A 72,089-nucleotide genomic window follows, 5' to 3' on the forward strand; every position below is an offset into this window, starting at 1 on the left:
TTGCCCTCCTTTCACCCTCCTGCATGTTCAGGCCCCGATCACACAAAATCTTTTTCACTCCATCTTTCCACCTCCAATTTGGTCTCCCTCTTCTCCTCGTTCCCTCCACCTCCGACACATATATCCTCTTGGTCAATCTCTCCTCACTCATTCTCTCCATGTGCCCAAACCATTTCAAAACACCCTCTTCTGCTCTCTCAACCACGCTCTTTTTATTTCCACACATCTCTCTTACCCTTACGTTACTTACTCGATCAAACCACCTCACACCACACATTGTCCTCAAACATCTCATTTCCAGCACATCCATCCTCCTGCGCACATCTCTATCCATAGCCCACGCCTCGCAACCATACAACATTGTTGGAACCACTATTCCCTCAAACATACCCATTTTTGCTTTCCGAGATAATGTTCTCGACTTCCACACATTTTTCAAGGCTCCCAAAATTTTCGCCCCCTCCCCCACCCTATGATCCACTTCCGCTTCCATGGTTCCATCCGCTGACAGATCCACTCCCAGATATCTAAAACACTTCACTTCCTCCAGTTTTTCTCCATTCAAACTCACCTCCCAATTGACTTGACCCTCACCCCTACTGTACCTAATAACCTTGCTCTTATTCACATTTACTCTCAACTTTCTTCTTCCACACACTTTACCAAACTCAGTCACCAGCTTCTGCAGTTTCTCACATGAATCAGCCACCAGCGCTGTATCATCAGCGAACAACAACTGACTCACTTCCCAAGCTCTCTCATCCCCAACAGACTTCATACTTGCCCCTCTTTCCAGGACTCTTGCATTTACCTCCCTTACAACCCCATCCATAAACAAATTAAACAACCATGGAGACATCACACACCCCTGCCGCAAACCTACATTCACTGAGAACCAATCACTTTCCTCTCTTCCTACACGTACACATGCCTTACATCCTCGATAAAAACTTTTCACTGCTTCTAACAACTTGCCTCCCACACCATATATTCTTAATACCTTCCACAGAGCATCTCTATCAACTCTATCATATGCCTTCTCCAGATCCATAAATGCTACATACAAATCCATTTGCTTTTCTAAGTATTTCTCACATACATTCTTCAAAGCAAACACCTGATCCACACATCCTCTACCACTTCTGAAACCGCACTGCTCTTCCCCAATCTGATGCTCTGTACATGCCTTCACCCTCTCAATCAATACCCTCCCATATAATTTACCAGGAATACTCAACAAACTTATACCTCTGTAATTTGAGCACTCACTCTTATCCCCTTTGCCTTTGTACAATGGCACTATGCACGCATTCCGCCAATCCTCAGGCACCTCACCATGAGTCATACATACATTAAATAACCTTACCAACCAGTCAACAATACAGTCACCCCCTTTCTTAATAAATTCCACTGCAATACCATCCAAACCTGCTGCCTTGCCGGCTTTCATCTTCCGCAAAGCTTTTACTACCTCTTCTCTGTTTACCAAATCATTTTCCCTAACCCTCTCACTTTGCACACCACCTCGACCAAAACACCCTATATCTGCCACTCTGTCATCAGACACATTCAACAAACCTTCAAAATACTCATTCCATCTCCTTCTCACATCACCGCTACTTGTTATCACCTCCCCATTTACGCCCTTCACTGAAGTTCCCATTTGCTCCCTTGTCTTACGCACCCTATTTACCTCCTTCCAGAACATCTTTTTATTCTCCCTAAAATTTACTGATAGTCTCTCACCCCAACTCTCATTTGCCCTTTTTTTCACCTCTTGCACCTTTCTCTTGACCTCCTGTCTCTTTCTTTTATACTTCTCCCACTCAATTGCATTTTTTCCCTGCAAAAATCGTCCAAATGCCTCTCTCTTCTCTTTCACTAATACTCTTACTTCTTCATCCCACCACTCACTACCCTTTCTAAACAGCCCACCTCCCACTCTTCTCATGCCACAAGCATCTTTTGCGCAATCCATCACTGATTCCCTAAATACATCCCATTCCTCCCCCACTCCCCTTACTTCCATTGTTCTCACCTTTTTCCATTCTGTACACAGTCTCTCCTGGTACTTCCCCACACAGGTCTCCTTCCCAAGCTCACTTACTCTCACCACCTTCTTCACCCCAACATTCACTCCTCTTTTCTGAAAACCCATACTAATCTTCACCTTAGCCTCCACAAGATAATGATCAGACATCCCTCCAGTTGCACCTCTCAGCACATTAACATCCAAAAGTCTCTCTTTCGCACGCCTGTCAATTAACACGTAATCCAATAACGCTCTCTGGCCATCTCTCCTACTTACATAAGTATACTTATGTATATCTCGCTTTTTAAACCAGGTATTCCCAATCATCAGTCCTTTTTCAGCACATAAATCTACAAGCTCTTCACCATTTCCATTTACAACACTGAACACCCCATGCATACCAATTATTCCCTCAACTGCCACATTATATATATATATATATATATATATATATATATATATATATATATATATATATATATATATATATATATATATATATATATATTTCTTTTTTTATTTATACATGTATTTACTATACGTTGTCACTGTCTCGCACGTTACTGAGGTAGCGCCAGGAAACAGACGAAAGAATGGCGGAACCCACCCACATGCACATGTGTATATATACAAGTCCACACACGCACATATACGTACCTATACATTTTAACGTATACATGTATATACATACGCAGACATACATAAATACACTTGTACATAATTCATACTTGCTGCCTTATTAATTTCCGTCACCACCCCGCCACAGATGAAAGGACCCACCCCCGCCACACGTGCGCGAGGTAGTGCTAGGAAAAGACAACAAACGCTACATTTGTTCACGCTCAATCTCTAGCTGTCATGTATAATGCACCGAAACCACAGGTACCTTTCCACATCCAGGCCCCACAAACTATTACCACACATATCTCTTACCCTTTCATTACTTACTCGACCAAACTACTTTACATCACATATTGTCCTCAAACATCTCATTTCCAACACATCCGCCCTCCTTCGCACAATTCTATCTATAGCCCTCTCGTCGTAACCATATAAAATTGTTCGAACCACTATTCCTTCAAACATGCCCATTTTTGCTTTCCGAGATAACGTTCTTGCCTTCCAAACATTTCTCAACGCTCCCAGAACTTTTGCCCCCTCCCCTACCCTGTGACGCAATTCCGCTTTCGTGGTTGCAGCCTTTGCCAAATCCACTCCCAGATATCTAAAACACTTCACTTCCTCCAGTTTTCTCGATTCAAACTTACCTCACAGTTGACTTGTCCCACAACCCTACTCTACATAAAAACCTTGCTCCTATTCACATTTACTCCCAGTCTTCTTCTTTCACACACTTTACCAAGCTCAGTCACCAGTTCCTGCATATTCTCACCCGAATCAGCCACCAGCTCTGATACGTCAGCAAACAACAGCTGAATCACTTCCCAAACCCTTTCATCCACAAGAGACTATATACTTGCCCCTCTCTCCAAAACTCTTGTATTCACCTCCCATTCACAGCCATAAAGAAATTAAACAACCATGGCGACATCACACACTCCTGCCGCAAACCGACATTCACTGAGAAGCAATCACTTTCCTGTCTTCGTACTGGTATACATGCCTTACATCCTCGATATAAACTTTTCACTGTCTCTAGCAACTTGCCTCCCACACTATACATCATTTACACCTTCCACAGAGCATCTCTATCAACTCTATCATATACCCTCTTCAGATCTATAAATGCTACATACAAATCCATTTGTTTTACTAAGTATTTCTCACATACATTCTTCAGAGCAAACACCTGATCCATATATCCTCTACCGCTAAAACCACATTGCTCTTCCCTAATCTAATGCTCTGTACATACCTATACCTTTGTAATTTGAACACTCACCTTTAACCCCTTTGCCTTTGTACAATGACACTATGCATGCATTTCGCCAATCTTCAGGCACTTCACCACAAGCCATACATACATCAAATACCCTTACCAACCAGACAACCACACATTCACCCACTGCAATACCATCCAAACCCGCCGCCTTGCCGGCTTTCATCTTCCGCAAAGCTTTTACAGCCTATTCTCTGTTTACCCTCTCACTTTGCACACCATCTCGACCAAGACACCTACTACTTCTAACACATTCAACAAACCTTCAAAATCCTCACTCCATCTCCTTTTCACATAACCACTACTTGTTATTGCCTCAACATTAGCCCCTACGCTGATGTTCCCATTTGTTCTCTTATCGTACGCACTTTATTTACCTCCGTCTAAATCATTTTTTTATTTTCCTTAAAATCTAATGATAATATCTCACCCCAACTCTAATTTGACCTCTTTTTCATCTTTTGCACCTTTCTCTTGAACTTCTGCCACTTTCTTTTATACTTCTCCGAGTCATTTCCACTATTTCCTTGCAAAAATCGTCTGAATGCCCCTCTCTTCTCTTTCACTAATATTCTTACTTCTTCATCCCACCACTTACTACCCTTTCTAATCTGCCCAACTACCACGATACTCATGCCACAAGCATCTTTTGCGCAAGCCATCTCTTCTTACCTAAATATATCCCATTCATCCCGCACTCCCCTTACGTCCTTTGTTCTCATCTTTACCCAATCTGCACTCAGTTTCTCCTGGTACTTCATCACACAAGTCTCCTTCCCAAGCTCACTTACTCTCACCACTCTCTTCAAACCAACATTCTCTCTTCTTTTCTGAAAACCTCTACAGATCTTTACCTTCGCCTCCACAAGATAATGATCAGACACCCTCCAGTTGCACCTCTCAGCACATTAACGTGCAAGTCTCTTTCACGCGCTACCTCGTCAGCATGCAGGGGGAGGGGGTTGTTATTTCATGTGTGGCGGAGTGGCGGTGGGAATGAATAAAGGCAGACAGTATGAATTATGTACATGTGTATATATGTATATGCCTGTGTGTGTATATATATGTATACGTTGAGATGTATAGGTATGTATATTTGCTTGTGTCGACGTGTATGTATGTACTTCTCTATGTGGGTGGGTTAGGCCATTCTTTCGTCTGTTTCCTTGCGGTATCTCGCTAACGTGGGAGACAGTGACAAAGTAAATTAAACAGAAATGAAATAAAAAAAAACAATATATATATATATATATATATATATTTTTTTTTTTTTCATACTATTCGCCATTTCCCGCGATAGCGAGGTAGCGTTAAGAACAGAGGACTGGGCCTTTGAGGGAATATCCTCACCTGGCCCCCTTCTCTGTTCCTTCTTTTGGAAAATTAAAAAAAAACGAGAGGGGAGGATTTTCAGCCCCCCGCTCCCTTCCCTTTTAGTCGCCTTCTACGACACGCAGGGAATACGTGGGAAGTATTCTTTCTCCCCTATCCCCAGGGATATATATATATATATATATATATATATATATATATATATATATATATATATATATGCATATATATATATATATATATATATATATATGCATATATATATATATATATATATATATATATATATATATATATATATATATATATATATATATATATATATATATATATATATATATATATATATATATATATATATATATATATATATATATATATATATATATATATATATATATATATATGCATATATATATATATATATATATATATATGTATATGCATATATATATATGTATATATATATATATATATATATATATATATATATATATATATATATATATATATATATATATATATATATATATATATATATATATATATATATATATATATATATATATATATATATATATATATGCATATATATATATATATATATATATATGCATATATATATATATATATATATATATATATATATATATATATATATATATATATATATATATATATATATATATATATATATATATATATATATATATATATATATATATATATATATATATATATATATATATATATATATATGCATATATATATGCATATATATATATATGCATATATATATATATATATATATATATATATATATATATATATATATATATATATATATATATATATAAATATCATACAAAGCTCCATCAGCCAGGACCGAACCTGGGACCACTTGTGCAAGAGGAAGGCATGCTAACCGCTAGGCTAAGGGACTGTATAATAGGAAACAACTATTCGAAATACTAAGTACTCGAATACCCTTCGTCTCACAATGGTGAGCAACGGGGTCTATCGGTTGTTTCCGAACAGAACACATAGCCAGCTGATAGCGTTTTACCGAACCTGACTGTACAACACAGGGTTATATGAATACGAATAAATTGTATATGAACGCGCATATAGTTGTTTCCTATTATACAGTCCCTTAGCCTAGCGGTTAGCATGCCTGCCTCTTGCACAAGGGGTCCCAGGTTCGATCCTGGCTGATGGAGCTTTGTATGTTCTATGAAGGTGCGCGTTCATATACATTTTATTCGTATATATATATATATATATATATATATATATATATATATATATATATATATATATATATATATATATATATATATATATATATATATATATATATATATATATATATATATACAGAGGTATAAGTTTGTTGAGTATTCCTGGTAAATTATATGGGAGGGTATTGATTGAGAGGGTGAAGGCATGTACAGAGCATCAGATTGGGGAAGAGCAGTGTGGTTTCAGAAGTGGTAGAGGATGTGTGGATCAGGTGTTTGCTTTGAAGAATGTATGTGAGAAATACTTAGAAAAGCAAAGGGATTTGTATGTAGCATTTATGGATCTGGAGAAGGCATATGATAGAGTTGATAGAGATGCTCTGTGGAAGGTATTAAGAATATATGGTGTGGGAGGCAAGTTGTTAGAAGCAGTGAAAAGTTTTTATCGAGGATGTAAGGCATGTGTACGTGTAGGAAGAGAGGAAAGTGATTGGTTCTCAGTGAATGTAGGTTTGCGGCAGGGGTGTGTGATGTCTCCATGGTTGTTTAATTTGTTTATGGATGGGGTTGTTAGGGAGGTAAATGCAAGAGTTTTGGAAAGAGGGGCAAGTATGAAGTCTGTTGGGGATGAGAGAGCTTGGGAAGTGAGTCAGTTGTTGTTCGCTGATGATAGAGCGCTGGTGGCTGATTCATGTGAGAAACTGCAGAAGCTGGTGACTGAGTTTGGTAAAGTGTGTGGAAGAAGAAAGTTAAGAGTAAATGTGAATAAGAGCAAGGTTATTAGGTACAGTAGGGTTGAGGGTCAAGTCAATTGGGTGAGTTTGAATGGAGAAAAACTGGAGGAAGTGAAGTGTTTTAGATATCTGGGAGTGGATCTGTCAGCGGATGGAACCATGGAAGCGGAAGTGGATCATAGGGTGGGGGAGGGGGCGAAAATTTTGGGAGCCTTGAAAAATGTGTGGAAGTCGAGAACATTATCTCGGAAAGCAAAAATGGGTATGTTTGAAGGAATAGTGGTTCCAACAATGTTGTATGGTTGCGAGGCGTGGGCTATGGATAGAGTTGTGCGCAGGAGGATGGATGTGCTGGAAATGAGATGTTTGAGGACAATGTGTGGTGTGAGGTGGTTTGATCGAGTAAGTAACGTAAGGGTAAGAGAGATGTGTGGAAATAAAAAGAGCGTGGTTGAGAGAGCAGAAGAGGGTGTTTTGAAATGGTTTGGGCACATGGAGAGAATGAGTGAGGAAAGATTGACCAAGAGGATATATGTGTCGGAGGTGGAGGGAACGAGGAGAAGAGGGAGACCAAATTGGAGGTGGAAAGATGGAGTGAAAAAGATTTTGTGTGATCGGGGCCTGAACATGCAATAGGGTGAAAGGAGGGCAAGGAATAGAGTGAATTGGAGCGATGTGGTATACAGGGGTTGACGTGCTGTCAGTGGAGTGAATCAAGGCATGTGAAGCGTCTTGGGTAAACCATGGAAAGCTGTGTAGGTATGTATATTTGCGTGTGTGGACGTGTGTATGTACATGTGTATGGGGGGGGGCCATTTCTTTCGTCTGTTTCCTTGCGCTACCTCGCAAACGCGGGAGACAGCGACAAAGTATAAAAAAAAAAAAAAAATATATATATATATATATATATATATATATATATATATATATATATATATATATATATATATATATATATATATATATATATATATATATATATATATATGTATATATATGTGTGTGTGTGTGTGTGTGATGTCTCCATAGTTGTTTAATTTGTTTATGGATGTGGTTGTTAGGGAGGTGAATGCAAGAGTTTTGGAAAGAGGGGCAAGTATGAAGTCTGTTGGGGATGAGAGAGCTTGGGAAGTGAGTCAGTTGTTGTTCGCTGATGATACAGCGCTGGTGGCTGATTCATGTGAGAAACTGCAGAAGCTGGTGACTGAGTTTGGTAAAGTGTGTGAAAGAAGAAAGTTAAGAGTAAATGTGAATAAGAGCAAGGTTATTAGGTACAGTAGGGTTGAGGGTCAAGTCAATTGGGAGGTAAGTTTGAATGGAAAGAAACTGGAGGAAGTAAAGTGTTTTAGATATCTGGGAGTGGATCTGGCAGCGGATGGAACCATGGAAGCGGAAGTGGATCATAGGGTGGGGGAGGGGGCGAAAATCCTGCGAGCCTTGAAGAATGTGTGGAAGTCGAGAACATTATCTCGGAAAGCAAAAATGGGTATGTTTGAAGGAATAGTGGTTCCAACAATGTTGTATGGTTGCGAGGCGTGGGCTATGGATAGAGTTGTGCGCAGGAGGATGGATGTGCTGGAAATGAGATGTTTGAGGACAATATGTGGTGTGAGGTGGTTTGATCGAGTAAGTAACGTAAGGGTAAGAGAGATGTGTGGAAATAAAAAGAGCGTGGTTGAGAGAGCAGAAGAGGGTGTTTTGAAATGGTTTGGGCTCATGGAGAGAATGAGTGAGGAAAGATTGACCAAGGGGATATATGTGTCGGAGGTGGAGGGAACGAGGAGAAGTGGGAGACGAAATTGGAGGTGGAAAGATGGAGTGAAAAAGATTTTGTGTGATCGGGGCCTGAACATGCAGGAGGGTGAAAGGCGTTCAAGGAATAGTGTAAATTAGAACGATATGATATACCGGGGTCGACGTGCTGTCAATGGATTGAACCAGGGCATGTGAAGCGTCTGGGGTAAACCATGGAAAGTTGTGTGGGGCCTGGATCTGGAAAGGGAGCTGTGGTTTCGGTGCATTATTGCATGACAGCTAGAGACTGAATGTGAACGAATGAGGCCTTTGTTGTCTTTTCCTAGCGCTACCTCGCACATATGAGGTGGGGAGGGAGTTGTCATTTCATGTGTGGCGAGGTGGTGATGGGAATGAATAAAGGCAGACAGTATGAATTATGTACATGTGTATATATGTATATGTCTCTGTGTGTATATATATGTATACCTTGAGATGTATAGGTATGCATATTTGCGTTTGTGGACGTGTATGTATATACATGTGTATGTGGGTGGGTTGGGCCATTCTTTCGTCTGTTTCCTTGCGCTACCTCGCTAACGCAGGAGACAGCGACAAAGCAAAATTAATAATAATAATATAAATATATATATATATATATATATATATATATATATATATATATATATATATATATATATATATATATATATATATATATATATATATATGTATGTGTGTGTGTTAGATTTATAGGAGGATTCGAACCGCCACCATTTTTTGGGGCAGCTGGTAGTGCTCACGACTAGGCTATAGAATGCCCCTAGTCCGTGCGCAAAGGGGTCTCCGTGGGTCACTCCCCTTTAGGCTCACGTTAATCAGTTTTTATCATTTCTACCGAAATTGGTTTCACACTTGGAGATACATTATAGGCTATATATCTTAGTTATTAGTTTACTCAGCTTCCACACACGTGGTAAAGGCTCGAGTCCTGCTGTGATGGAGGGCATTGTGTTTTCTATGAAAATGTGCGCTCATTGGATTATATTTGCGTTCATATACCTCCACCCGTGATAGTAAGCATCCAGCTCCAACACAAATGGTAGCTGTTTGAATCCTACATTCAAGGAAGGCATTATGTGTTCCATGAAAGTAAGTGCTCATAGCACTATATTCGTGTATATATACATCCACTGACGCTATTGAGTTCTCTCTGGTCCTGATTCTGCTTAGCTTCTCCCTTGATCCAAGACTGACTGGTCTCTGCCTTGACCCCAGGCCACTTATCTTCCCCCTTGATCCCAGGCTGCCTGGTTTCTCCCTGGAATAAAGACTACCAAGCTACTCTCTTGACACCAAGCTGCCTGGGTCCTCTCTGGAAACTAGACTACCTGACTTTTCCCTGGATCTCAGGCTGCTGAGCTTTTCCCGTGACTCAAGGCTGCTTGTTTTCTCTCTGGAAACCATAAATCCTAGCTTCTCCCTGGTGCCAGCTCGACTAGCCTCTCCCGTGACTCCATATTTGGCTTTCCTCTGAAAAGTAGACCACCTAGATTTTCCCTGGACCCAAGATATCTAGGTTATTCCCTAGACCCCAGGCTTCGTAGTCTCTCTTTGGACACTACACAACTTCTCCCTGGACCTCAGGCTTTCGAGCTTCTCCCTAGAATTCAGGCAGACTGGTGCCCTCCTAAACCCCAGGCTGCCAGGCCTCTCCCAGGACCCTAAACTCTCGGCCTCTCCCTGGACTTCAGGCAACGTAGATTTTCCATGTGCACCAGACTCTTAACTTCTCTCTGAATTCCAAGCTACCTGGAATGTCCCTAGACCCTAGGGTCCCAGACGTCTCCCTGAACCACATACTAACCTATTGGAACCCTGGCTGCTTAGCTTTACCCTGGACCATTGGATTCTAGGTTTCTCCTTTGAATCTAGGGTGCCTAGCTTCTCCCTGCACAACAGACTATCTATGTACCTTCTCCCTGGACCTCGTGATTTTTGATGTCTACTAGGATCCTAGGCTGCTAGGATTCTATCTTTCACCAGACTCCTTCTTGTACCCCAGGTTACCTAGATTCTCACTGGACCCCAAACTACCTAGCTTCTCCGGGAACTCCAAGTTGCTTAGATTCTCCCTGGACCCCAGGTTGACTAACGTCCTCCTCAACCATAGTGTGCCTACCTTCTTCCTTGACGCAGGATGTCTGGCTTCTTCCTGGACGCGAGACTAACTGGATTCTCCCTGGACCCCAGATTCCCAGAAGTCTCCTTAGACCTCAGACTGCGTGGCTTCTCCTTGAAACCCAGGCTTCCTGGATTCTCCCTTGTTCCCACGCTACCAAGCGTTTCCCTGGACCCCAGGTATCCTGGATTCTCCCTGGACCCCAGGTTCCCACGTTTCTTACTGGACATCATATCATCTGATTTCTCCGTAGGCTCCCATGATGTATAGTCTCTCCCTGGACCCAAGGCTGTGATTCTTCCTGTACACCAGGCTGCCTGTCTTTTTCTTGGATACTAGGCTGCCTGGTTTTACCCTGAATCCTAGGTTCCCAAACGTCTCACTGATCCCCAGATTATCTTAAGTCTCTCTGGATCCTAGGCTGGATGGCGTCTCCTTTGATCTCAGGCTGTTTAGCTTCCTTGACCCTGGGATGTCTGGCTTTTTACTGGACTAAAGGCTGCCTAGCTTCTTCCTGGAGACCAGGCTGTCTGGCTTCTCCCTAGACACCAAAGTAATTGAGTTCTCCCTGGACACTGGATAAAAGACTACGTGGTTATTCCCTGCACCACAAATTCCAGGCTTCTCCCTTGGCTTTTGGGTGTTTGGCTTCTCATTAGACCACAGGCTACTTGGATTCTCCCTGGATATCAGACTGTCTTTTTTCTGGATCCCAGGTTTCCAGGCTTCTCCCCAGACCCAAGACTAAGTGTCTTCTCCCTGAGTCCCATGTTCCCAGGCTTTTCCCTGAACATCAAATGAGTTGCCTTCTCCCAGAGCCTCATGATGTCTGGTTTCTCCCTGGACCCAAAGCTGCCAAGATTTTCCTTGAATACCAGAATTCTTGGCGCCTCCCTGTACCTCAGATTATCTGAATATTCCCTTAAACCAAGGTTGCTTGGTTTGTATCTAGAGCCCTGGCTTCCCTGCTCCTCCCTGGACCACATGCTATCAAGCTTCTCCTTTGAACACGGGCTGTCTAACCTTTCACTAGGCCCCAGGCTGCCTAGATTCTCCCAAAACCCCAGGATGCCTGACTTCTCCGTGGAAACTGGATTCATTGTGGATCCCAGATCCACAGGTTTCTCCTTTGACTCCAGGCTGCGTAGCATCTTCCTAAGCACTAGATTACCTGGCTTCTCCTTGGAACCCGGCTGCATGTCTTTATCTTGGATCCCAAGCTGCCAAGAATTATCCCCGGACTCCTGGCAGCGTAGTGTCTCCATGGATCCCAAGCAGCTAGGCTTCTCCCTGCACCTCAGGCTTTCTGGCTTCTCCCTGAATCCCAGGCTACCTAGATTATCCATGTACACCAGACTAATTAGCTCCTCCTTAGACCCCAGGCAGCCTGTCTTCTCTCTGGGAACTGGGCTGTTTGGCCTTTCCTTAGATTCCAAGCTGTCTAGATTCGTCCTGGAATCCAGGCCGTCAGGCATCTCCCTAGACAATGAAATACCCGACTGATCCTTGGACACCAGACTACCAGACTTCCTGGAATCCAAGCTGCCTGGTTTTTCCAGGGACCACAGATTACCCGAATTTTCCTTGGTGCCCAAAGCTCACTAGCTTCTCCCTGGATCTCAGACTTCCTTGGTTCTTTCTGAACCTCATGCTACCTAGCTGCTGTAAATCTAGTCTACCTAGTTTCTTCCTGCACCTCAGGCTGCCTAGTTTTCCCTAGACCCCAGGCTGCCTGGCTTGTCCCTGGGCACCATGCTGCCTGGCTTATTAGTGGACATCAGACTACCTGGCTTTTCTCTGTACACAAGACTACCTGGTTTCGCCCTGGACCCCAGACTGCCTGAACCACTGGCTGCCAGGCTTCTCCCTTGACACCAAACTACCTGGTTTCTTCCAAAACACCAGACTATCAAGCTCCTCCCTGGAACTCAAATTGCTTAGTTTCTCTTCGAAACCCAGGCTGCCTGCATTCTTCCTGGACCCCAGACTGCATAGCTCCTCCCTGGATACAGGCTGCCTTGATTCTCCCTGTAACTCAAGCAGCCTGGCTTTTCCCTGGACCCCAGGTAGCCTTTCTTCTACGTTGACCCCAGGCTGCCTGGTTTCTCCTTAGACACTACACTACCTGTCTTCTCTGTGGACACTAGACTACCTGTCTTCTCTGTGGACCCCAGACTACCTGTCATCTCTGTGGACCCCAGACTACCTGTCTTCTCTGTGGACCACAGACTACCTGTCTTCTCTGTGCACCCTAGGAAGCCTGAACTTTCTCTCGACTCCAGACTGCTTGGCCTTTTCCTGAAACCCAAACTATCTGGATTCTGCCTCTAACTCAGGCTACCAGGTTTCATCTTGGAGTCCAGACCACCTGGCTTCTCCCTGATTTCCAGTTTGCCTGGCTTCTCCCTGGACACAAAACTCCCTGGCTTCTCCCGGATTCAAGGCCTCTGGTCATTTTCCTGGACAAGACACCGCCTAGATTCTCCTTCAACCTCAGATTACCAGACTTCTCCTAAGACACTAGACTACCTTGATCCCAAGCTGTCTGGATTCTCCCTGAACCCAAAGCTGTCTGGCTTCTCCCTAGATAACAGGATGCCTGGCCTCCTCTTGGACACCAGATTACCTTGCTTCTCCCTTAACCTGCCTGGCTTCTCATGGACTCCGGTCTGCCTGGCTCTTCCCGGGATCCCATGCTACCAAGCTTCTACGTGGATCTCAGGCCACATTGCACCTCCCTTAACCCCAGACTGCCTGGCTTTTCCCTCGACCCCAGAATGCCTGCCTTCTCTCTGGTCACCATACTACCTGATTTCTCCTATGTCACCATACTACCTGACTTCTTTCTGGACCTAAGACTGCCTTGCTTCACTCTGGACCTCAAGCTTCCCTGTTTCTCTCTAGTCATCAGTCTGCCTTGATTCTCCCTGAATCCTAGGTTTCCAGGATTCTCTCTGGATCCTACTAGGCTTTCGGGATTCTCCCTGGACCCCAGGCACCCTTGCCTTTCCCTGGACTTCAGGCTGCTTGGCTCTTACTTGGTCCATAGGCTGCCAGGTTCTCCCCTAGACCCTAGAATGCTAGGTTTCTCTCTGGTCCCAGGCTGCTCACTTCTCCCATGAAACTAGACTCATTGGCTTCTCACTGGACACCAGACTTCCTGGCTTCTCCCTGGAACCTAGGCTTCTTAGCCTGCATTCTCCTTAGACTCCAAAGATCCAAACTTCATGGAATCAGAATACCAGTCTTCTCCTTAGGTTTCCCGGATTCTCCCTGGAATCAAGGCTGCCTTATTTTCCCTGAACTCTAGGTTCCCTTTCTTTTCCCGTGACCACAGCTTCAAAGTTTCTCCCTGGATCCCAGGCTGGCTGGCTTTTTTTGCCAGGCTTTCCCTAGACATCAGGCTTCTAAGCATCTCCCTGGACTTCAAGCTACTAGACGTCTCCCTAGATCCAGAGCTGCCTCGATTATTCCTGGACCCAAGGATTCCTGGATTATTCCTGGACCCAAGGATTCCTGGATTTTCCCTGGACCCCAGGGTCCTGGATTTTCCCTAAATCCCAGGGTTCCTGGATTTTCCATGGGCCCCAGGCTGCCTGAGCTTTCCCTGGACCCAAGGCTTCCTGTATTTTCCTTGGAACCCGGCTTCCTGGAACCCGGCTTCCTAGCTTCTATCAGAACCCGGACTGCCTAACTTCTCCCTGAAGTCCAGGTTTCCAGACTACTTCATGGACACCAGGCTAACTGGCTGCCACCTGAACCTCAAGCTGCCAGGCATCTCCCTGTACACCAGACTACCTGGCTTATTCCCAGACCCCAGGCTGCCTGGCTTTTCATTGGAACCAAACTACTTGGTTTCTCCATGGACAACGGATTGAACTGCTTCTCCATGGAATCATTGCTGTTGAGCTTCTTATAGACTTCAGGCATCCTGGCTTTTCCCTGAACACCTGACTGCCTGACTTCTCCATGGAAAACAGACTTACAGGCTTCTCTCTGGATTCCAGGCTGCCTAGCTCCTCCCTTGATCCCAGGCACCTAGACCTTTCCCTGGACCCTAGGCATCTTAGTTTCTCTCAGGACTCTAGCTTTCCAGGCTTTTCTTTGCACTCCAGACTGGCTAGCATCTCCCTTGGCTCCATTATATCTGGTTTTTCCCTGGATCCCAGGCTGTCAGCCTCTTCGTTGGACATCAAAACACCTGGATTTTTCCTTTACCCAAGGTTGTCAGGCTTCCCCTTAGACACCAGACCACCTGGCTTCTCCCTGGACTCCAGACTACTTAGCTTCTCCACTGAACCCAGTCTCCTTGGCTTCCCCCTCGACCACAGTCTGCCTGGCTTCTTCCGGGAGCCCCAGAGTACCTGGTTTAACTTTGGGGACCAGGTTGCCTGGCTTCTCCCCAGACGCCAAGCTGCATATTTTCTACATGAACCCCAAGATGTCTGTCATCTCCATTCACCCCATGATGCTTGGCTTCTCCATGTAATCCAGTCCACATATCTTTTTCCTGGACCTCATGATGCCTATCTTCTCCCTAGAACACAGGCTGCAAGTATTCTCTCTGGACCCCAGGCTGCCCAGCTTCTCCCTTCAGCCCATGCGTCCTGGCTTCATCTTGACCCCAGGACGCTTGGCTTCTACCTGAACACCAGACTAAGTAGCTACTCACTGGACTTCGAGGGCCTAGGCTACATCTTCGTGAACCCAAGCTGCCTGGTTTTTCCTTGGACCTTCTCTGCCAGGCTTCTTCCTGGACCCCAGACCTCCAACCCTCTCCATTGGTTCCAGGGTCCCAGGCTTCTCTGTCTGAATTCTCTCTGGACACTAGGTTTTCTAACTTTATTCTGGATATCAGACTACCTGGCTTCTCCCTGGACCCTATGTGGTTAGGCTTCTCTCTGGACCCAAGGCTGCCAAGCTTCTCTCTGGATCTTAGGCGGCATGAATTCCCCCTAGACCCCAGGCTGCACGGATTCTCCCTGGACACCAGCCTGCTTATTTTCTCCCTGGACACCAGACTTTCTGGCTTCTTCCTGTGCACCAGAATACATGACTTCTCACTGGAACCCAGGCATCCTAGTTTCTTCCTAGTCTCCTTGCTGCCTGTCTTCTCTCTAGGCCCCGAGCACCCAGGTCTCTCCTTGGATACCAGACCACTTGGCTTTTCAGTAAACGAGCTGCCTGGATTCTCTCTGGATTCTAATTTGCCAGGCTTCTCCCTAACACCACGGTTGCCTGCATGCTCCTTGGACCTCAGAGTGCGAGGCATCTCCTTGCATCCCAGGCTGCCTAGATTCTCCTCGAACCCCAGACTACCTGGTTTTTTCATGGGTCCTTGATGCCCGACTTTTCCCTATATCCAGGCCACCAGTCTTCTCCGTGGAAACCAGATTAATTGGCTTCTTCCCGAACTCCAGCCTGCCTTGCTTCCACCTGGAACCCAGACTGCGTGGCTCTTCCCTGAACCACAGGCTGCCTAGTTTCTTCCTGGACACCAGAGTGGCTTGACTCTCCCTGGACAGCAGGTTGCGTGGCTCGCTTCTCCCTGGACAGCAAGGTTGCGTGGCTTTTGCTTGGATACAACCCTACCTGGCTTTTCCCTGGGCCCCAGACTAGCTGGACTTTCCTGGACCTCTGGTTTTTTGACTTCTCCCTAAATCTCAGGCTGATTGGCTTCTCTCCGGATCCCAGGTTGCGTGACTTCTCCCTGGGCACCAGACTAACTGGCTTCTCCCTGGACTCCACGCTCTGTATCTTCTTCCCTGGACCCTAGACTGCCTAGCTTCTTAGTTGTCCCCAGGAAGTCTCTATCTCCCTGGACCCCAGGCTGTGAGGGTTCTTTCTGGACACCAGCATGCCTGGCTTTTCAATGTGTTTTAGGCTGCCTCGCTTCTCCCTTGACTCCAAGCTGCATGGCCTTTATCTAGATATCAGACTATCTGGCTTCTACCTATACTCCTAGATACCTGGCTTTTCCTTTGGACCCCAGACTGCCTACCCTCTCACTTTTCCCCACGACGCCTGGCTTCTGTCAGGGTCTCTAGCTGCCTGGGTTTTTCAATGACCTGGACTTCAAGCTGCCTTTTTTTTCACATGATCCCCAGGCTTTCTGAATTTTCTCTTGACCCTAGGCTGCCTGAGCTCTCCCTGGACCACATGCTGACTGGATTCTCCCTGAACCACATACTCCTTAGCTTATCCCTAGACCCCAGACTGACTAGCTTCTCCCTGGTCCTTAGGCTGCCTAGCTTCTTCCTGGGCCTGCTTCTTGACCTTTCTTTGGATCCCAGGATTCCTGGTTTCTCCCTAATGGTTGTGCTAACAATGTTTTTATACATTCTAAAAGCTCGTTAAACGAAAACCAATCTTAACTGCATACACAGCCTGTGATAGCCTTGGCTATATCATTTCCGAAAAGAAAACTGAGGTTCACAGTAAATGAGTTGGCAACGGTAGGAGAGGATCATCTAAACTGAAAATCGACTTAAAATATACAAAGTTTCTTTTAAAGATCCTGGTATCTCAGTCCCATATACTGCATCTGTTATGCAAGAACCAAGTCGACAATACACAGATAGACTCAGGGCTCTCAGAGTATTTGCAAGGCACAATCCTACTTAGCTCATATTCGGTCTCTAGTAGATAACCACGCACCAGCTTACGCCATAGATAACAACAAAGGTATTGGTTGACTTCAAAAAATGAAGAAAGAATCCTTAAGAATCACATTTGGCTGCCCAAAGACCACTAAACCATGCAATAGTCTGTGAAAATTTGGTGTAACAAGGCTCTGAGGACAGAATACTTCAAATAATTCATATGTCAGGACTGAAATTTCTGCTTGGTGATTCAGACAAAGTTGTCCCTAAAGAACTGTTAAACTAAATATGCCATAGCAAAAGTGTATCAAAATGGATCCAAATAACAGACGATCACATGACAAAGCTCGGAGCACATAATTTTTATAATAGTAGGAAGCAGCAGCATTTACAGCCTTCCAGGCAGATAGATATTTTGACATCACTGCACCTCTCATCTACCAAAGAAACTAATTACTTACAATCTTCATCTTCAACAAGTGGTCAAAACTAGTGCTCTTAAACATATACAGAGTATCTAGTTAGATAATGATATAGCCCAGTGCATCTATACTGACGGCTCTCTCAACTCTGCTGCTGAGACGGCAGGCAGTGCTAATATAATCATTCAACTCAATGGTGAAAGGACACAAAAAAATGTTAGAATACACAATAAGACATATGCTTTACAAACTGAACTGTCTGCCATACTGATCGATCTTGAGTATGTAGAAATCATCGCCACAGACAGTCTGATTATCTCTGTTTCTTTATTCTCACTTCTTGCTTTAAACAAACTCAGATCAGAATGTATCGTATTCATCCCTGAAGCCAGAAACATATTCAAACTTATTGGTTAAGGGATCCAAGTCAAACTGTGATAGATTCCCATTCATATAGGCCTTCGGGAGCATGACAAAATTAATACTTTAACCAAACTTACCCTAAGGAAAAAAGCTATTGAAAATAACATTGGGTTGTCAACCATGTCTCAAAAGTGAAATTAGAAAGGAACTAACAGACCTCTTCGAAGAAATAGACGAGATTATATAAGCACGTTTAGAAACATTGTTCATCACAAATCTGAGTAGTAAATCATGTATACGGCAAAAGTAATAAGGTCAGCTGATTGCAAGATATTACAATTCCTACCCTAAGGCTAGGCAATAGGAACCAATGGGGCTTTGGTCAGTGGTGTGGATGGCAATATTGACGGCTAAGTAGCCTCCAATCATAAGTAAGCAACATACTTCGGCCAGTGTCTACATGCGACTAGTGAGTGTCCTCAGCTAATAGACGCCATATATCGATGAACATACAAGACTGTTTCTAACTGGCATATCTTGCATGCGAAAACACAGTATCAAACAGACCCTCATTAACAACAGCTACAATAACTCTGATTTCGACAGACAACTAGAATATTTCATACAAAACAAATTCACAGAGGGAAACTCGAACACAAGAATACAAAAATGTATTATTGTAGCCAGATATCAACTAACTATAAAACAGAAGAACGTACACTATGAGCCATCGTCTCTAGTAACTTCAACCACACAATACTAGACAACAAAGCTGTTAATCAACTACTACAGAAACACGAAAAAGCAATATTACAGTGACAAACCTGCTATACAACGAACAAGACACATTAAAAGAGTACAACGTAATTATGAATTCAGCTGCTAACAGGAAGACTGTGAGCTCCCTACCAACATGACCTATGTAAGAAGCGAAACCTTTTTCCAATACGAAGCCAAAATGGTGGAAAGATGACCAAAAAAGTTCTCTGTTGTTTAAAAAAGTAGCACATATGAAACTCATAGAGACAAATAACCAGCTGGATGAAGCAGATTATGCAAGTCTGTAGAGAAATTAAAAGACTTGCACGTCAAAGTAAAGCATTTATTGATGAAAACGGCAAGAGAAGACAAATTCTTATGGATATGTTAGAAGCGAAAGTCATTATATAGTCAATTGGTCCATTTATAAATGAAAACGGAGATTGGCTTACCACAACGAAGACAAGACAAAGATTTCAAATGATTTTTTCGCATCTGTATTTACGGTTGAATATATCCCGAATCCATTTCCAATGTTGAGAGGAAAACATTTTACGACATAGGGACGTGAGCTGGGGATATAGCATCAGGAGTAAATAAAATGAAAATATATGAAAGAGCAGGACCAGAAAAGTTTTATCCCAGGACAAGAAAGACGTGAGAAAAGAGATAATTAGGTCCTTGATTGCTCTCTTCAATAAGGCATTTGATTCGGGGAACGTTTTAAGGGAATAGAAGCTTGCTAATGTAACACACGTTTTCAAAAATAGGTAATAAATCACTGCCAGCAAACTATAGTCCAATCAGCTCAATGTCTGTAGTTAGTTGATTTATGAACACCTTCATTTGGGACGAGACAGCAAACCATTTAGAGAACTACGACTTAATAAGTGATCCTCAGCATGGTTTTCGAGGAAATGGTTCATGTCTAACAACTCTGCTTTATTTCTTTAATGATGTAATCAGCATGTATGTTGAAAGTACTAACTAAAGTCACATGGTACTGATGGGGTTGTACATCAGTGATTAGGAAATTGGTTCACTGGCCGCAAACAAAGAGTTGTGATCAAAGTCTAAGCCTCAGACTTGTTAAACGTAACTAATGGTGTACCACAAGGATGAGTCTTAGGACCCGTTCTCTTTCTCACAAATGCTAGTGATATTGATAATGGGTGTATTGCAAGATGTCGAAATTTGCAAACGATATCAAGCTGGGAAATAAATCCACAGCAGAAATTGAAAGACTGCAGCTTCAAACAGACACAGGCAAGTTATGCTCTAGGTTCACATATGGCAAATAAATTTTGATATCGATAAATGCAAATTTTTGTATATCGGCATTAGAAATGAAAAGGCAAGCTATAGTATGAATTTTGTTGAATTGCAAAAGGTATTTAAGCAAAAAGCCATAGGTGTGATAATTTCTGGTTATCTAAAGCCAAGTAAATAACACACAAGAGATGGTAAAAAGACGAGCAAAATATCTTGGATTTATAGGTAGACCTATCGAATTTAAGTCCAAAGAAATTGTCTTAATTCTTTACAAGTCACTTGTACGTCCCCATCTTGAATATTGTGCTTATTCTTGGTCGCCCTACTTTAGGAAAGACGAAGAATGTAGACAATACAAAGACGAGCTATCAAGATCATTCCCGGACTAAGAAATGAGTCTGATAAGATCCGACTGAACGGCGTATAGCTAAGTAGTGTAGAACAGAGAAGGTTAAAGCGTGACCGAATACAGGGTTTGGGACTTTCAAAAGCTTCGATAATCTCGACCTAGCGACCTACACTCGTCTGATTTCACCAATATGAATGCTAAAAACTCATGGGTAAACGTTTTACCTCGAATGAGGCGAAATAGCTATTCTGCAACAAGATTTTTAACATATGAAAATGATTCACCAATTAGAGTGATAGAAAACAGTACCACAGATACGTTTAAGACTTGACGTGATGGACATTTCGCTTCAAATGGACGACCGACATTATTTTCGCCTCTTTTGCTACATCAAAAACTTATACTTTCCTGTTTCTAATGCGCCAGTATTTCTACTTTTACCACATTGATCTACGATTTTCATATCTCCTCCATTATCACAAACAGCTTAAAAGGGACCTAGTGGCTGTTGCTGTTAGAATTTTTACATGTGTAGACTGATGTTGAGATTGATATGAAAAATGTATTTGATAGTGCTCGATTCAATGATTTCTTTGTAAGTGAATAACAAGAAACAATTTTCTGAGCATTTTTCTAGTCAGTAGGGTGGTTACGCATTGCATGGTACCTGGTAAACTTAACCCTTTGAATGTACAGATGCGTATTTATGAGTAACTTTCTCACTGTATTGGTGTTCTTAAGAGCAATATTGTTATAGAATTCCTTGCGCAGTCGTGTCGGTCCTAGAAAGATGTGATACGGTAGTACTGGAAGGGTTTTTGGTGCCATACGGTTCCTTCGCCTTTGAGTCAAAATATCTTTCTGGATCTATACAAGGATTTGTCAGTGAAAGTCTTGGGTACTTTGCGGACTATGCAATTTTCAAAAACAACTCCTGGTTTCACTATCAAGAAATTTTGAACCGCAAATTCAGTAAGCATGAAGAACATTAAGGACGACACATATTTTATTTCACTTTATCTTGGAAAGCTGAGTAAAAGTGTACATATGAGTAGACATTTGTAGGTTTTCTAAAAAATGCTGAACTTGAACTTGATTATATGCCTGTGCAGTATGACATACTAGAAAGGCAAGGTACCCTTATCTTCTTCTTCACACATAAATTCTATAGAAGTCACTAGGTTGTCGAGTCTAAGGAGAAAAGCGGCAGATCTTTATTTGGATATAAGCAAATTACATAACGAAACTATTTGGTGCTTATTGGTATGACGCTGAGAAGTAGTTGAACTTCGAAGAACTCCATGTAGAAATAACACTACACGGCAGAAGGGGCAATGTCGAATCTGTAAATAATTCTCGATATCTAAAGTAAGGAAGAAAATCTTCCAATCCTTGATAGAAATCCTGTTTAGTTTGATCACAGTAGTAGAAGACATGGGGAAGCCTTGCTTACCAAGTTCCTCAGACAAAACATCCAACAGTTCGTTACTGTATCATTAGTGAAGAGTGACTTTACCACAAACTTTACTAGCTTATAGCTGAAGATTACCCATATATGTCAATAAATGTGTTGACAAGATTCTCGCTACTTCTTGTTCGTGACTGGGAGATTGAAGTAGTTAGTGGTTTCGACGAACCCACAAGGTGATACGAAGTTATTATGTAACCGACCCAACTGAAGTGTATAGAGCCCTGCTGAATTGTTACATATGTGTGTCTTGAAAATAGTGTGTATATAAGGAAGTGAAGATGTTGTAGACAATTGTTTATTTCAGGTTATTACCATACTGCAGATGTTTCACTTTCTGCCTGCAATAACCATTGACAGTCTATCGAGGATTTGTTCTTAATTCTGTCTAAATTTGAGTGTCACACACTCTTTCATTTTTTCCTAGATGATCATTTTTCTTCAATACTGCAACTGAATTTGATGTATCAACTTTAGTTATATGTATAGTTATATAGATAAGCTGATTAGATAAAAAAGAATAGAATATGCAATCCCTTTCAACCTTTATCAATCTTTCCTCACGCGTTCTCTCCATACGTCCAAACCATTTCAACACACCCTATTCTGCTCTCTCAACCACTTTTAATTACCACACATCTCTCTCACCCTTTCATTACTTACTCGATCTAACCACCTCACACCACATATTGTCCTCAAACATTTAATTTCCAACACAGCCAACCTCCTCCGCACTTTGAAGGGGTGATCCCACTAAAGTAGTTCAGATAGTTTAGTTTATTGAAGATTTACAGTACACTATAGGCTTCACGAAAGAAATCCGCCTCATCATATGTATACAGTCTACAAATTCCAACACTCATTACAAGCACAAGACCTGTAGAGCACTCTTGCCTCCATGACGAGCATAAACTGATGTATTCATGACCGACCATTAAAGGGAACGGGTGTGGGGGTTGCCTGTGGTTAAGGAAGGTTTGGTGGGATACGAGGAGGTAGTTTGATTAGTTTTTCTCATGCTATCCCGTCGTGGTAGTTCATTCATAATGATTTAGTTGATGATGAGAAGTGCTCTAAAGTTACCTGGGGATAGATTACAATGATCAATATTGGTAATCAAAACAGATTCAATGACATTACGGGAAACGTATTCGACGAATGGCACAACTGGATTAAGGTTTACTGGATGATCATTTTCCTGTTGATGCATAACGATGGCATTAATGTGGTCACTTCTGTAAAGTGATGCAAATAGCATCTTTCATGTTGTGCTTTATGCTCAATGTATGATCTTTATATGCTTTACATTTATCTGAGAAAAAACTTTCAAATTTCAGATAATATGACCTACTTTTAGTAGTATCATTATATTGGAATGCAATATTGAAAAATAATTGATTTTAGTAACTTTCTGACATTATCTAATTAGGTGAATAAGGGCAACACCAAATATTTGAATCTATCATCCTTTTTTACACTGTCGCTGTATATAATATTGTTATATATAATGTCTTCCTGGCTTTCCAGTAAACCTTGTTCACTTACCACTCAGGATGACATTCATTCTTAAGAATACATTTGATATAGTTACATTCACCTTCTAGACATGGATATAACTACACACATTTTCACTGAATAATCATACCCTGAAAAAATTGAATTAGTGGGAAGCTAACAGTTTTTTCACTTCTCAAAAATTCATAAATACTTTCATAATTCTCTCTATATTTCAAGTGAGGTCCGGCCTTGATATTGCCTTTTTTTCATGGTAAATCATATGGAAGGGTATTGATTCAGAGGGTGAAAGCATGTAGAGAGCATCAGATTGGGGAAGAGTAGTGTGCTTTCAGAAGTGGTAGAGGATGAGTGGATCAGGTGTTTACTTTGAAGAATTTATGTGAGAAATACTTAGAAAAGTAAATGGATTTGTATGTAGCATTTATGGATCTGGAGAAGGCATATGATAGAAATGATAAAGATGATCTGTAGAAGGTATTAAGAATATATGGTGTGGAAGGCAAGCTCCTAAAGGCAGTGAGAAGATTTTATGGAGGATCTAAGGCATGTGTACGAGTAGGAAAGTGATTAGTTCTCAGTGAATGTAGGTTTGCGGCAGGGGTGCGTGATGTCTCCACGGTTGTTTAATTTGTTTATGGATGTGGTTGTTAGGGAGGTGAATGCAAGAGTCTCCCGCGTTAGCTAGGTAGGGCAAGAAAACAGACGAAAGAATGGCCCAACCCACCCGCATACACATGTATAAACATACACGTCCACACACGCGCATATGCATACGTATGAATTTCAACGTATACACAGACAGACAAAAATATATATATATATATATATATATATATATATATATATATATATATATATATATATATATATATATATATATATATATATATATATATATATATATATATATATATATTATATATATATATATATATATATATATATATATATATATATATATATATATATATATATATATATATATATATATATATATATATATATATATATATATATATATATATATATATATATATATATATATATATATATATATATATATATATATATATATATATATATATATATATATATATATATATATATATATATATATATATATATATATATATATATATATATATATATATATATATATATATATATATATATATATATATATATATATATATATATATATATATATATATATATATATATATATATATATATATATATATATATATATATTTATAGGTGATAGGGGAGAAAGAATACTTCCCACGCATTCCTCACGTGTCGTAGAAGGCGACTAAAGGGGACGGGAGCGGGGACCAGAAACCCTCCCCTCCTTGTATTTAACTTTCTAAAAGGGGAAACAGAAGAAGGAGTCACGCTAGGAGTGCTCATCCTCCTCGAAGGCTCAGATTGGGGTGTCTAAATGTGTGTGGATGTAACCAAGATGAGAAAAAAGGAGAGATAAGTAGTATGTTTGAGGAAAGGAACCTGGATGTTTTGGCTCTGTGTGAAACGAAGCTCAAGGGTAAAGGGGAAGAGTGGTTTGGAAATGTCTTGAGTGTAAAGTCAGGGGTTAGTGAGAGGACAAGAGCAAGGGATGGAGTAGCACTAATCCTAAATCAGGAGCTGTGGGAGTATGTGATAGAGTGTAAGAAAGCAAGAAAGTAAAGTAAGTAAGAAAGAAGTAAGAAAGTAAACTCTAGATTGATATGAGTAAAACTGAAAGTTGATGGAGAGAGATGGGTGATTATTGGTGCATATGCACCTGGGCATGAGAAGAAAGATCATGAAAGGTAAGTGTTTTGGGAGCAGCTGAATGAGTGTGTTATTGGTTTTGATGCACAAGACCGGGTTATAGCGATGGGTGATTTGAATGCAAAGGTGAGTAATGTGGCAGTTGAGGGAATAATTGGTATACATGGAGTGTTCATTGTTGTAAATGGAAATGGTGAAGACCTTGTAGATTTATGTGCTGAAAAAGGACTGGTGATTGGGAATGCCTGGTTTAAAAAGCGAGATATACATAAGTATACGTATGTAAGTAGAAGAGATAGCCAGAGAGCGTTATTGGATTACGTGTTAATTGATAGACGCACGAAAGAGAGACTTTTGGATGTTAATGTAATGAGAGGTGCAACTGTAGGGATGTCTGATCATTATCTTGTGGAGGCGAAGGTGAAGATTTGTATGAGTTTTCAGAAAAGAAGAGAGAATGTTGGGGTGAAGAGAGTGGTGAGAGTAAGTGAGCTTGGGAAGGAGACTTGTGTGAGGAAGTACCAGGAGAGACTGAGTACAGAATGGAAAAAGGTGAGAACAAAGGAGGTAAGGGGAGTAGGGGAGGAATGGGATGATTTTAGGGAAGCAGTGATGGCTTGCGCAAAAGATGCTTGTTGCATGAGAAGTGTGGGAAGTGGGTTGATTAGAAAAGGTAGTGAGTGGTGCGATGAAGAAGTAAGATTATTAGTGAAAGAGAAGAGAGAGGCATTTGGACGAGTTTTCCAGGGAAAAAATTCAAATGAGTGGGAGAGGTATAAAAGGAAGAGGCAGAAGGTGAAGAGAAAGGTGCAAGAGGTGAAAAAGAGGGCAAATGAGAGTTGGGGTGAGAGAGTATCATTAGATTTCTGGGAGATGAAAAAGATATTTTGAAAGGAGGTAAATAAAGTGCGTAAGACAAGGGAGCAAATGGAAACTTCAGTGAAGGGGGCTAATGGGGAGGTGATAACGAGTAGTGGTGATGTGAGAAGGAGATGGAGTGAGTATTTTGAAGGTTTGTTGAATGTGTTTGATGATAGAGTGGCAGATAAAGGGTGTTTTGGTCGAGGTGGAGTGCAAAGTGAGAGGGTTAGGGAAAATGATTTAGTAAATAGAGAAAAGGTAGTAAAAGCTTTACGGAAGATGAAAGCCGGTAAGGCAGCAGGTATGGATGGTATTGCAGTGGAATTTATCAAAAAAGGGGGTGACTGTATTGTTGACTGGTTGGTAAGGTTATTTAATGTATGTATGTTTCATGGTGAGGTGCCTGAGGATTGGCGGAATGCTTGTATAGTGCAATTGTACAAAGGCAAAGGGGATAAGAGTGAGTGCTCAAATTACAGAGGTATAAGTTTGTTGAGTATTCCTGGTAAATTATATGGGAGGGTATTGATTGAGAGGGTGAAAGCATGTACAGAGCATCAGAATGGGGAAGAGCAGTGTGGTTTCAGAAGTGGTAGAGGATGTGTAGATCAGGTGTTTGCCTTGAAGAATGTATGTGAGAAATACTTAGAAAAGCAAATGGATTTGTATGTAGCATTTATGGATCTGGAGAAGGCATATGATAGAGTTGATAGAGATGCTCTGTGGAAGGTTTTAGGAATATATGGTGTGGGAGGCAAGTTGTTAGAAGCAGTGAAAAGTTTTTATCGATGATGTAAGGCATGTGTACGTGTAGGATGAGAGGAAAGTGATTGGTTCTCAGTGAATGTAGGTTTGCGGCAGGGGTGTGTGATGTCTCCATGGTTGTTTAATTTGTTTATGGATGGGATTATTAGGGAGGTGAATGCAAGAGTTTTGGAAAGAGGGGCAAGTATGCAGTCTGTTGTGGATGAGAGAGCTTGGGAAGTGAGTCAGTTGTTGTTCGTTGATGATACAGCGCTGGTGGCTGATTCATGTAAGAAACTGCAGAAGCTGGTGACTGAGTTTGGTACAGTGTGTGAAAGAAGAAAGTTAAGAGTAAATGTGAATAAGAGCAAGGTTATTAGGTACAGTAGGGTTGATGGTCAAGTCAATTGGGAGGTAAGTTTGAATGGAGAAAAACTGGAGGAAGTAAAGTGTTTTAGATATCTGAGAGTGGATCTGGCAGCGGATGGAACCATAGAAGCGGAAGTGAATCATAGGGTGGGGGAGGGGGCGAAAATTCGGGGAGCCTTGAAGAATGTTTGGAAGTCGAGAACATTATCTCGGAAAGCAAAAATGGGTATGTTTGAAGGAATAGTGGTTCCAACAATGTTGTATGGTTGCGAGGCGTGGGCTATGGATAGAGTTGTGCGCAGGAGGGTGGATGTACTGGAAGTGAGATATTTGAGGACAATGTGTGGTGTGAGGTGGTTTGGTCGAGTACGGAATGAAAGGGTAAAAGAGATGTGTCGTAATAAAAAGAGTATGGTTGAGAGAGCAGATGGTGTTTTGAAATGGTTTTGTCACGTGGAGGGAATGAGTGAGGAAAGATTGACAAAGAGGATACATATGTGAGAAGTGGAGGGAACGCGGAGAAGTGGGACACCAAATTGGAGGTGGAAGGATAGAGTGAAAAAGATTTTGAGTGATCGAGGCCTGAACATGCAGGATGGAGAAAGGCGTGCAAGGAATAGAGTGAATTGGAACGATGCGGTCTATCGGGTTCGACTTGCTGTCAATGGATTGAACGAGGGCATGTGAAGCGTCTGGGGTAAACCATGGAAAGTGTTGTGGGGCCTGAATGTGGAAAGGGAGCTGTTGTTTTGGTGCATTATACATGAGAGCTAAAGACTGAGTGTGAACGAACGTGGCCTTTGTTGTCTTTTCCTAACGCTACCTCGCGCACATGCGGGGGTCGGGGGTTGTTATTTCATGTATGGCGAGGTGGCGACGGCAATGAATCAGGGCAGACAGTAGGAATTTTGTACATGTGTATATGTGTATATGTCTGTGTATATATATATATATATATATATATATATATATATATATATATATATATATATATATATATATATATATATATATATATATATATATATATATATATATATATATGTATATATATATATATATATATATATATATATATATATATATATATATATATATATATATATATATATATATATATATATATATATATATATATATATATATATATGTATACGTTTAGATTTATAGATATGTATATATATGTAGGTGGACGTGTATGCATATGCATGTGTATATGGGTGGGTTGGGCCATTCTTTCGTCTATTACCTTGCGCTACCTCGGTAACGCGTGTGAGAGCGACAAAGTAAAACAAAAAAAGTTATATATATATATATATATATATATATATATATATATATATATATATATATATATATATATATATATATAAATGTATATATATATATATATATATATATATATATATATATATATATATATATATATATACTTTATTTTTTTTGCTATGTTGCTCTCTCCCGCGTTTGCGAGGTAGCGCAAGGAAACAGACGAAAGAAATGGGCCAACCCACCCCCATACACATGTATATACATACGTCCACACACGCAAATATACATACATACACAGCTTTCCATGGTTTACCCCAGACGCTTCACATGCCCTGATTCAATCCACTGACAGCACGTCAACCCCGTTATACCACATCGATCCAATTCACTCTATTCCTTGCCCTCCTTTCACCCTCCTGCATCTTCAGGCCCCGATCACACAAAATCTTTTTCACTCCATCTCTCAACCTCCAATCTGGTCTCCCACTTCTCCTCGTTCCCTCCACCTCCGACACATATATCCTCTTGGTCAATCTTGCCTCACTCATTCTCTCCATGTGCCCAAACCATTTCAAAACACCCTCTTCTGCTCTCTCAACCACGCTCTTTTTATTTCCACACATCTCTCTTACCCTTACGTTACTTACTCGATCAAACCACCTCACACCACACATTGTCCTCAAACATCTCATTTCCAGCACATCCATCCTCCTGCGCACAACTCTATCCATAGCCCACGCCTCGCAACCATACAACATTGTTGGAACCACTATTCCTTCAAACATACCCAGTTTTGCTTTCCGAGATAATGTTCTCGATTTCCACACATTCTTCAAGGCTCCCAGGATTTTCGCCCCCTCCCCCACCCTATGATCCACTTCCGCTTCCATGGTTCCATCCGCTGCCAGATCCACTCCCAGATATCTAAAAACTTTACTTCCTCCAGTTTTTCTCCATTCAAACTTACCTCCCAATTGACTTGACCCTCAACCCTACTGTACCTAATAACCTTGCTCTTATTCACATCTACTCTTAACTTTCTTCTTTCACACACTTTACCAAACTCAGTCAGCAGCTTCTGCAGTTTCTCACATGAATCAGCCACCAGCGCTGTATCATCAGCGAACAACAACTGACTCACTTCCCAAGCTCTCTCATCCACAACAGACTTCATACTTGCCCCTCTTTCCAAAACTCTTGCATTCACCTCCCTAACAACCCCATCCATAAACAAATTAAACAACCTTGGAGACATCACACACCCCTGCCGCAAACCTACATTCACTGAGAACCAATCACTTTCCTCTCTTCCTACACGTACACATGCCTTACATCCTCGATAAAAACTTTTCACTGCTTCTAACAACTTGCCTCACACACCATATATTCTTAATACATTCCACAGAGCATCTCTATCAACTCTATCATATGCCTTCTCCAGATCCATAAATGCTACATACAAATCCATCTGCTTTTCTAAGTATTTCTCACATACATTCTTCAAAGCAAATTCCTGATCCACACATTTTCGCCATTTCCCGCGCTTGCTTGGTAGCAACAGGAACAGGATCTAAGCTTAATAGGGAAAATCCTCTTTTGGCCCCCTTCTCTGCTCCTTTTTTTTTGGGAGATGGGGGAATTTATAGCTCTAGGGGAGGATTTCCAGCTCTCCACTCCCTCCCCTTTAAGTCACCTTTTACGACACGCAGGGAATACGTGAAAAGTATTCTTTCTTCCCTATCTCCCGGTGGGTTTGGAGGGATTGCAGTGAATTTTATTGAAAAAGGTGGTGACTGTGTTGTTGATTGGTTGGTAAAGATATTCAATGTATGTATGGATCATGGTGCATTGCCTGAGGATTAGAGAAATAGATGCTTATTAGAACTCGAGAAAGTTAAATGAGGCAAAGGAGAGTGTTGAAATTACAGACATAAGTTTGTTGAGTATCCTTGGGAAATTATATGGTAGGGTATTGACTGAGGGTAAAAGTATGTACAGACCATCAGATAGGGGAAGAGCAGTGTGGGTTCAGAAGTGGTAGAGGATGTGTTTGCTTTGAAGAATATATCTGAGAAATACTTAAAAAACAGATTGATTTATATGTAGCATTTATGGATTTGGAGAAGGTATACGATAGGGTGGATAGGGATGTATATGGTGCGGGAGGTAAGTTGCTATAACCAGTGAAAAGTCTTTACCAAGAATGTAAGGCATGTGTACGAGTAGGAAGAGAGGAAAGCGATTAGTTCCCAGTGAAAGTTGTTTTGCGGCAGGGGTGTTTGTTGTCTCCATGGTTGTTTAATTCTTTTATGGATGGGGAGGTTAAGGAGGTGAATGCACGAGTTTTGGAGAGAGGGGCAAGTATGAGTCTATTGTGAATGAAATTGCTTGGGAAGTGAGTCAGTTGCTGTTCGCTCATGATACAGCGTTTGTGGCGGATTCGGATGAAAAACTGCAGAAGGAAGCTGGTGACTGAGTTTGGTATTAAGTGTGTGAAAGAAGAAAGCTGAGAGTAAATGTGAATAAGAGCAATGTTATTTGGTTCAGTAAGGTTGAGGGACAAGTTAATTGGGAGGCAAGTTTGCATGGAAAAAAACTGGAGGAAGTGAAGTGTTTTAGATATCTGGGAGTGGACGTAGCAGCGGATGGAACCATGGAAGCGGAAGTTAGTCATAGGGTGGAGGAGGAGGTGAAGGTTCTGGGAGCCTTGAAGAATGTGTGGATACCGAAAACGTTGTCTCGGAGAGCAAAAATGGCTATATTTGAAGGAATAGTGGCTCCAACAATGTGGTATGGGCTATAGAAATGGTTGTGCGGAAGAGGGGGGATGTGTTGGAGATGAGATGTTTGAAAACAATATGTGGTGTGAGGTGGCTTGATCGAGTAAGTAATGAAAGGGTAAGAGAGATGTGTGGTAATAAAAAGATTGTGGTTGAGAAAGCAGAAGAGGGTGCGTTGAAATGGTTTGGACACATGGAGAGAATGAGTGAGGAAAGATTGACGAAGAGGATATGTGTCAAAGGTGGAGGGAAGAAGGAGAAGTAGGAGACCAAACTGAAGGTGGAAGGATGGAGTGAAAAAGATTTTGAGCGATCGGGGCCTGAACATATAGGAGGGTGAAAGGCGTGCAAGGAAGAAAGTGAACTGGAACGACGTTGTATATCAGGGTGGACGCGCTGTCAATGGATTGAACCAGAGCATGTGAAGCGTCTGGGGTGAGCCATGGAAAGGTCTGTTGGGCCTGGATGTGGAAAGGGAACTGTGGTTTCGGTGCATTACACATGACAGCTAGAGACTTTTCCTGGCGCTACCTCGCCGGGTGGGAGGGGGTAGATGCTATTTCTTGTGTGGCGGGGTGGCGACGATAATGGATGAAGGCAGCAAGTATGAATATGTATATGTGTATATATTTATATGCCTCTTTATGTATATGTATATATATGTTGAAATGCATATGCATGTTTATGTGCGTGGATGGACGTTTATGTTTACACATGTGTATGTGGGCAGGTTGAGCCATTTATCGTCTGTTTCCTTGCGCTACCTCGCTGACGCGGGAGACGGTGATTGAGTATGATAATGATGATAATATATATCTATATATATATATATATATATATATATATATATCATAGAACATACAAAGCTCCAACAGCCAGGATCGAACCTGGGACCCCTTGTGCAAGAGGCAGGCATGCTAACCGCTAGGCTAAGGGACTGTATAATAGGAAACAACTATTCGAAATACTAAGTACTCGAATACCCTTCGTCTCACTATGGTGAGCAACGGGGTCTATCGGTTGTTTCCGAACAGAACACATAGCCAGCTGAGAGCGTTTTACCGAACCTGACTGTACAACGCGGAGTTATATGAATACGAATAAAGTGTATATGAACGCGCACCTTCATAGAACATACAAAGCTCCATCAGCCAGGATCGAACCTGGGACCCCTTGTGCAAGAGGCAGGCATGCTAACCGCTAGGCTTAGGGGACTGTATATAAGAAACATCTATTCGAAATACTAAGTACTCGAATACCCTTCGTCTTACTATGGTGAGCAACGGGGTCTATCGGTTGTTTCCGAACAGAACACATAGCCAGCTGAGAGTTGTTTCCTATTATACAGTCCCTTAGCCTAGCGGTTAGCATGCCTGCCTCTTGCACAAGGGGTCCCAGGTTCGATCCTGGCTGATGGAGCTTTGTATGTTCTATGAAGGTGCGCGTTCATATACACTTTATTCGTATTCATATAACTCCGCGTTGTACAGTCAGGTTCGGTAAAACGCTCTCAGCTGGCTATGTGTTCTGTTCGGAAACAACCGATAGACCCCGTTGCTCACCATAGTAAGACGAAGGGTATTCGAGTACTTAGTATTTCGAATAGTTGTTTCTTATTATCCCTTATTATCCCTTTCTCCCCTATCCCTGGGGATAGGGGAGAAAGAATACTTCCCACGTATTCCCTGCGTGTCGTAGAAGGCGACTAAAAGGGGAGGGAGCGGGGGGCTGGAAATCCTCCCCTTTCGTTTTTTTTTTTAATTTTCCAAAAGAAGGAACAGAGAATTGGGCCAGGTGAGGGTATTCCCTCAAGGCCCAGTCCTCTGTTCTTAACGCTACCTCGCTAATGCGGGAAATGGCAAATAGTTTGAAAGAAAGAAGAAAGATATATATATATATATATATATATATATATATATATATATATATATATATATATATATATATATATATATATATATATATATATATACACGCACAAGTACATACCCACACTTGCTACCTTCATCGAGAGAGAGAGAGAGAGAGAGTCAATTTCCTACTTGTTCCCATTCACTCGTAATCTCGAAGATGGTTGAATGTTACTTAATACATGAAAGAAAACATCACAATGTTATGAAGAGGGTCGTAAGGCGCATATGTCATAAACGTATCTATGTCAAATTTCGGGATGGTTACAGATAGAAGATAGGATCTCACTGAGTCTCAAGGTATTTCATGAATAAATTACTGCGAATGGGACTAAGGGGATTTCCCATTGCTAGACCAAATCACCCTAAGCATCTTGGAAAACATCATTGGAAACAAAAAGTTCTGTTAAGTCAATGAATGTTTTAATTGGTAGGGGTAATTTTAGACTGAGGTTGGTAACTCCTCAGAAAGTAAGTGATGGTTTCTTCGACAGGAACTTTGCTGAACAGGGAAGTCTTATCAAAGTTAATGAATTTATATTCAGACAGATGAACATTTCTGATCTTGCTTGTAAAACACCCTAAGACCAATTCTTCTACTTTAAAATCATCCACTTTGTTAACTATGTTAGCCATGTTCAAGGAAAAAATCTCTTCATCCCATTCGAGAATTAGCTTGATTTTTGTGAACTAGTTTAGAAACATTGATTTACTTGATAAACTTATCAGTTTCGAAGTGAATTCCACGTGAATTCCCTAACTTGTATAAGTAACCATCCAATAATTTGGTTTAGATACATAGTTAAAGTGTGGTCCCTATGACAATCTTCTGAATACTGTGATGTTTTCTGAAGTGGATTAAGTGACATACATTCCACCATCGAGTTTAAGATGGAATGAAAAGAAAATAGCAAATTACCCTTTCTAGATGTGATGATAATTAGGGTATGTAATCCACAGGAAACCTACAAATGCTGAGAAATGTATTCATTATTTTTCAATACATAATCATTTTGTAAAAAATATCTTTCATTATGTACATTGTTTTAAAAGCATTGGTTATATGTAATACACAAATATAAAAGCTGAATGTAACCATATCAAATGTACTTCTAGGAAAATGTGTTATCCTGAGTGTTTGTGAAGAAAGCATATCATACATGTAGTAAGAATAATGTAGATAAGAGTGACAGATCCAAATGTTTGTTATTTCCCTTATTCACTTAATTTAGTTGATATGAGAAATGTACGAAAATACAGTGCCTTTAATGCTGCGTTCTAAAATAACAATACTACCAGTAAGACAAAAAATGAAATTTGGTCAAATTATCAGAAAACTGGGAGTGTTTACGACGTGAAATGTAGATCACGTGAAGATGTACATATGGGCCAGATAATAAGAAGACCAACTGAGAGATGATGTTGGTACAGTCAATCAGGGCACAGAGGTGACCACGTTAGCTTACGCTAAGCATTGTCGGGAAAAAGATCACCCTGTAGACATCAAATATCCGGTCACATTGTGTCATTCAACGCATTATGCTACCCGTAATGTCACTGAAGGTTGGTTGGTTGTTTGGGCTTTAGGCCTATCAACCGCCTGAGTAAGTCATTACGGTCGTTAACGTACGTTACATCCACTAACTGAAACATCTTGAACACCTTTTGTCACTGAGGTGTTAAAGATCATTCTAAGACCACCATGTACACTCTCACTATGCATGTGGCCTATGTAATTGACTTTTTCGATTGTTAATTTTGATAACTTTAGCCTATACCCAGGTAGCTTTAAAGCACACACACACACACACACACACACACACACACACACACACACACACATATATATATATATACATATATATATATATATATATATATATATATATATATATATATATATATATATATATATATATATATATATATATATATATATATATATATATACTGTTGTTGTTTATTGGGTTTAACGGCCAGCGACCTATGATGAAGGTCATTAGGCCTGCAACCCTTTTCTATTTTTGACTGTATAGTCCCTACATAATGAATCTATATGTACTGTCTGTATAAACCTATGGGGTAAAAGTAATACAGGAATAAGAACAACAATAAATGATATGAAATATGAATATTGCAGTGTGAATTTGTAAGTGGGTATTGTTAACGTAGGAGGAAACACAACCAAGTCGGTACAACCTCCACTGGTGCAGCTGGCAGAAGGACTGCGAAAAGATAGGACATATGAGAGACAGGCCTTCACCATGGCTTGCAGTACATACATAGTTATGAAATATTAACACGGGGAATTTGTCAGCTCGACACCAAACGGAACCAGCACTAAACCAAACCATCCCTTCTTGCTCCAGGCCCGCAGCATAATGAACAAATAGCTCTGCCCACCACACTGCCAGCACGAAGCAGAAGCAGTTACACCGTGAAGTCAGCCCCGGCACAGAGTCGACCGGAAAATCCACCTTATATCATCTTGATTATTTCCGTTTCCATGAGAAAGATGATTCAATTTGTTGATTATATTTGTGTCATCACAAATGTATGGTGATGTTTGTTTTCTTTTCTCAAGATATTTGCTTAGCTTTTCCTCTCTTCTTGATACTTCTTACACTGCATGAGAAGGTGGTCTACTGTTAGAATTGTTTAACATTCTTCACATCTTGTTGGAAAATTTCTGTTGATGTAAGGTTGTAGGTGGGTGCTGTATGTGATGTAAGGTTGTAGGTGGGTGATTTATGTGATGTAAGGTTGTAGGTGGGTGCTGTATGGGCTTTGCTATCAACGTAGTAGTCATTACGGTCGTTATGTACTTTACTCCAGTACGAATGAAAGCTATTTGTAAGCTTGAGGTGGTTAGATATTGATTAAGGATCATAGTGTCTGTATTTGATGGTGTGCTGGGTAACTTGACTTTGTGTCATTGTAATTTGTGATATTTAGCTATCAGGTAGCTGTAAGGACACTAGCATACATAACAAGATTCGAGGTAGGAGTGCCGAAACAAACACACAGTAGTATGTGTATATATATTATTTAATATAATAAATAATATATTAATTGTATGTATGATATTTATTATTGATAGTGTATTTAGTTGGTTTATTGGGTTTGAGGGCCGGCTATGATGGTTGTATTGGCTGCTAACCCTTTTGATGTTTGCTGGTGTAGCTCATAGTATGTAATTTAGTGGTGCTGTTGTATAAATCTAGGGGTAAAGTATTAATGAATAAGCTAACAATAAGGTTGAATAGATTGCTAGTGTGTAGTTTGTAAGGGGATGTAATGTGGGAGAAGAAACAAGTCGGTACACTCCGATGGTGCAGTGTGGGGGCTGACGAAAAGTATAGGCTTAGAGGTGCTTACTGGTTGAGTATCATACATAGTGAGTTGAAATAACACGGAAGTTGTTGTGTGCACAAACGGACAACGTACAAGTCGCTTCTTGCATCCAGGCCGCAGTGTGAATGAATAAATGGCTTGACAAGTGGTGATTTACGAAGCAGTAAGTTTAACGTGGAGTCAGCCCGACGAGAGTTAGGAATCTGTATTGTAGTATGTTGTAGTGGGTCTGTATTGAGAAAGATGATAATTTGTTGTAATTTGTGTAACATGTAGGTATGTTTGTTTGTGTTTCAAGGATATTTGGTTTGACTTTGACCTTCTGATAGTTTTAGGTGGATTGAAGTGTTATGTTAGAATTAACATGTGTGCATTTGATGTAGGTGAATGTCTGTTGTGTAGTGTAGGTGGGTGTTTTGTGGTAGGTGTGATGTAAGGTTGTAGGTGGGTGCTGTATGTGATGTAAGGTTGTAGGTGGGTGCTATATGTGATGTAAGGTTGTAGGTGGGTGCTGAACGTGATGTAAGGTTGTAGGTGGGTGCTATATGTGATGTAAGGTTGTAGGTGGGTGTTGTATGTGATGTAAGGTTGTAGGTGGGTGCTATATGTGATGTAAGGTTGTAGGTGTGTGCTGTATGTGATGTAAGGTTGCAGGTGGGTGCTGAACGTGACGTAAGGTTGTAGGTGGGTGCTGTATGTGGAGGTGAGACGTAAACGGGTTAGCGCGACTTCCTCCCTTCTGTTCCTCCTGTATTAGATCGTCCAGTCCGCTACTTGTGGCTTGTATTTCCCTGTGATGGTCAGGCTGGGCCACTGACTTTGCTACAGAAGAAATATTGATTTCTTTCCCAAGGAAAGGCAGGACCCCAGCTCCCGAGGGATTGGAACGACCTCCTCGAGTTCTGAGGTCGACTTAGCCAACCGGTCTGCCTGTTCATTGCCGTAGATGTTGCAATGATCCACCTGGCACACAAATGAAGATAATATCTTTGTTACACGAGTTTGATTTATTAATAATGTTGCCCTGAATTTCATTTGACTCAGTGTAACCAGACTCTTAATTTCAAGAGCTGATAACAAATCGGTAAAAAATACTGATTTGATATTAATTGAAATGATTATATATAATCTATGGCCCAATCAATGACAAATAACTCGGCACAAAAAACGAATGTGTGGTTCGTAATCCTGTACCTAAGAGAACATTCGTTCGACCACATACTTGCACCCACACATTCACCTGTATTGAAGCCGTCTGTGTAGAATTGGACATCTGATAATTGATCTATAATGACATTACTAAACCGTTGGTACACCTCGATCTTTGGCACATTCTTTTCCTCACAGTTAGCCAATTGGTCATAGTTTTTATTCTTGACTGCTCCCAAGGAGGTATCTTATTTCTAACCACCGTGTACGCTTCTTGCACTTCCAGACCAGAATTCTCACTCAGGAATTGTATCCTGAGGGCCATTGTATTGTTGTGCCAGGCGACAGGAAGCAGCAGTAGTATTTCTCATGGCTATCAGAATACCACACTTTCACGTTAATTCATCTCGACGCAGCCGGAGAGGAGGTACATTTTCCTCAACTTTCAATCGCGGAACTCTGGTACATGAGAGAGCTCTAAGACACATTCTCAGACATTCATTCTGCAACACATCCAGCCTTCTCAGGGTACAGTCGCTTGCCGAAGCATACATATGAGACCCATAGTCTAGTTTACTTGTAATAAGGGCCTTGTATAACATTGATAAAGATATCCTGTCGGCTCACCATAATGAAGCCGAGAGATATTTAAGAATATCTAACCTTTTATTACATTTTACCATCAAATGATCTATAAGTCTTCTTCCAATTTAATCTTGGGTCAAAGTTTAAGCCAAGAAATCTTACGTTACTGCAGAAGGGAATCGGGTTGCTGCCTAATTTTAGCTGCAAATTCGAAAGTTTATTTTACGGGCAAAAACAACTGCGACATTTTTAGCTGGTGAAAACTAAAATCCCCACTGTAGCGCCCAACGATGAACGGACTCAAGTGCAATTTGAACCCGTTCAGCCGAAAACTATGCATTAGGCGAGGAGTGCCATATTGCACAATCATCACATAAAGTGAGTATTTAAGGTTTGAGGGACGGAAGCTGGAGACAGAATATCATTAATCATCATGATATTGAATATTGTTGGGCTTAGAATGCTGCCTTGCGGCACCCTATTCTCTTGGACAAGTGTGTCCGAGATTGCCTTAGATGCAGCAATCTTGACAGCAAATGTTTTGTAGTTTTATGAATTTAGAATAGAAATAAGTAAAGAACCTCTTAAACCAATAGCATAAAGTTTACTTAGAATTCTGTTTCGCCAAATTATGTGAAAGGCTTTTTCCAAATCTAAGAAAACTCCAATCAGAAAATCTTTCATTGTAAAAGTGTCTGAAATGTTATGTTCCAAATCTATTAGATGATCCATTGTGCTTCTGTGTTTAAGGAATGCACACTGTTATCAATAGAAAAAATATGTGATTCTGATTAAAAATAAGCTTTATATCTAACTATCCTCTTCATGACCTTACAAAGTTCGTCAATGCAATAGGTCTTACAAATATCAATTCGTTTCGAATTATTGCATTGACGAACTTTGTTTGTAAGTTCATGAAGAGGATAGTTAAATATAAAGCTTATTCTTTATCAGAATCACATATTTTTTCTAATGATAACAGTGTGCATTCCCTAAACACAGAAAGGGGGGGAGGGGGGGACGAACAGAGCAGGTGGCTTTGGAGTAAGAGTCGTTGTAGAGAGAATCGTCAGTCAGAGTCAGTGTCAGTCTGATTCGTTATGGATTCGTCTGGAGTCGTGGGTCGTCGTTCAGCAATTCGGGATGCTTGCCATAGCATAGGACTCATTAGATTTGGGAATCTCATGAGTTTTCTTCACCCTTTTCTTTGCTTCACCATATCAAATGTTCTCCTTTGCCTTAACTGCGCAGACTTCCTTCTCAAACTTGTATCGAGGACATTCTCGGTACCAGCTTGGGTGGTTGCCTCCCCCACAGATGACGTAAAGTACTACTTTGGCCGTACAACTATTAGCAACATTGGCCTCACTGGCACTTTTTATACAACGAGATGAAGGAGTACAAGACTTCACCATGGCCATAATTTTGGCATATAAAACATCGCAAAGGATTAGGTATATAAGGTCTTTCGCTACCTTAACATAACCTATGGCAATATGTCTCGGCAGTCTGGACTTTTTCCAGCATTAGATTCATAAATGGGGGTTCTACTTCGCTCGCAGTAGATAAATTTTGTGATCGATCAAACAGCGATCACTTCCTTGTATGTAAGTTCCCTCATAATGTCGTCCTCAATCATGTCTGACATCAGGATAGGATGATTATTCCCCCGCATGAATTCAGGTTCATCGGAATGGAAGCCACAATATATGAATACAACTTTCTTAGATTAAGTAAGTCCGCAACAAGATTTGATGACTTCACTTCGATTGAGTCGCCAGTAGCCAGTTTCCTGGCCATTTCAACTGCACCAGCCTGACCATCAGTCACTTTCTTGATGAGGAAGGAGTTGAGGGAAGCTAGAGTCATCGAACCGGTTGCACGTATCATCACGAATTCAGCATTTTCTTTACTTTATGTCAGGCAAAGGTCGATCACCACCACTACCCTTTACGAGAGTAGTGGAAGGTTTAGAAGAGTCCATAACAGTGGGGCTAGGCCCCAGATTCTGAGGTGGATAACCAACCCAAACAATAGGGAATTCAAACACCTTACCTCTTTTCTGGAAAAAGATGAAGCAGCTGATCAGACAGAAAAGCGTCACAAAGTAGACCCGGACACACCAGCCCTGGTTGAGTTCTGGGGTTTTCTCTCAATTCAAGTGGGAGCACAATTCTGTCCAACGAGCCTCCGTAAAATGAACCAATGATCCAACAACATCAGAAGCACCGCTAAACACTCACTAGCCTGTAAGCATATATATATGTACATATATATATATATATATATATATATATATATATATATATATATATATATATATATATATATATATATATATATATATATATATATATATATATATATATCTATATATATATATATATATATATATATATATATATATATATATATATATATATATATATATATAGATATATAGATATATAGATATATATATATATATATATATATATATATATATATATATATATATATATATATATATATATATATATATATATATATATATATATATATATATATATGTATATAAACAGCCATGAAGACATCACACACCCCTGCCGCAAACCTACATTCACTGAGAACGAATCAATTTCCTCTCTTCCTACACGTACACATGCCTTACATCCTCGATAAAAACTTTTCACGGCATCTAACAACTTGCCTCTCACACCATATATTCTTAATACCTTCCACAGAGCATCTCTATCAACTCTATCATATGCCTTCTCCAGATCCATAAATGCTACATACAAATCCACTTGCTTTTCTAACTATTTCTCACGTACATTCCTCAAAGCAAACACCTGATCCACACATCCTCTACCACTTCTGAAACAACATGCTCTTCCCCAATCTGATGCTCTGTACATGCCTTCACCCTCTCAATCAATACCCTCCTATGTAATTTACCAGGAATACTCAACAAACTTATACCTCTGTAATTTGAGCACTCACCTTTGTCCCCTTTGCCTTTGTACAATGGCACTATGCACGCATTCTGCCAATCCGCAGGCATCTCAACATAAATCATACATACATTGAATAACCTTACGAACCAGTCAACAACACAGTGACCCCCTTTTTTTTTATAGATTCCACTGCAATTCCATCCAATCCCGCTGCCTTGCTGGCTTTCATCTTCCTCAAAGCTTTTACTACCTCTTTTCTGTTTACCAAATCATTTTCCCTAAACCTCTCACTTTGCACACCACCTCGACCAAAACACCCTGTATCTGCCACTCTATCATCAAACACATTCAGCAAAACTTCAAAATATTCACTTCACCTCCTTCTCATATCACCACTACTTGTTATCACCTCCCCATTAGCCTCCTTCACTGAAGTTCCCATTTGTTCCCTTGTCTTACGCACTTTATATATATATATATATATATATATATATATATATATATATATATATATATATATATATATATATATATATATATATATTCCAAGAGTTTTGGAAAGAGGGGCAAGTATGAAGTCTGTTGGGGATGAGAGAGCTTGGGAAGTGAGTCAGTTGTTGTTCGCTGATGATACAGCGCTGGTGGCTGATTAATGTGAGAAACTGCAGAAGCTGGTGACTGAGTTTGGTAAAGTGTGTGTGAGAAGAAAGTTAAGAGTAAATGTGAATAAGAGCAAGGTTATTAGGTACAGTAGGGTTGAGGGTCAAGTCAATTGGGAGGTGAGTTTGAATGGAGAAAAACTGGAGGAAGTGAAGTGTTTTAGATATCTGGGAGTGGATCTGGCAGCGGATGGAACCATGGAAGCGGAAGTGGATCATAGGGTGGGGGAGGGGGCGAAAATTCTGGGGGCCTTGAAGAATGTGTGGAAGTCGAGAACATTATCTCGGAAAGCAGAAATGGGTATATTTGAAGGAATAGTGGTTCCAACAATGTTGTATGGTTGCGAGGCGTGGGCTATGGATAGAGTTGTGCGCAGGAGGATGGATGTGCTGGAAATGAGATGTTTGAGGACAATGTGTGGTGTGAGGTGGTTTGATCGAGTGAGTAACGTAAGGATAAGAGAGATGTGTGGAAATAAAAAGAGCGTGGTTGAGAGAGCGGAAGAGGGTGTTTTGAAGTGGTTTGGGCACATGGAGAGAATGAGTGAGGAAAGATTGACCAAGAGGATATATGTGTCGGAGGTGGAGGGAACGAGGAGAAGAGGGAGACCAAATTGGAGGTGGAAAGATGGAGTGAAAAAGATTTTGTGTGATCGGGGCCTGAACATGCAGGAGGGTGAAAGGAGGGCAAGGAATAGAGTGAATTGGAGCGATGTGGTATACAGGGGTTGACGTGCTGTCAGTGGATTGAATCAGGGCATGTGAAGCGTCCGGGGTAAACCATGGAAAGCTGTGTAGGTATGTATATTTGCGTGTGTGGACGTGTGTATGTACATGTGTATGGGGGGGGTTGGGCCATTTCTTTCGTCTGTTTCCTTGCGCTACCTCGCAAACGCGGGAGACAGCGACGAGGTATTAAAAAAAAAAAAAAAATATATATATATATATATATATATATATATATATATATATATATATATATATATATATATATATATATATTGTCCCTGGGGATAGGGGAGAAAGAATACTTCCCACGTATTCCCTGCGTGTCGTAGAAGGCGACTAAAATGGGAGGGAGCGGGGGGCTGGAAATCCTCCCCTCTCTTTTTCTCTTTTTTTTTTTCCAAAAGAAGGGACAGAGAAGGGGGCCAGGTGAGGATATTCCCTCAAAGGCCCAGTCCTCTATTCTTAACGCTACCTCGCTAATGCGGGAAATGGCGAATAGTTTGAAAGAAAGAAAGAAAGAAATATGTATGTATATATATATATATATATATATATATATATATATATATATATATATATATATATATATATATATATTCTATTCTATGTACTTACTTATCTTTTTTTTGTGTGCGTGTGTGTGTGTGGGCGAGGGGGGTGTAACGCTTCACGAAGTTAAAAAAAATAAGATAAGGAAAAAAATGGTAAATAGAGAAAATTCTTTTTCACCAGATCTTTATCCACTATCCCTGAGGATAGGGAAGAAAGAATACTTCCCGCCCATTCCCCGCGTTCCGTAGAATGCGACTAAAAGGAACGTGAGCGGGGGGCTAGAAACCATCCCCACCTTGTATCATAACTTTCTAAAAGGGGAAACAGAAGGAGTCATGCGGGGAGTCCTCATCCTCCGCCAAGGCTCGGATAGGTGTGTCTAAATGTGTGTGGATGTAACCAAGAAGAGAAAAAGGGAGAGATAGGTAGTAAATTTAAGGAAAGGAGCCTGGATGTTTTGGCTTTGAGTGAAACGAAGCTCATGAGTAAAGGGGTAGAGTCGTTTGGGAATGTCTTTAAGGAGTAAACTCAGGGGTTCGTCAGAGGACAAGAGCAAAGGAAGGAGTAGCACTACTTCTGAAGCATGAGTTGTGGGAGTATGTGATAGAGTGTAAAAAACAAACTCTAGATTGATATGGGTAGATCTGAAAGTAGATGGAGAGAGATAGTTGATTATTGGTGCCTATGCACTTGGTCATGAGAAGAAACATGATGAGAGGCAAGTGTTTTGGGAGCAGCTGAGTGAGTGTGTTAGCAGCTTTGATGCACGAGACCGTGTTATAGTGATGGGTGATTTGAATGAAAAGGCGGGTAATATGACAGTTGAGGGTATAATTGGTGTATATGGGATGTTCAGTGTTGCAAATGAAAATGGTGAAGAGCTTTTAGATTTTTGTGCTGAATAAGGACTGGTCATTGGGAATACCTGTTTTAAAAAGAAATATACATGGGATATACGTAGGAGAGATAGCCAGAGAGCGTTATTGAATTACTTTTTAATTGATAGGCGCGCGAAGGAGAGACTTTTGGATGTTAATATGCTGAGAGGAGCAACTGGAGGGAAGTCTTGTAGAGGCGGTGAAGATATGTAAAGGTTTCTAGAAAAGAAGAGAAAATGTTGGGGTGAAGAGAGTGGTGGGATTAAGTGAGCTTGGAAAGGAGCCTTGTGTGAGGAAAAGCAGAAGAGATTGAGTGCAGAATGGAAAAAGGTAAGAGCAATTGACGTAAGGGGAGTAGGGGAGGAATGGGATGTATTTAGAGAAGCAGTGATGGCTTGCGCAAAAGATGCCTGTATCATGAGAAAGGTGGGAGGCAAGTGGTGGCATGAAGAAATAAGGGTGTCAGTGAAAGAGAAGAGCAAGGCATTTGGGCGATTTTTACTAGGAAATAGTGCAAATGATTGAGAGATGTATAGAAGAAAGAGGCGAGAGGTCCAGAGAAAGGTGCAAGAGGTGAAAAACAAGGCAAATGAGAGTTAGGGTGAGAAAGTATCAAAACATTTTAGGGAGAATATAAAGATATTTTGGAAGGAATAAAGTGCGAAAGACAAAAGAACAAATGGGAACATCGGTGAAGGGGGCAAATGGGGAGTTAATAACAAGTGGTGGTGATGTGAGGAGATGTAGTGAACATTTTGAAGGTTTCTTGAAATTGATTGATAACAGTGGCAGATATAGGGTGTTTTGGTCTAGGTGGTGTGCGAAGAAAGAGGGTCAGGGAGAATGATTTGGTAAACAGAGAAAAGGTAGTGAAAGCTTTGCGGAAGATGAAAGTCGGCAACACGGCGAGTTTGGATGGCATCGTAGTGGAATTTATCAAAAAAGGAGGTGACTGTGTTTTTGACTAGTTCGAAAAGATATTCATTGTATGCATGGTTCATGGTGCAGTGAGTGAAGATTGGCGGAATGCATGCGTACTACTTTGTAAAAGGGAAAGGGAATAAAGGTGAGTGTTCAAATTACAAAGGTATAAGTTTGTTGAGTATTCCTGGGAAATTATTTGGGAGGGAATTGATTGAGAGGGTAAAGGCATGTACAGAGCATCAGATTGGAGAATGGCAGATGTGTGGATCATGAGTTTGCTTTGAAGAATGTATGTGAGAAATACTTATAAAAACATATATTTGTATGTAGCATTTATGGGTCTGGAGAAGGCATATGATAGAGTTGATAGAGATGCTCTGTGGGAGGTATTAAGAGTATGCGGTATCGGAGGTAACGTGATACATGCAGTGAAAAGTTTTTATCAAGGATGTAGGGCATGTGTACGAGTAGGAAGAGAGGAAAGTGATTGGTTCCATGTGAATGCCGGTTGCGACAGGGGTGCGTGATGTCTCCATGGTTGTTTAAATTGTTTATGGATGGGGTGGTTAGGGAGGTGAATGCAAGAGTTTTGGAGAGAGGGAAAGTATGCAATCTGTTGTAGATGAGAGGGCGTGGGAAGTGAGTCAGGTGTTGTTCGCTGATGATACAGCGCTGGTGGCTGATTCAGGTGAGAAACCGCAGAATTGGTAACTGAGTTTGGTAAAGTGTGTGAAAGAAGAATGCTAAGAGTAAATGTGAATATGAGCAAGGTTGATAGGTTCAGTAGGATTGAAGGACATGTTAATTGAGTTGTAAGCTTCAATAGAGAAAAACTGGAGGAAGTAAAGTGTTTTAGATATCTGGTAATGGATTTAGCAGCGGATGGGACCATGGAAGCAAAAGTCAGTCACAGGGAAGGGGATGGGGCGAAGGTCCGGGGAGCGTTGAAGAATGTGTGGAAGGAGAGAACGTTATCTCGGAGAGCTAAAACGGGTATGTTTGAAGGAATATTTGTTCCAACAACGTTATATGGTTCCAAGACATGGGTTATAGATAGCGTTGTGCGGAGGAGAGTGGACGTTTGGGATATGAGGTGCTTGAGGACAGTATGTGGTGTGAGGTGGTTTGCTCGGGTAAGTAATGAAAGGGTAAGAGAGATATGTGGTGATAAAAAAAAGTGTGTTTGAGAGAGCAGAAAAGGGGGTATTGAAAGAGCTTGGTCATATGGAGAGAATGAGTGAGGAAACATTGTCAAGGAGGATATATGTGTCAGAGGTGGAGTGAACGAGGACAAGTGGGAGACCAAATTGGAGGTGGAAGGATGGGGTGAGAAAGATTTCGAGCGATCGGGCCTGGATATACAGGAGGGTGAAAGGCGTGAGAGGAATAGATTGAATTGGAACAATGTGGTATATCGGGGTCGACTTGCTGTCAGTGGATTGAACCAGGGCAGTTAAAGCTTCCGAGGTAAACCATGGAAAGTAATATTGGGCCCGGTCTCGTGCATCAAAGCTACTAGCACACTCACTCAGCTGCTCCCAAAACACTTGCCTCTCATGATCTTTCTTCTCATGCCCAGGTGCCTCGGTACCAATAATAACCCATCTCTCTCCATCCACTTTCAGTTTTAACCATATCATTCTAGAATTTACTTTCTTACACTCTATCACATACTCCCACCAATCCAGTTTCAGGAGTAGTGCTACTCCTTCCCTTTCTCTTGTCTTCTTACTAACCCCTGATTTTACTCCCAAGAAAGTCTCAAACCACTCTTCCCCTTTACCCTTGAGATTTGTTTCCCTCAGAGACAAAACATCCATGTTCCTTTACTCAAACATACTACCTATCTCTCCTTTCTTCTCATCTTGGTTGCATCCACACACATTTAGACGCCCAATCTGAGCCTTCGAGGAGGATGAGCACTCCCCGCGTTACTCCTTCTTCTGTTTCCCCCTTCAGTCGCCTTCTACGACACTTGAGGAAAGCGTGGGAAGTATATATATATATATATATATATATATATATATATATATATATATATATATATATATATATATATATATATATATATATATATATATATATATATATTTTATTTTTTCTTTTCAAACTATTCGCCATTTCCCGCGATAGCTAGGTAGCGCCAAGAACAGAGGACTTGGCCTTTGAAGGAATATTCTCACCTGGTCCCTTCTCTGTTCCCTCTTTTGGAAAATTAAAAAAAGAAAAGAAAGAACGATAAGGGAGGATTTCCAGCCCTCGGCTCCCTCCTCTTTTAGTGGCCTTGAACGACACGCAGGGAATACGTGGGAAGTGTACTTTCTCCCCTATCCCCAGGGATAATATATATATATATATATATATATATATATATATATATATATATATATATATATATATTCACTCTATTTCTTGCACTTCTTTCACCCTCCTGCATGTTCAGGCAGCGATCACACAAAATCTTTTTCACTTCATCTTTCCACCTCCAATTTGGTTTCCCACTTCTCGTTCCCTAAACCTCCGACACATATATCCTCTTGGTCAATCTTTCCTCACTCATTCTCTCCATGTGCCCAAACCACTTCAAAACACCCTCTTCTGCTCTCTCAACCATGCTCTTTTTATTTCCACACATCTCTCTTACCCTTACGTTACGTACTCGATCAAACCACCTCACACCAAACATTGTCCTCAAACATCTCATTTCCAGCACATCCATCCTCCTGCGCACAACTTTATCCATAGCACACGCCTCGCAATCATGCAACATTGTTGGAACCACTATTCCTTCAAACATACCCATTTTTGCTTTCCGAGATCGTGTTCTCGACTTCCACACATTTTTCAAGGCTCCCAGAATTTTCGCCCCCTCCCCCACCCTATGATCCACTTCCGCTTCCATGGTTCCATCCGCTGCCGGATCCACTCCCAGATATCTAAAACACTTTACTTCCATCAGTTTTTCTCCATTCAAACTTACCTCCCAACTGACTTGACAATCATCCCTACTGTACCTAATAAACTTGCTCTTATTCACATTTACTCTTAACTTTCATCTTTCACACACTTTACCAAACTCAGTCACCAGCTTCTGCAGTTTCTCACATGAATCAGCCACCAGCGCTGTATCATCAGCGAACAACAACTGACTCACTTCCCAAGCTCTCTCATCCCCAACAGACTTCATACTTGACCCTCTTTTCAAAACTCTTGCATTCACCTCCCTAACAACCCCATCCATAAACAAATTAAACAACCATGGAGACATCACACACCCCTGCCGCAAAACTACATTCACTGAGAACCAATCACTTTCCTCTCTTCCTACATGTACACATGCCTTACATCCTCGATAAAAACTTTTCACTGCTTCTAACAACTTGCCTCCCACACCATATATTCTTAATACTTTCCACACAGCATCTCTATCAACTCTATGCCTTCTCCAGATCCATAAATGCTACATACAAATCCATTTGCTTTTCTAAGTATTTCTCACAAACATTCTTCAAAGCAAACACCTGATCCACACATCCTCTACCACTTCTGAAACCACACTGCTCTTCCCCAATCTGATGCTCTGTACATAAGTATACGTATGTAAGTAGGAGAGATGGCCAGAGAGCGTTATTGGATTACGTGTTAATTGACAGGCGTGCGAAAGAGAGACTTTTGGATGTTAATGTGCTGAGAGGTGCAACTGGAGGGATGTCTGATCATTATCTTATGGAGGCTAAGGTGAAGATTCGTATGGGTTTTCAGAAAAGAAGAGTGAATGTTGTTGTGAAGAGGGTGGTGAGAGTAAGTAAGCTTGGGAAGGAAACTTGTGTGAGGAAGTACCAGCAGGGACTGCGTATATATATATATATATATATATATATATATATATATATATATATATATATATATATATATATATATATATATATATATATATATATATATATATATATATATATTTTTTTTTTTTTTTTTTTTTTTTTTTATACTTTGTCGCTGTCTCCCGCGTTTGCGAGGTAGCGCAAGGAAACAGACGAAAGAAATGGCCCAACCCCCCCCATACACATGTACATACAAACGTCCACACACACAAATATACATACCTACACAGCTTTCCATGGTTTACCCCGGACGCTTCACATGCCTTGATTCAATCCACTGACAGCACGTCAACCCCTGTATACCACATCGCTCCAATTCACTCTATTCCTTGCCCTCCTTTCACCCTCCTGCATGTTCAGGCCCCGATCACACAAAATCTTTTTCACTCCATCTTTCCACCTCCAATTTGGTCTCCCTCTTCTCCTCGTTCCCTCCACCTCCGACACATATATCCTCTTGGTCAATCTTTCCTCACTCATTCTCTCCATGTGCCCAAACCATTTTAAAACACCCTCTTCTGCTCTCTCAACCACGCTCTTTTTATTTCCACACATCTCTCTTACCCTTACGTTACTTACTCGATCAAACCACCTCACACCACACATTGTCCTCAAACATCTCATTTCCAGCACATCCATCCTCCTTCGCACAACTCTATCCATAGCCCACGCCTCGCAACCATACAACATTGTTGGAACTACTATTCCTTCAAACATACCCATTTTTGCTTTCCGGGATAATGTTCTCGACTTCCACACATTTTTCAAGGCTCCCAAAATTTTCGCCCCCTCCCCCACCCTATGATCCACTTCCGCTTCCATGGTTCCATCCGCTGACAGATCCACTCCCAGATATCTAAAACACTTCACTTCCTCCAGTTTTTCACCATTCAAACTCACCTCCCAATTGACTTGACCCTCAACCCTACTGTACCTAATAACCTTGCTCTTATTCACATTTACTCTTAACTTTCTTCTTCCACACACTTTACCAAACTCCGTCACCAGCTTCTGCAGTTTCTCACATGAATCCGCCACCAGCGCTGTATCATCAGCGAACAACAACTGACTCACTTCCCAAGCTCTCTCATCCCCAACAGACTTCATACTTGCCCCTCTTTCCAAGACTCTTGCATTTACCTCCCTAACAACCCCATCCATAAACAAATTAAACAACCATGGAGACATCACACACCCCTGCCGCAAACCTACATTCACTGAGAACCAATCACTTTCCTCTCTTCCTACACGTACATATATATATATATATATATATATATATATATATATATATATATATATACATATATATAAATATATATATATATATATATATATATATATATATATATTTTTTTTTTTTTTTTTTTTTCATACGATTCGCCATTTCCCGCATTTGCGAGGTAGCGTTAAGAACAGAGGACTGGGCCTTAGAGGGAATATCCTCACCTGGCCCCCTTCTCTGTTCCTTCTTTTGGAAAATTAAAAAAAAAACGAGAGGGGAGGATTTCCAGCCACCCGCTCCCTCCCCTTTTAGTCGCCTTCTACGACACGCAGGGAATACGTGGGAAGTATTCTTTCTCCCCTATCCCCAGGGATAATATATATATATATATATATATATATATATATATATATATATATATATATATATATATATATATATATATATATATATATATATATATATATATATATATATATATATATATATATATATATATATATATATATATATATATATATATATATATATATATATATATATATATATATATATATATATATATATATATATATATATATATATATATATATATATATATATATATATATATATATATATATATATATATATATATATATATATATATATATATATATATATATATATATATATATATATATGTATATGTATATGTATCCCCGGGGATAGGGGATTAAGAATACTTCCCACGTATTCCCTGCGTGTCGTAGAAGGCGACTAAAAGGGGAAGGAGTGGGGGCTGGAATTCCTCCATTCTTTTTTTTTTTTTTAATTTTCCAAAAGAAGGAAAAGAGTGGGGCCAGGTGAGGATATTCCAAAAAAGGCCCAGTCGTCAGTTCTTAACGCTACCTCGCTAACGCGGGAAATGGCGAATAGTTTAAAAGAAAGATATATATATATATATATATATATATATATATATATATATATATATATATATATATATATTTTTTTTTTATTATACTTTGTCGCTGTCTCCCGCGTTTGCGAGGTAGCGCAAGGAAACAGACGAAAGAAATGGCCCAACCCCCCCATACACATGTATATACATACGTCCAAACACGCAAATATACATACCTACACAGCTTTCCATAGCTTACCCCAGACGCTTCACATGCCTTGATTTAATCCACTGACAGCACGTCAACCCCGGTATACCACATCGCTCCAATTCACTCTATTCCTTGCCCTCCTTTCACCCTCCTGCATGTTCAGGCCCCGATCACACAAAATCTTTTTCACTCCATCTTTCCACCTCCAATTTGGTCTCCCTCTTCTCCTTGTTCCCTCCACCTCCGACACATATATCCTCTTGGTCAATCTTTCCTCACTCATCCTCTCCATGTGCCCAAACCACTTCAAAACACCCTCTTCTGCTCTCTCAACCACGCTCTTTTTATTTCCACACATCTCTCTTACCCTTACGTTACTCACTCGATCAAACCACCTCACACCACACATTGTCCTCAAACATCTCATTTCCAGCACATCCATCCTCCTGCGCACAACTCTATCCATAGCCCACGCCTCGCAACCATACAAAATTGTTGGAACCACTATTCCTTCAAACATACCCATTTTTGCTTTCCGAGATAATGTTCTCGACTTCCACACATTTTTCAAGGCCCCCAGAATTTTCGCCCCCTCCCCCACCCTATGATCCACTTCCGCTTCCATGGTTCCATCCGCTGCCAGATCCACTCCCAGATATCTAAAACACTTCACTTCCTCCAGTTTTTCTCCATTCAAACTCACCTCCCAATTGACTTGACCCTCAACCCTACTGTACCTAATAACCTTGCTCTTATTCACATTTACTCTTAGCTTTCTTCTTCCACACCCTTTACCAAACTCAGTCACCAGCTTCTGCAGTTTCTCACATGAATCAGCCACCAGCGCTGTATCATCAGCGAACAACAACTGACTCACTTCCCAAGCTCTCTCATCCCCAACAGACTTCATACTTGCCCCTCTTTCCAAAACTCTTGCATTTACCTCCCAAAGAACCCCATCCATAAACAAATTAAACTACCATGGAGACATCACACACCCCTGCCGCAAACCTACATTCACTGAGAACCAATCACTTTCCTCTCTTCCTACACGTACACATGCCTTACATCCTCGATAAAAAATTTTCACTGCTCCTAACAACTTTCCTCCCACACCATATATTCTTAATACCTTCCACAGAGCATCTCTATCAACTCGATCATATGCCTTCTCCAGATCCATAAATGCTACATACAAATCCATTTGCTTTTCTAAGTATTTCTCACATACATTCTTCAAAGCAAACACCTGATCCACACATCCTCTACCACTTTTGAAACCACACTGCTCTTCCCCAATCTGATGCTCTGTACATGCCTTCACCCTCTCAATCAATACCCTCCCATATAATTTACCAGGAATACTCAACAAACTTATACCTCTGTAATTTGAGCACTCACTCTTATCCCCTTTGCCTTTGTACAATGGCACTATGCACGCATTCCGCCAATCCTCAGGCACCTCACCATGAGTCATACATACATTAAATAACCTTACCAACCAGTCAAGAATACAGTCACCCCCTTTTTTAATAAATTCCACTGCAATACCATCCAAACCTGCTGCCTTGCCGGCTTTCATCTTCCGCAAAGCTTTCACTACCTCTTCTCTGTTTACCAAATCGTTTTCCCTAACCCTCTCACTTTGCACACCACCTCGACCAAAACACCCTATATCTGCCACTCTATCATCAAACACATTCAACAAACCTTCAAAATACTCACTCCATCTCCTTCTCACATCACCACTACTTGTTATCACCTCCCCATTTGCGCCCTTCACTGAAGTTCCCATTTGCTCCCTTGTCTTACGCACTTTATTTACCTCCTTCCAGAACATCTTTTTATTCTCCCTAAAATTTAATGATACTCTCTCACCCCAACTCTCATTTGCCCTTTTTTTCACCTCTTGCACCTTTCTCTTGACCTCCTGTCTCTTTCTTTTATACATCTCCCACTCAATTGCATTTTTTCCCTGCAAAAATCGTCCAAATGCCTCTCTCTTCTCTATCACTAATACTCTTACTTCTTCATCCCACCACTCACTACCCTTTTTTTTTTCATACTATTCGCCATTTCCCGCGATAGCGAGGTAGCGTTAAGAACAGAGGACTGGGCCTTTGAGGGAATACCCTCACCTGGCCCCCTTCTCTGTTCCTTCTTTTGGAAAAATTAAAAAAAAAAAAAAAAAAAAAAAAAAACGAGACGGGAGGATTTCCAGCCCCCCGCTCCCTTCCCTTTTAGTCGCCTTCTACGACACGCAGGGAATACGTGGGAAGTATTCTTTCTCCCCTATCCCCAGGGATAATATATATATATATAAATATATATATATATATATATATATATATATATATATTCTCCAACTTCACTATTTTCTTGTCAAAACACCATGCATGAAAACTATCACTCCAGTAACACAACTATAAACATTTACTTCCCCTTTAGAAAGTTCTGGGGAAGTCTGTCTCGATACACTGCGGCGAGGCGACGCGACGCTGACACAATCACTGTCACAATATCACTTCTGCCTCCTTCCAAGCGTTGTTTCAGGGAATAATTCCGGGTTGATCCAAAGAACCCACGATGTGCAGACAGTGGTGAAGGATGAGGTGCATTGAGTAGGTGGTGCTTTCTCTTATCAACAACACTAGCCTTCTTCTGTGCATATGATCCCCACAACAGGAACACAACACCTTTATTGCGTTCTGAGACTGTTTTTATCACACCATCAGTGAAAGTCTCCCAACCTTGATCCTTGTGTGAGTTTGCCTTGTGGGCCTTTACAGTTAGGCAGGCATTGAGCAGTAAAACACCTTGTTTTGCCCAGCCATACAAGTGTCCATGTGATGGGCGCACAAATCCTGGGATATCAGACTCCAGTTCTTGGTACATATTCAAGAGACTTGGTGGTGGCTGAACACCAATCTGAACACTAAAGCACAGACCATGAGCCTGTCTTGGCCCATGGTATGGATCTTGACCTAGTATGACTACTTTGACATCCTGCAAGTCACAATGGCGAGTCCAAGAAAATACCTGGTCTTCTGGCGGGTAAATTGTTGCTTTGCTCCGTTCATGCTCCAAAAAGTTGCTTAACTTTTCAAAGTAGGGTTGGAGAAGTTGGAGAAAAGTTGGAGAAAAATGTAGCTTAGACATTGAAGCTTATTGATTCAGTGGTGAAATTGATGAGAACTGCTATTGACGTTTGTGTGAATAAATTGTACATTTCCTTTTCCATAGCCAGAGGTTGAACCATTATGTGACGTTCATTTTTTCATTCATTTCAAGCTAAAAGTTTGTTTTCTAAATTGTTTCTTACATTTTTCATATGTATATATATGTATGTGTGTGTGTGTGTGTGTGTGTGTGTGTGTGTGTGTGTGTGTGCGTGTGTGTGTGTGTGTGTGTGTGTGTGTGTATATATATATGTATATTATCCCTGGGGATAGGGGTGAAAGAATACTTCCCACGTATTCCTCGCGTGTCGTAGAAAGCGACTAGAGGGGACGGGAGCGGGGGGCCGGAAATCCTCCCCTCCTTGTATTAACTTTCTAAAATGGGAAACAGAAGAAGGAGTCACGCGGGGAGTGCTCATCCTCCTCGAAGGCTCAGAGTGGGGTGCCTAAATGTGTGTGGATGTAACCAAGATGTGAAAAAAGGAGAGATAGGTAGTATGTTTGAGGAAAGGAACCTGGATGTTTTGGCTCTGAGTGAAACGAAGCTCAAGGGTAAAGGGGAAGAGTGGTTTGGAAATGTCTGGGGAGTGAAGTCAGGGGTTAGTGAGAGGACAAGAGCAAGGGAAGGAGTAGCAATACTCCTGAAACAGGAGTTGTGGGAGTATGTGATAGAATGTAAGAAAGTAAATTCTCGATTAATATGGGTGAAATTGAAAGTTGATGGAGAGAGGTGGGTGATTATTGGTGCATATGCACCTGGGCATGAGAAGAAAGATCATGAGAGGCAAGTGTTTTGGGAGCAGCTAAATGAGTGTGTTAGCGGTTTTGATGCACGAGACCGGGTTATAGTGATGGGTGATTTGAATGCAAAGGTGAGTAATGTGGCAGTTGAGGGAATAATTGGTATGCATGGGGTGTTCAGTGTTGTAAATGGAAATGGTGAAGAGCTTGTAGATTTATGTGCTGAAAAAGGACTGATGATTGGGAATACCTGGTTTAAAAAGCGAGATATACATAAGTATACTTATGTAAGTAGGAGAGATGGCCAGAGAGCGTTATTGGATTACGTGTTAATTGACAGGCGTGCGAAAGAGAGACTTTTGGATGTCAATGTGCTGAGAGGTGCAACTGGAGGGATGTCTGATCATTATCTTGTGGAGGCTAAGGTGAAGATTAGTATGGGTTTTCAGAAAAGAAGAGTGAATGTTGGGGTGAAGAAGGTGCTGAGAGTAAGTGAGCTTGGGAAGGAGACCTGTGTGAAGAAGTATCAGGAGAGACTGTGTACAGAATGGAAAAAGGTGAGAACAATGGAAGTAAGGGGAGTGGGGGAGGAATGGGATGTATTTAGGGAATCAGTGATGGATTGCGCAAAAGATGCTTGTGGCATGAGAAGAGTGGGAGGTGGGCTGTTTAGAAAGGGTAGTGAGTGGTGGGATGAAGAAGTAAGAGTATTAGTGAAAGAGAAGAGAGAGGCATTTGGACGATTTTTGCAGGGAAAAAATGCAATTGAGTGGGAGAAGTATAAAAGAAAGAGACAGGAGGTCAAGAGAAAGGTGCAAGAGGTGAAAAAAAGGGCAAATGAGAGTTGGGGTGAGAGACTATCAGTAAATTTTAGGGAGAATAAAAAGATGTTCTGGAAGGAGGTAAATAGGGTGCGTAAGACAAGGGAGCAAATGGGAACTTCAGTGAAGGGCGTAAATGGGGAGGTGATAACAAGTAGTGGTGATGTGAGAAGGAGATGGAATGAGTATTTTGAAGGTTTGTTGAATGTGTCTGATGACAGAGTGGCAGATATAGGGTGTTTGGGTCGAGGTGGTGTGCAAAGTGAGAGGGTTAGGGAAAATGATTTGGTAAACAGAGAAGAGGTAGTAAAAGCTTTGCGGAAGATGAAAGCCGGCAAGGCAGCAGGTTTGGATGGTATTGCAGTGGAATTTATTAAAAAAGGGGGTGACTGTATTGTTGACTGGTTGGTAAGGTTATTTAATGTATGTATGACTCATGGTGAGGTGCCTGAGGATTGGCGGAATGCGTGCATAGTGCCATTGTACAAAGGCAAAGGGGATAAGAGTGAGTGCTCAAATTACAGAGGTATAAGTTTGTTGAGTATTCCTGGTAAATTATATGGGAGGGTATTGATTGAGAGGGTGAAGGCATGTACAGAGCATCAGATTGGGGAAGAGCAGTGTGGTTTCAGAAGTGGTAGAGGATGTGTGGATCAGGTGTTTGCTTTGAAGAATGTATGTGAGAAATACTTAGAAAAGCAAATGGATTTGTATGTAGCATTTATGGATCTGGAGAAGGCATATGATAGAGTTGATAGAGATGCTCTGTGGAAGGTATTAAGAATATATGGTGTGGGAGGCAAGTTGTTAGAAGCAGTGAAAAGTTTTTATCGAGGATGTAAGGCATGTGTACGTGTAGGAAGAGAGGAAAGTGATTGGTTCTCAGTGAATGTAGGTTTGCGGCAGGGGTGTGTGATGTCTCCATGGTTGTTTAATTTGTTTATGGATGGGGTTGTTAGGGAGGTAAATGCAAGAGTCTTGGAAAGAGGGGCAAGTATGAAGTCTGTTGGGGATGAGAGAGCTTGGGAAGTGAGTCAGTTGTTGTTCGCTGATGATACAGCGCTGGTGGCGGATTCATGTGAGAAACTGCAGAAGCTGGTGACGGAGTTTGGTAAAGTGTGTGGAAGAAGAAAGTTAAGAGTAAATGTGAATAAGAGCAAGGTTATTAGGTACAGTAGGGTTGAGGGTCAAGTCAATTGGGAGGTGAGTTTGAATGGTGAAAAACTGGAGGAAGTGAAGTGTTTTAGATATCTGGGAGTGGATCTGTCAGCGGATGGAACCATGGAAGCGGAAGTGGATCATAGGGTGGGGGAGGGGGCGAAAATTTTGGGAGCCTTGAAAAATGTGTGGAAGTCGAGAACATTATCCCGGAAAGCAAAAATGGGTATGTTTGAAGGAATAGTAGTTCCAACAATGTTGTATGGTTGCGAGGCGTGGGCTATGGATAGAGTTGTGCGCAGGAGGATGGATGTGCTGGAAATGAGATGTTTGAGGACAATGTGTGGTGTGAGGTGGTTTGATCGAGTAAGTAACGTAAGGGTAAGAGAGATGTGTGGAAATAAAAAGAGCGTGGTTGAGAGAGCAGAAGAGGGTGTTTTGAAATGGTTTGGGCACATGGAGAGAATGAGTGAGGAAAGATTGACCAAGAGGATATATGTGTCGGAGGTGGAGGGAACGAGGAGAAGAGGGAGACCAAATTGGAGGTGGAAAGATGGAGTGAAAAGGATTTTGTGTGATCGGGGCCTGAACATGCAGGAGGGTGAAAGGAGGGCAAGGAATAGAGTGAATTGGAGCGATGTGGTATACAGGGGTTGACGTGCTGTCAGTGGATTGAATCAAGGCATGTGAAGCGTCCGGGGTAAACCATGGAAAGCTGTGTAGGTATGTATATTTCCGTGTGTGGACGTGTGTATGTACATGTGTATGGGGGGGGTTGGGCCATTTCTTTCGTCTGTTTCCTTGCGCTACCTCGCAAACGCGGGAGACAGCGACAAAGTCTAAAAAAAAAAAAAAAAAAAAAAAATATATATATATATATATATATATATATATATATATATATATATATATATATATATATATATATATATTATATATATATATATATATATATATATATATATATATATATATATATATATATAAAGTAAAGTCAGGGGTTAGTGAGAGGACAAGAGCAAGGGAAGGAGTAGCAATACTCCTGAAACAGGAGTTGTGGGAGTATGTGATAGAGTGTACGAAAGTATATTCTCGATCAATATGGGTAAAACTGAAAGTTGATGGAGAGAGGTGGGTGATTATTGGTGCATATGCACCTGGGCATGAGAAGAAAGATCAAGAGAGGCAAGTGTTTTGGGAGCAGCTGAATGAGTGTGTTAGTGGTTTTGATGCACGAGACCGGGTTATAGTGATGGGTGATTTGAATGCAAAGGTGAGTAATGTGGCAGTTGAGGGAATAATTGGTATACATGGGGTGTTCAGTGTTGTAAATGGAAATGGTGAAGAGCTTGTAGATTTATGTGCTGAAAAAGGACTGATTATTGGGAATACCTGGTTTAAAAAGCGAGATATACATAAGTATACTTATGTAAGTAGGAGAGATGGCCAGAGAGCGTTATTGGATTACGTGTTAATTGACAGGCGTGCGAAAGAGAGACTTTTGGATGTTAATGTGCTGAGAGGTGCAACTGGAGGGATGTCTGATCATTATCTTGTGGAGGCTAAGGTGAAGATTTGTATTGGTTTTCAGAAAAGAAGAGTGAATGTTGGGGCGAAGAGGGTGGTGAGAGTAAGTGAGCTTGAGAAGGAGACCTGTGTGAGGAAGTACCAGGAGAGACTGAGTACAGAATGGAAAAAGGTGAGAACAATGGAAGCAAGGGGAGTGGGGGAGGAATGGGATGTATTTAGGGAATCAGTGATGGATTGCGCAAAAGATGCTTGTGGCATGAGAAGAGTGGGAAGTGAGTTGATTAGAAAGGGTAGTGAGTGGTGGGATGAAGAAGTAAGAGTATTAGTGAAAGAGAAGAGAGGGGCATTTTGACGATTTTTGCAGGGAAAAAATGCAATTGAGTGGGAGATGTATAAAAGAAAGAGACAGAAGGTCAAGAGAAAGGTGCAAGAGGTGAAAAAAAGGGCAAATGAGAGTTGGGGTGAGAGAGTATCATTAAATTTTAGGGATAATAAAAAGATTTTCTGGAAGGAGGTAAATAAAGTGCGTAAGACAAGGGAGCAAATGGGAACTTCAGTGAAGGGCGCAAATGGGGAGGTGATAACAAGTAGTGGTGATGTGAGAGGGAGATGGAGTGAGTATTTTGAAGGTTTGTTGAATGTGTGTGATGATAGAGTGGCAGATATAGGGTGTTTTGGTCGAGGTGGTGTGCAAAGTGAGAGGGTTAGGGAAAATGATTTGGTAAACAGAGAAGAGGTAGTGAAAGCTTTGCGGAAGATGAAAGCCGGCAAGGCAGCAGGTTTGGATGGTATTGCAGTGGAATTTAATAAAAAAGGGGGTGACTGTATTGTTGACTGGTTGGTAAGGTTATTTAATGTATGTATGACTCATGGTGAGGTGCCTGAGGATTGGCGGAATGCGTGCATAGTGCCATTGTACAAAGGCAAAGGGGATAAGAGTGAGTGCTCAAATTACAGAGGTATAAGTTTGTTGAGTATTCCTGGTAAATTATATGGGAGGGTATTGATTGAGAGGGTGAAGGCATGTACAGAGCATCAGATTGGGGAAGAGCAGTGTGGTTTCAGAAGTGGTAGAGGATGTGTGGATCAGGTGTTTGCTTTGAAGAATGTATGTGAGAAATACTTAGAAAAGCAAATGGATTTGTATGTAGCATTTATGGATCTGGAGAAGGCATATGAAAGAGTTGATAGAGATGCTCTGTGGAAGGTATTAAGAATATATGGTGTGGGAGGAAAGTTGTTAGAAGCAGTGAAAAGTTTTTATCGAGGATGTAAGGCATGTGTACGTGTAGGAAGAGAGGAAAGTGATTGGTTCTCAGTGAATGTAGGTTTGCGGCAGGGGTGTGTGATGTCTCCATGGTTGTTTAATTTGTTTATGGATGGGGTTGTTAGGGAGGTAAATGCAAGAGTTTTGGAAAGAGGGGCAAGTATGAAGTCTGTTGGGGATGAGAGAGCTTGGGAAGTGAGTCAGTTGTTGTTCGCTGATGATACAGCGCTGGTGGCTGATTCATGTGAGAAACTGCAGAAGCTGGTGACTGAGTTTGGTAAAGTGTGTGAAAGAAGAAAGTTAAGAGTAAATGTGAATAAGAGCAAGGTTATTAGGTACAGTAGGGTTGAGGGTCAAGTCAATTGGGAGGTGAGTTTGAATGGAGAAAAACTGGAGGAAGTGAAGTGTTTTAGATATCTGGGAGTGGATCTGGCAGCGGATGGAACCATGGAAGCGGAAGTGGATCATAGGGTGTGGGAGGGGGCGAAAATTCTGGGAGCCTTGAAGAATGTGTGGAAGTCGAGAACATTATCTCGGAAAGCAAAAATGGGTATGTTTGAAGGAATAGTGGTTCCAACAATGTTGTATGGTTGCGAAGCGTGGGCTATGGATAGAGTTGTGCGCAGGAGGATGGATGTGCTGGAAATGAGATGTTTGAGGACAATGTGTGGTGTGAGGTGGTTTGATCGAGTGAGTAACGTAAGGGTAAGAGAGATGTGTGGAAATAAAAAGAGCGTGGTTGAGAGAGCAGAAGAGGGTGTTTTGAAGTGGCTTGGGCACATGGAGAGAATGAGTGAGGAAAGATTGACCAAGAGGATATATGTGTCGGAGGTGGAGGGAACGAGGAGAAGAGGGAGACCAAATTGGAGGTGGAAAGATGGAGTGAAAAAGAATTTGTGTGATCGGGGCCTGAACATGCAGGAGGGTGAAAGGAGGGCAAGGAATAGAGTGAATTGGAGCGATGTGGTATACCGGGGTTGACGTGCTGTCAGTGGATTGAATCAAGGTATGTGAAGCGTCTGGGGTAAACCATGGAAAGCTGTGAAGGTATGTATATTTGCGTGTGTGGACGTATGTATATACATGTGTATGGGGGGGGTTGGGCCATTTCTTTCGTCTGTTTCCTTGCGCTACCTCGCAAACGCGGGAGACAGCGACAAAGTATAAAAAAAAAAAAAATATATATATATATATATATATATATATATATATATATATATATATATATATATATATATATATATATATATATATACATATATAAATTATACAACATTGTTGGAACCACTATTCCTTCAAACATAGCAATTTTTGCTTTCGGAGACAATTTTCTTGACTTCCACACATTCTTCAAGGCTCCCAGGATTTTCGCCCCCTCCCCCACCCTATGATTCACTTCCGCTTTCATGGTTCCATCCGCTGCCAGATCCACTCCCAGATATCTAAAACACTTTACTTCCTCCAGTTTTTCTCCATTCAAACTTTTCTCTCAATTGACTTGACTCTCAACCCTACTGTACTTAATAACCTTGCTCTTATTCACATTTACTCTTAACTTTCTTCTTTCACACAGCTTACCAAACTCAGTCACCAGCTTCTGCAGTTTCTCACATGAATCCTCAACCAACGCTGTATCATCAGCGAACGGCAACTGACTCACTTCCCAAGCTCTCTCATCCCCAACAGACTTCATAGTCGCCCCTCTTTCCAAAACTCTTGCATTCACCTCCTTAACTACCCCATCCATAAACAAATAAACAACCATGGAGACATCAAACACACCCGCCACAAACCAATATTCAATGAGAACCAATCACTTATATGTATATTATTTATTTTTTTTATTATACTTTGTCGCTGTCTCCCGCGTTTGCGAGGTAGCGCAAGGAAATAGACGAAAGAAATGGCCCAACCCCCCCCCCCCCCATACACATGTATATACATACGTCCACACACGCAAATATACATACCTACACAGCTTTCCATGGTTTACCCCAGACGCTTCACATGCCTTGATTCAATCCACTGACAGCACGTCAACCCCGGTATACCACATCGCTCCAATTCACTCTATTCCTTGCCCTCCTTTCACCCTCCTGCATGTTCAGGCCCCGATCACACAAAATCTTTTTCACTCCATCTTTCCACCTCCAATTTGGTCTCCCTCTTCTCCTCGTTCCCTCCACCTCCGACACATATATCCTCTTGGTCAATCTTTCCTCACTCATTCTCTCCATGTGCCCAAACCACTTCAAAACACCCGCTTCTGCTCTCTCAACCACGATCTTTTTATTTCCACACATCTCTCTTACCCTTACGTTACTTACTCGATCAAACCACCTCACACCACACATTGTCCTCATACATCTCATTTCCAGCACATCCATCCTCCTGCACACAACTCTATCCATAGCCCACGCCTCGCAACCATACAACATTGTTAGAACCACTATTCCTTCAAACATACCCATTTTTGCTTTCCGAGATAATGTTCTCGACTTCCACACATTCTTCAAGGCTCCCAGAATTTTCGCCCCCTCCCCCACCCTATGATCCAATTCCGCTTCCATGTTTCCATCCGCTGCCAGATTCACTCCTAGATATCTAAAACACTTCACTTCCTACAGTTTTTCTCCATTCAAACTCACCTCCCAATTAAATTGACCCTCAACTCTACTGTAAATAATAACCTTGCTCTTATTCACATTTACTCTTAACTTTCTTCTTTCACACACTTTACTAAACTCAGTCACCAGCTTCTGCAGTTTCTCACATGAATCAGCCACCAGCGCTGTATCATCAGCGAACAACAACTGACTCACTTCCCAAGCTCTCTCATCCACTACAGACTTCATACTTGCCCCTCTTTCCAAAACTCTTGCATTCACCTCCCTAACAACCCCATCCATATACAAATTAAACAACCATGGAGACATCACACACCCCTGCCGCAAACCTACATTCACTGAGAACCAATCACTTTCCTCTCTTCCTACACGTACACATGCCTTACATCCTCGATAAAAACTTTTCACTGCTTCTAACAACTTGCCTCCCACACCATATATTCTTAATACCTTCCACAGAGCATCTCTATCAACTCTATCATATGCCTTCTCCAGATCCATAAATGCTACATACAAATCCATTTGCTTTTCTAAGTATTTCTCACATACATTCTTCAAAGCAAACACCTGATCCACACATCCTCTACCACTTCTGAAACCACACTGCTCTTCCCCAATCTGATGCTCTGTACATGCCTTCACCCTCTCAATCAATACCCTCCCATATAATTTACCAGGAATACTCAACAAACTTATACCTCTGTAATTTGAGCACTGACTCTTATCCCCTTTGTCTTTGTACAATGGCACTATATATATATATATATATATATATATATATATATATATATATATATATATATATATATATGTATATATATATATATATATATATATATATATATATATATATATATATATATATATATATATATATATATATATATAGCTGTTTGTATAGTTGCATCTTTGAGTGCATTTATGTTTCCCTCCCCCATTCACCGTCAACCAGGCACCCGTGTCTACGGCCCATAACAGTAGTAGCATCGCCTCCATCCCGGCTAAGAACACCTCCACAACTTATCCCTTTGATTGCTTCACGCCTGAAGGAACGCTGGGCCGATAATGCGTATTCTTGTTCGACACTCTCCTTAACTGGCATTATCATGTGATGATGTTTGTTCAGCATATCGTTACCTGGTAAATACTGGGTTTCCAATACAGGGTTATAGTGTAGTATTCTCGATACTGCCTCATCTGAATACATTTCACGTTCTTGGTAAAACAAATTTTGTACTTTTTCTTGGGCTGTAAGAAGAGCCTCTATCTACCTGTACCGCGGGAAACGCAGTGATTTATTCTTATTTATAATCACACACACACAGACATAGACATATAGGGACACACACACACATACGAATACACACACACACACACACACACACACACACACACACACAAACATATATATATATATATACATATATATATATATATATATATATATATATATATATATATATATATATATATATATATATATATATATATATATATATATATATATATATATATATTTTTTTTTTTATACTATTCGCCATTTCCCGTGATAGCGAGGTAGCGTCAAGATCAGAGGACTGGGCCTCTGAGGGAATATCCTCACCTGGCCCTCTTCTCTGTTCCTTCTTTTGGGGAAAAAAAAAAAGAAAAAAAAAACAAGAGGGGAGGATTTCCAGCACCCCGCTCCTTTCCCTTTTAGTCGCCTTCTACGACACGCAGGGAATACGTGGGAAGTATTCTTTCTCCCCTATCCCCAGGGATAATTGTAGAGTTGTGCGCAGGAGGATGGATGTGCTGGAAATGAGATGTTTGAGGACAATGTGTGGTGTGAGGTGGTTTGATCGAGTAAGTAACGTAAGGGTAAGAGAGATGTGTGGAAATAAAAAGAGCGTGGTTGAGAGAGCAGAAGAGGGTGTTTTGAAATGGTTTGGGCACATGGAGAGAATGAGTGAGGAAAGATTGACCAAGAGGATATATGTGTCGGAGGTGGAGGGAACGAGGAGAAGAGGGAGACCAAATTGGAGGTGGAAAGATGGAGTGAAAAGGATTTTGTGTGATCGGGGCCTGAACATGCAGGAGGGTGAAAGGAGGGCAAGGAATAGAGTGAATTGGAGCGATGTGGTATACAGGGGTTGACGTGCTGTCAGTGGATTGAATCAAGGCATGTGAAGCGTCCGGGGTAAACCATGGAAAGCTGTGTAGGTATGTATATTTGCGTGTGTGGACGTGTGTATGTACATGTGTATGGGGGGGGTTGGGCCATTTCTTTCGTCTGTTTCCTTGCGCTACCTCGCAAACGCGGGAGACTGCGACAAAGTATAAAAAAAAAAAAAAAAAAATATATATATATATATATATATATATATATATATATATATATATATATGTATATATATATATATATATATATATATATATATATATATTTATATATGTATATGTATATATATTATCCTGGGGAATGGGGAGAAAGAATACTTCCCACGTATTCCCTGCGTGTCGTAGAAGGCGACTAAAAGGGGAGGAAGCGGGGGGCTGGAAATCCTCCCCTCTTGTCTTTTTTTTTAATTTTCCAAAAGAAGGAACGGAGAAGGGGGCCAGGTGAGGATGTTCACTCAGAGGCCCAGTCCTCTGTTCTTAACGCTGTCTTGCTGATGCGGGAAATGGCGAATAGTTTGAAAAAAAAAGGTTTGAATATATATATATATATATATATATATATATATATATATATATATATATATATATATATATATATATATATATATATATATATATATATATATTTTTTTTTTTTCTTTTTTCTTTTTTAAACTATTCGCCATTTCCCACGTTAGCGAGGTAGCGTTGAGAACAGAGTACTGGGCCATTGAGGGAATATCCTCACCTGGCCCCCTTCTCTATTCATTCTTTTGGAAAATTAAAAAAAAATAATTAGAAAGGAGGATTTCCAGCACCCCGCTCCCTCCCCTTTTAGTCGCCTTCTACGACACGCAGGGAATACGCGGGAAGTATTCTTTCTCCCCTATCCCCAGGGATTATATATATATATATATATATATATATATATATATATATATATATATATATATATATATATATATATATATATATATATATATATATATATATATATATATATATATATATATATATATATATATATATATATATATATATATATATATATATATATATATATATATATATATATATATATATATAAAAGGGGGTGACTGTATTGTTGACTGGTTGGTAAGGTTATCTAATGTATGTATGACTCATGGTGAGGTGCCTGAGGATTGGCGGAATGCGTGCATAGTGCCATTGTACAAAGGCAAAGGGGATAAGAGTGAGTGCTCAAATTACAGAGGTATAAGTTTGTTGAGTATTCCTGGCAAATTATATAGGAGGGTATTGATTGAGAGGGTGAAGGCATGTACAGAGCATCAGATTGGGGAAGAGCAGTGTGGTTTCAGAAATGGTAGAGGATGTGTGGATCAGGTGTTTGCTTTGAAGAATGTATTTGAGAAATACTCAGAAAAGCAAATGGATTTGTATGTAGCATTTATGGATCTGGAGAAGGGATATGATAGAGTTGATAGAGATGCTCTGTGGAAGGTATTAAGAATATATGGTGTGGGAGGCAAGTTGTTAGAAGCAGTGAAAAGTTTTTATCGAGGATGTAAGACATGTGTACGTGTAGGAAGAGAGGAAAGTGATTGGTTCTCAGTGAATGTAGGTTTGCGGCAGGGGTGTGTGATGTCTCCATGGTTGTTTAATTTGTTTATGGATGGGGTTGTTAGGGAGGTGAATGCAAGAGTTTTGGAAAGAGGGGCAAGTATGAAGTCTGTTGGGGATGAGAGAGCTTGGGAAGTGAGTCAGTTGTTGTTCGCTGATGATACAGCGCTGGTGGTTGATTCATGTAAGAAACTGCAGAAGCTGGTGACTGAGTTTGGTAAAGTGTGTGAAAGAAGAAAGTTAAGAGTAAATGTGAATAAGAGCAAGGTTATTAGGTACAGTAGGGCTGAGGGTCAAGGCAATTGGGGGGTAAGTTTGAATGGAGAGAGGCTGGAGGAAGTAAAGTGTTTTAGATATCTGGGAGTGAATCTGGCAGAGGATGGAACCATGGAAGCGGAAGTGAATCATAGGGTGGGGGAGGGGGCGAAAATTCTGGGAGCCTTGAAGAATGTTTGGAAGTCGAGAACATTATCTCGGAAAGCAAAAATGGGTATGTTTGAAGGAATAATGGTTCCAACAATGTTGTATGGTTGCGAGGAGTGGGCTATGGATAGAGTTGTGCGCAGGAGGGTGGATGTTCTGGAAATGAGATATTTGAGGACAATATGTGGTGTGAGGTGGTTTGAGCGAGTAAGTAATATAAGGGTGAGAGAGATGTGTGGAAATAAAAAGAGTGTGGTTGAGAGAGCAGAAAAGTGAGAAAATGAGTGAGGAAAGATTGACCAAGAGGATATATGTGTCAGAGGTGGAGGGAACGAGGAAAAGTGGGAGTCCAAATTGGAGGTGGAAAGATGGAGTGAAAAAGGTTTTGAGTGATCGGGGCCTGAACATGCAGGAGGGTGAAAGGCTTGCAAGAAATAGAGTGAATTGGAACGATGAGGTATACCGGGGTCGACGTGCTGTTAATGGATTGAACCAGGGCATGTTAAGCGCCTGGGGTAAACCATGCAAAGTGTGTGGGGCCTGGATGTGGAAAGGGAGCTCTGTTTTCGGTACATTATTACATGACAGCTAGAGACTGAGTGTGAACGAATGGGGCCTTTGCTGTTTTTCCTAGCGCTACCTCGCACACATGAGGCGGGAGGGGGTTGTTATTCCATGTGTGGCGAGGTGGCGATGGGAACAAATAAAGGCAGATATTATGAGTTATTCACATGTGTATGTATGTATATGTCTGTGTGTGTATATATATGTGTACATTGAGATGTATAGGTATGTATATTGTGCGTGTGTGGACATGTATGTATATACATGTGTATGTGGGCGGGTTGGGCAATTCTTTCGTCTGTTTCCTTGCGCTACCTCGCTAACGCGGGAGATAGCGATGGGAACAAATAAAGGCAGATATTATGAGTTATTCACATGTGTATGTATGTATATGTCTGTGTGTGTATATATATGTGTACATTGAGATGTATAGGTATGTATATTGTGCGTGTGTGGACATGTATGTATATACATGTGTATGTGGGCGGGTTGGGCAATTCTTTCGTCTGTTTCCTTGCGCTACCTCGCTAACGCGGGAGATAGCGACAAAGCAAAATGAATAAATATATAATATAATATAATATAATATATATATATATATATATATATATATATATATATATATATATATATATATATATATATATATATATATATTATCCCTGGGGATAGGGGATTAAGAATACTTCCCACGTATTCCCTGCGTGTCGTAGAAGGCGACTAAAAGGGGAGGGAGCGGGGGGCTGGAGATCCTCCCCTCTCGTTTTATTTTTTTTTTTTCTTTTTTTTTTTTCAAAAGAAGGAACAGAGAATTGGGCCAGGTGAGGGTATTCCCTCAAAGGCCCAGTCCTCTGTTCTTAACGCTACCTCGCTAACGCGGGAAATGGCGAATAGTTTAAAAGAAAGAAAAAAAAGAAAGATATATATATATATATATATATATATATATATATATATATATATATATATATATATATATATATATATATATATATATATATATATATATATATATATATATATATATTCCTTTGAGTCTACGGGGAAAATGAAACACGAAAAGTTCCCAAGTGCACTTTTCACTAAAGTTCCAGTTGATGACCTTTTAGAATATGTTTCAAAGTCTAATTTTATTGAACTGATAAAATTGGGTATAGAAGACTGTGTATTTCTATCTAATGGAGATTATTATGCTCAAAAATTTGGTATGTTAGTGGGTAACTCTCTTTCACCTGTACTAAGTCATCTTTATATGGAATCTTTTGAAACAAAATTACTAAAGGATATCTTACCTTCTATTGCAATTTGGTTTAGGTATGTAGATGATGGTCTTTGTGTTTGGCCAACAAATGAAAATTTACAAATATTTCTCCGCTTACTTAACAACTTAGTATCTTCTATCAAATTTACTGCAGAAAATGAAAATAAAGGTATGTTACCATTTCTAGATTACATGATCCATAGACAAGGTAATAAGTTTAAGTTTAGCATATACAGAAAACCCATCAATGTATGCTCATATGTCCATTATTACTCATCTCAACTTGAGAGAGTTAAATTATCATCATTTCAATCTTTGTTCCTTAGGGCATTACGTATTTGCAGTCCAGAGTTTACTGATGATGAGTTTCAGAAGATATATTCTATTGGATCTAAGTTAAAGTACCCTGGATCTTTCATTGATAAATCCCTTAAGTTAGCAAAGAAATCACTTTATAGAGTTGAGCCCAAACCTCCCATTGACACCAAGAATCTTTTAGTTCACCCTTTTAATAATAATTTCACTTTGCTTCCCATGCTGCTTAAATCCTTTAATGCAAATGTTGCCCTTAGTAACAATAATACTATAAAGAATATCTTAATGAGGAATTCACCAGAAAATTCTCTTGGTTGCATCTATAAAGTCCCTTGTGGAAACTGTGATAAATTTTATGTTGGTCAGACTGGTAAGGATCTTTCTGTTAGACTTAAGCAACATAAATATAGTATAAGAACGGGACAAGAATCAAATGCCTTGTTTAATCATGTTAAAAACTATGATCATTGTATTGACTGGAGTAGCGCCATCTCAGTTATTAACTCGAACTCTATTACCAAGAGAAATATCATTGAATCTTCTATTATTAGATACACAAAGAATTATAATCTTAATATTAGTGATGGTCTATACAAATTAGATAACTTTATTGTTGATAAGATTTGGAAAAGGATAAGTTTATGAACGCTCGTTGTATGTTTTGGACAATCACATGTTTACCAAATGGCGTCCTAGCTTCGTCTCTTCTATGTATATCAACTGACTGTTAGATTTCTCTCTTGTGTCTTCCCTGATGATGTGATTATTGCACGAAAGTGCACTTGGGAACTTTTCGTGTTTCATTTTCCCCGTGGACTCATAGGAATATCTTGATCACGCGCAAGATTGTGATCCTTTCCAATATATATATATATATATATATATATATATATATATATATATATATATATATATATATATATATATATATATATATATATATATATATACATATATATATATATATATATATATATATATATATATATATATATATATATATATATATATATATATATATATATATTTTTATCTATTTTGCTTTGTCGCTGTCTCCCGCGTTTGCGAGATAGCGCAAGGAAACAGACGAAAGAAATGGCCCAACCCACCCCAATACACAATGTAGACACACACACGTCCACACACGCAAATATACATAAATATACATCTCAATGTACACATATATATACATACACAGACACATACATATATACCCATGCACACAATTCACACTGTCTGCCCCCATTCACTCCCATCACCACCTCGCCACACATGGAATACCTTCCCCCTCCCCCTCATATGTGCGAGGTAGCACTAGGAAAAGACAACAAAGGCCACATTCGTTCACACTCCGTCTCCAGCTGCCACGCAATAATGCCCGAAACCACAGCTCCCTTTCCACATCCAGGCCCCACACAACTTTCCAAGGTTTACCCCAGACGCTTCACAGCCCTGATTCAATCCACTGACAGCACGTCAACCCTGGTATACCACATCGATCCAATTCACTCTATTCCTTGCCCTCTTTTCACCCTCATGCATGTTCAGGATCCGATCACTTGGTCTCCCACATCTCCTCGTTCCCTCCACCTCCGACACATATATCATCTTGGTCAATCTTTCCTCACTCATTCTCTTCATGTGCCCAAACCATTTCAAAACACCCTCTTATGCTCTCTCAACCACGCTTTTTTTTTTATTTCCACACATCTCTCTTACCCTTACGTTACTTACTCGATCAAACCACCTCACATCACACATTGTCCTCAAACATCTCATTCCCAGCACATCCACCCTCCTGCGCACAACTCTATCCATAGCTCACGCCTCGCAACCATACAACATTGTTGGAACCACTATTCCTTCAAACATACCCATTTTTGCTTTCCGAGATAATGTTCTCGACTTCCACACATTCTTCAAGGCTCCCAGGATTTTCGCCCCCTCCCCCACCCTATGATTCACTTCCGCTTCCATGGTTCCATCCGCTGCCAGATCCACTCCCAGATATCTAAAACACTTTACTTCCTCCAGTTTTTCTTCATTCAAACATACCTCCAAATTGACTTGACTCTCAACCCTACTGTACCTAATAACCTTGCTCTTATTCACATTAATCTTAACTTTCTTCTTTCACACACTTTACCAAACTCAGTCACCAGCTTCTGCAGTTTCTCACATGAATCAGCCACCAGCGCTGTATCATCAACGAACAACAACTGACTCACTTCCCAAGCTCTCTCATCCACAACAGACTTCATACTTGCCCCTCTTTCCAAAACTCTTGCATTCACCTCCCTAAAAACCCCATCCATAAACAAATTAAACAACCATGGAGACATCACACACTCCTGCCGCAAACCTACATTCACTGAGAACCAATCACTTTCCTCTCTTCCTACACGTACACATGTCTTACATCCTCGATAAAAACTTTTCACTGCTTCTAACAACCTGCCTCCCACACCATATATTCTTAATACCTTCTACAGAGCATCTCTATCAACTCTATCATATGCCGTCTCCAGATCCATAAATGTTACATACAAATCCATTTGCTTTCCTAAGTATTTCTCACATACATTCTTCAAAGCAAACACCTGATCCACACATCCTCTACCACTTCTGAAACTATACTGCTCTTCCCCAATCTGATGCTCTGTACATGGCTTCACCCTCTCAATCAATACCCTCCCATATAATTTACCAGGAATACTCAACAAACTTATACCTCTGTAATTTGAGCACTCACTCTTATCCCCTTTGCCTTTGTACAATGGCACTATGCACGCATTCCGCCAATCCTCAGGCACCTCACCATGATTCATACATACATTAAATAACCTTACCAACCAGTCAACAATACAGTCACCCCCTTT

General features: G+C 40.7%; 1 protein-coding gene across 1 annotated transcript; it reads right to left on the minus strand.

Moving 5' to 3' along the window:
- Nucleotides 1–18,539: 18,539 nt before the first annotated feature.
- Nucleotides 18,540–54,742, minus strand: LOC139759529 (uracil-DNA glycosylase-like). Its single transcript, XM_071681746.1, has 2 exons — nucleotides 54,095–54,742; nucleotides 18,540–18,638 (listed from the first exon to the last, which is right to left on the minus strand). The coding sequence occupies exons 1-2, from the start codon at nucleotides 54,740–54,742 to the stop codon at nucleotides 18,540–18,542; spliced, it is 747 nt and encodes a 248-aa protein (XP_071537847.1).
- Between the last annotated feature and the right edge of the window lie 17,347 nt (nucleotides 54,743–72,089).

Source organism: Panulirus ornatus, chromosome 3, assembly GCF_036320965.1.
Source record: "Panulirus ornatus isolate Po-2019 chromosome 3, ASM3632096v1, whole genome shotgun sequence".
Classification (NCBI taxonomy): Eukaryota; Metazoa; Arthropoda; class Malacostraca; order Decapoda; family Palinuridae; genus Panulirus; species Panulirus ornatus.

Bases quoted from the DNA above. Each gene is read 5' to 3' on its own strand.
- LOC139759529 (XM_071681746.1), bottom strand. From the start codon at position 54,742: ATGTCTAAGCTACATTTTTCTCCAACTTTTCTCCAACTTCTCCAACCC. The intron at 18,639-54,094 runs GTGATTGTGTCA...ATGCTCCCGAAG, and splicing joins GCAGAAGTGATATTGTGACA to GCCTATATGAATGGGAATCT.